The sequence below is a fragment of the Lotus japonicus genome, chromosome 1 (assembly GCF_012489685.1).
Source record: "Lotus japonicus ecotype B-129 chromosome 1, LjGifu_v1.2".
NCBI lineage: Eukaryota > Viridiplantae > Streptophyta > Magnoliopsida > Fabales > Fabaceae > Lotus > Lotus japonicus.
Window position 1 is genome coordinate 43,802,792 of NC_080041.1, and position 72,089 is coordinate 43,874,880.

At 37.7% G+C, this 72,089-nt stretch overlaps 4 protein-coding genes and 1 non-coding gene across 5 annotated transcripts; all 5 read right to left on the reverse strand.

Moving 5' to 3' along the window:
- Nucleotides 1–7,872: 7,872 nt before the first annotated feature.
- On the reverse strand, nucleotides 7,873–9,333 carry LOC130736321 (receptor-like protein kinase FERONIA). The gene has a single exon (XM_057588162.1). The coding sequence runs from the start codon at nucleotides 9,331–9,333 to the stop codon at nucleotides 7,873–7,875; it is 1,461 nt and encodes a 486-aa protein (XP_057444145.1).
- A 13,398-nt stretch (nucleotides 9,334–22,731) lies between these two features.
- Nucleotides 22,732–24,075, reverse strand: LOC130736334 (eukaryotic translation initiation factor 5B-like). The gene is made up of 2 exons (XM_057588173.1): nucleotides 23,650–24,075; nucleotides 22,732–23,355 (listed from the first exon to the last, which is right to left on the reverse strand). The coding sequence occupies exons 1-2, from the start codon at nucleotides 24,073–24,075 to the stop codon at nucleotides 22,732–22,734; spliced, it is 1,050 nt and encodes a 349-aa protein (XP_057444156.1).
- A 1,897-nt stretch (nucleotides 24,076–25,972) lies between these two features.
- Nucleotides 25,973–28,381, reverse strand: LOC130731849 (glucan endo-1,3-beta-glucosidase 8). The gene is made up of 2 exons (XM_057584047.1): nucleotides 27,886–28,381; nucleotides 25,973–27,414 (listed from the first exon to the last, which is right to left on the reverse strand). The coding sequence occupies exons 1-2, from the start codon at nucleotides 28,215–28,217 to the stop codon at nucleotides 26,295–26,297; spliced, it is 1,452 nt and encodes a 483-aa protein (XP_057440030.1). The 5' UTR covers nucleotides 28,218–28,381; the 3' UTR covers nucleotides 25,973–26,294.
- Nucleotides 28,382–39,932: 11,551 nt separating this feature from the next.
- Nucleotides 39,933–48,043, reverse strand: LOC130728798 (uncharacterized). The gene is given in 5 exon segments (XM_057580407.1): nucleotides 39,933–40,142; nucleotides 40,260–40,551; nucleotides 40,554–40,608; nucleotides 45,686–45,878; nucleotides 46,039–48,043. Coding segments are annotated over 4 exon segments (1,968 nt in total). The 5' UTR covers nucleotides 47,595–48,043; the 3' UTR covers nucleotides 39,933–40,142; nucleotides 40,260–40,387.
- Nucleotides 48,044–64,068: 16,025 nt separating this feature from the next.
- LOC130734890 (small nucleolar RNA R71) lies at nucleotides 64,069–64,175 on the reverse strand. Its single transcript, XR_009018226.1, has one exon. It is a non-coding gene; the product is annotated as a small nucleolar RNA R71 (small nucleolar RNA).
- Between the last annotated feature and the right edge of the window lie 7,914 nt (nucleotides 64,176–72,089).

Genomic DNA, 72,089 nt, shown 5'->3' on the forward strand with positions numbered 1-72,089 from the left:
CCAAAACTATCTCCAAATTCCAAACCTTGATTGAACCAGAATGGTGGGACCATTCAGGAGGGAACCTCGCCAATAAAATTGGTACTAAACTTTTCCCTGGTTATCTTGATCCAATCCACCCAAACAAAACCCAGAGATTCTATGAGTTTATCTTGGTTGATACAAACAGTGTGGATATTAAGCATTTTAGGGATAAAAATGACAACTCCCTAATTACCCACTCCACACTCCAAATTCTCCGTGTCCTTCGTCCCACTGACTTTGGACCTAATCCAAACACCTACAGAAAATTTTCCCAGAATTTTGACCCTATAGGTTTTAATTATTGGGATTACATCAAAGCTTGGGAATTTACAATCCTTGGCCTGCAAAACCAAAATTTCAAGCATTCTTGGCTCATTTACTTCAAATGGACCAACAAATATTCCTTTCCAATTTGGTTCCATTCCTGGTGGAGCTTCTTTGGTCCAACTACTGAAATCTTTCCCCCTGAAGTTCTGGAGGGATACAATCTTTTCCTGAAACATTGGGACAAAGAGTTTAACAATTATCCTGATTGTTTAAACTTTTATACAATCTTTTCCCTTTCTTGGGTATTCTCTTGGAGGTACGGTCTTAAAGCCAAACCCCAACCAATTCTCAACAAACATGCCCTCATCAAGTGGTGGAAGGCTTTTGATGCTTCCAAAGCTCACAAGGATAAGGTAATTCAATGGTTCAAAAACAACCAGAAATATCTCAAGCATGCAAGTCCGCAAACCAGCCTCTTGCTAAATCAAAAGGCCCACATCACAGCGGCCCTTGCAGGAGCTTCAACAGAAGAAGACTTGCTAAGAAATCTTCAATCTGCTCTTCAATTATTGAAGGAGCCAATTGAGCAGGCCTCATCTTCAAAGGCCCCTCAACACAAAGTCTCCGAGCCATCCTCTCTTGGGTCGTCAGATTTTGTCCAAACCACAGAATCAGATGATGATGACTTCTGCTAAGTTTGTCGTCTTGTAATCATTTTATTCTGTAATAATTCAATTTTTGTACTGTAGCAACAGTAAAATTGACTTTTTACTGTAGCAAATAGTGCCAGTCAAATAGTACCGTCTACCGGAACTATTCAACCGGAACTATTCAAACAGTGTCCAATCTTTTCTTTAAATAGGCTCATTCTGAACCTTGTTAATCAGAGTTTGGTAGAGCTTAGATAGAGAGTTTAGAGAGAGAAACACTGAGAGAATTCCTTCTGTAAGTTCTCCTTCAGTTTTCCTTTCTTTCAATCTTTTCTGTTTTTAAGTTTCAGTTTTTCAGTTTTTAAGTTTCAGTTTTGTAATCTATGTTTATGTAATATATATCTTGTTCAAGTTTTATTTTTCTGTTTATGGAAGGCTGAGCCTCCTGTTTTTATTCCTGTTTTTAATTTCTGCAATTTAATTTTCTGCAAAAAGCCCCTCCGTGGTGGCGTCCTACTTCTCTTAATCCTCTTCTCATCCCCCTCCTTCTGCTTCCGACCCCCTCTTGGTATCAGAGCCTGATGGGGAAGTAGGAACATGCTAAATATGTTAGATATAAGTTATTTCTCTGTTCTGTTCTTATATAATTAAGCACTATGGTCGGGATCTGGACTGGTAGTACACTTTGAACTAAACTAAAATGAAAGCTCTTTTGAAATATATATATATATGGTAACATGGAAGGGCTATGCCTCGAAAGCGAAAAGAACGCTAGCCTACAGGAGTGCCAATTATAATGGAATAAGAAAGAAATAAATTTAGTATAATTTGTAAGATTAGCATAAATTGAAATCGTATTAAAAAATAAATGGTCTTATTAAAAAATAAATGAAATATTATCAATAAAAGTCGAAACCTTTTGAATGTTGGGATTTGGTTTGAATTTACATAATTTATAAATAATTTATGATTATCCCAACAACTTATTCAAAATAGGATGCTAAGTCAAATGTGTAAATATTATTATCATGTTGATGATGATTTATTTAAACCGTTAATTTAAATTTTGAATGTTGGGGGTTTTGTCAACCTTTTGGTTGACTAGGTTACTACACTCATGTGGTTGAGAAGGGTTGTTTCTCAACATTTAAATTTATTATATATATATATATATTATATATATTTCTCCTTTTAAAAAAATAACGTGTGTATAAAATTTGAAATATATATCGCTTATAATTTATTAAAATATCTGAGATTATCTACATTAAACACATATGGTTCAAATTGTTTTTAATTGATAGGATTCTTCTTTTTTTTCACATTTAATTGATAGGATTCTATTCTATACAAAACGGTAAATAGTTGACAGTTTTTAGAAAATATGGTGAGGTTAATATTTTTAATTTATTGAAGAAAAATGATTTTATCTGAAAATATGGTGTGGTTAATGTGTATTTACGAAGTATATATTATAAGTACGATTAATTTTTTTCATTTCAGATTCATACAAAAAGAGTTTTAATGAACAGGTTTATCAAGTTGTTTAAACACATTGAAACTTTATTGGAGTGCAAATCAGTATGTTACTCTCACTTTGAATTATTATATTATTTTTTACTTAAAAGTGTTTTAATCAACATGTTTATCAAGTTAAGAGATGAAAGTCACAAAAAATTTAGTATAGGGATGGAAACCAAATTCTCGCTATAGTTCAGGGACGAAAATGGTCAAAGGACGAAAACCAACAGGTTTATCAAGTTAAGAAAAGAAAATCACCAAAGTTTTAGGATAGGGATGGAAACCAATTCTCACTTTAGTTCAGGGACGGAAAAATTATTTAACCCTTTAATCAATGCATCCTAAAAATATCTCCATTATATTAAAAATGCAATAAACAAACATAATTATGCTTAAAAAATTGTCTTAATTGTATTTTTCGAAATACAAGTTTAAATATAAAAAATATCAAACTTGCTTGAAATTCGAAATTAAGCCAGCAAATAAACAAACAATCATAAATTGAGATAAATAGTATATGTATATATATATATATCTCCATTATATTAAAAATGCAATAAACAAACATAATTATGCTTAAAAAATTGTCTTAATTGTATTTTTCGAAATACAAGTTTAAATATAAAAAATATCAAACTTGCTTGAAATTCGAAATTAAGCCAGCAAATAAACAAACAATCATAAATTGAGATAAATAGTATATGTATATATATATATATATATATATATATATATATATATCGATACTCTTTTGCTTTGCATTACACGTTCTTCTCATTAGCATCACACGTGATTTTTCATCTCACTTTAATATTTGCATCATGGATCCTCGCTTTAGTCATCTTGACCAAATCAACCCTTTAACTCATGACTGGTCTATAATTGTGAGAGTCATCAGGGCGTGGTATTTTGAAGATGACGAGGAAGGGCATCATTCGTCGTCTTATAATCTATTGCTTGTGGATCCAAAAGTTAGTATCAAAAACCGTTGATGTTATTATTAATATCCTAATATAGTTTAGTTACTTCAGTGGCATATATTGATATGAACCTTCTTCATTTATAGGGTCAAACACTTCATACAAAGTGTAGACTTAACATTTGAAATCGTTTTTCCGAATTAATCATTGAAGGTTTAGTGTACTGCTTTCAACATTTCTTTGTATGACGTAATTTTCGGGGTTTGAGTGCATTTAGGCACCGATACAAGATACACTTGCAGAGTAGAACAAGGGTATTTCAGTATAATGAATATATGGTTCTTATGCGTGATATGAAGTTTGACAACGTGCTTGATGTTCTTAACCCTGAATTCGATGAATGATTTTTGGTTGGTAAATAAATTCCTTAATTCAATTGTTTCACATACATTATCACTTACAAGCATTGATATTAACATAAAAACAAATGTCTTGGGGAAACTTACGCACGTCGGAAACTATCACAGATATCAGCTAAGTTTGTTTTTATCATAATAAGCCGAAAAAAATAGATTGTTTAAATATCGAGAAAAAAATTGAAGGAAAGTTATTGATTTTTTTTTCGCAGGAAAAATTTTAAATGTGTTTTATTAAATGAAATCGTCGACAAATTGAACACACTTCTAAGTACAAGCGATAACAAACATGTTGTGTTATCATATTATTAGGAACAGTTACAGTACATCAAGGTACATTTCATTTTTTGGCATACATACTAAATAAACTTCAATATAAAACACCAACAATTTAATCTATAAATAACATTCAACCACTAAATTATGCCTATTATAAATTATCTTTCTTTATTTATTCAACCACATAAATGTGTTTTATTGAAGGATACATTAATTCAAATGAATGCCTATTATAAATTATCTTTATTTATTCACTCTATAAAACACATATTCTACAATTTACACAACAACTTACATAAACAACGCGTTTTTGACCCTAAAACACCTTGCTTTGCAGCAATAACTACGCCAACAATGATCTATTTGTTTTCTCAAAAAACTTTATGCTTCAATAAAAAATAAACAAAAATAAATGTGCAGAAATACAACAAAATCAAACCACGTCACTATGATTACTCAATAAAATTAATCAATATTTGTTCAACAAATTTTAAACTTACATTCAAAATTAAATTCCCCCGTGCAAGGCACGGGTCATAAACTAGTATTAATATAAATACATACTTTTATTGACAAAAAAAAACTAGTATGTTTAAAAACACAATATGTTAAAGTGCGTTGCTTCAGTACTCATTCAAAATGGGAGGGTATGATACCCTTTTGTTCATTAGCAAACAAATTACAAGATTGTAAATTTCAAAAGATTAGTTATGGAGAAAACATGATTAAATGTATGAAACCCCTTCAGGGATACCAGATTAAGAAATTGCCTATGTTAAATTATATTGTAGTATAAAAACTTAACCATCACATATTTACTCTACTAAAAAATCATCTAAAAGTTGTAAATTATAAAAATAAATTGATGAAAAAATTTAGAGTAAAATCCACAATGCATAAAAATATTAGAAAAAAATAAAAATGTAATTTTCTCTCACAAAATCAAAGATATTCCATAATGGCAATAATTCGTAACAATCAAAGTTAAAACTTACCAAAATTACAATAAAAGATCCATTGTGTTTGTGGAGATAGTAATGTTAAAAAACGCTAATTTATTCCATAATAGTTCTCATGTTTTTTGATCCCCTTTGAGGAGGGTGTTTATCTTGCTATTTCTCCTCTCTTTTATATTAATACAATTTATGCTGTCGAAAAAAAGAAACGCTAATGGGGTCATTTAGACAATTTCTGATTGAATTTAAGAGATTGTTAAATGACTATAGGTAAAGTTTGAGTTAAATCATTTATGGTTCTAGTTAGACCAATCACATTTAAGATAAGTGAGTTAAATTTTTTATATTTTATTTATTAACTTAGGTATAAATATTCATATTGATCCATTAGGGTGGGGTTAAGTAGAATTTATGAGTCATTTAATTTAGAAAATTTCTAAATATGCCTAAATAAAAAGATAAACTTCATAATTTAAAATTGAATGTATGTGTGAAACTACTGGACATATAAATTAAATTTATATTGATTTAGTATAATGATGACCTGTCACCATTATAACCACCGATTTGTGATGAGTTCTCTCTGACTCCACTGCCTTCCTTGGAGGAACTGTCATTTAATAAACTTCAATCAAATTAAAAGACACATAAAGTGATAAAGGTGCATAAAATGATTAAAAAAAGTTATTAAAGATAAAATAAAATAATCTCTTTTCTAGTTTTCTTTATTTTATTTTTAAAGCATATATATATCTTCAAGGTTTAGGCATGGATAAGCGTGGTTTTTAAAGAGGTAAAAGGAGTTCCATGACTAAAATTTAATTAAAAGAAATGCTAACAATTGCAATACACTTTATATTATTCAATGAATTTTATGATTCTTACTAATTAACTTGAGTTTACGCTCTTATTTAGTGATATCCGGATAAATTAATTTAAATTATATAAAATGTAAATAATAGTGTACTTTTTTTATGAAATTATTTTCACAATTCAGATTTTTGACCTAGAGATTCAAACAATCACTTTTTACAACTGTGATCTGCACCCGTTGGGTAAAATTGTGTGTATTTTAGTTCAATAATAATGACAGTGTGAAAACTTTTTACACAATCATCCGATTATCATTTATTAATTTCAATTTCAATTTAATTAAAATGAAAAATAAAGAGATGTAAAAACTTTTGTCAGTACACATAAATCAAATTTTAATTTTTATATAATTACTTCTCATCCCGTTATGATATTTTTATTTTTACATTTTCTAAGTATAAAATTTATTTGAAAGAGTTTTGATTCATTTACGATTAACTTTCAATTGCATCTCATTTTCACCCACTTTCTCATTCTATCTCTAACTACTTAAATTGACTAACATAACAAATCTGTAAAATTTAATTGATTAACAGTGTAAAAAAGTTTATATCAAAATTAAACCCTTATATCTAATATGTTTTTCTTTTTTTTACTTATATCTCTAGTGTGAGTGTGGTTTATAGTGTGAAAAACTTATTTGTATTTTGTTTCAAAAAAAAACTTAGGATTAAAAGCACTTTTGGTCCCCTACAAATTCGAATTGTGCAAGACAAGTCCCTAAGGAATTTTATTAGCATTTTCAGTCCCACACTAATTCCTCCGTTATCGGTTTCGGTCCTTATCAATTTTCAGTCAATGGAAAATCCAGAAACATTCATCTTCTTCATACATCATTCTTCATATGTTCTTCAAATTTTTTCCAAAAAAAGGGGGAAAATGGAAAAGAAAAAAAACAAAATCTAAAAACCTTAAATCCAAAAAACCATAATCCACCCACCTCAAATCCAAAAAAAATCATTACCCACCCACCCTCAAATCCGAAATTGCAGAGAGATCAATCAGTTCTATTCAGAAAACAAAATATTGTGGGTTGGTGAGATTTGCTTAAGAAAAACAATTTTATTTCCAAATATTATATCTGATAAGATCTTATGATATGTGGGTATGTTCCTATTGTGGCTTGGTGTATGCGTTAGCTCATCGATGTCCAGAAAAAGTTTGAAAGTGACAATCGTCCTAGCGAAGGGCGCGCAACCAGGAGAACATGGTTTAGGTCAAGAAGCCATAGAAGGCATGTCGTAGAACTGACTAATAGGAATCCTCACTTCAAGGGCACGATGGATTATGTGTTGGGCAGATCCATTGATTTATGGGTTGATGAAGGTTAAAGAAGAAGGAGAAGGAGATGGAGAGGATAAAGTTTGGGTTTTTTGAGTTCTAATTTATGGGTTTTATTTGTATCAATAATGTTATCTTAACAAACCATTTCCACCTCCACCTCATGTAAAGAAGAAGAAAAAAGAAAATAATGAGTGATATGATTTGTGATGTGACAGGAAATGCAAAGAGAGATAGGAAGAAAAATGTGTGGAAATGAGATGGAAGAGAAAGTGAGGTGTATAAAAAAATGCGCCCGTGGCCTTTTCTCTAAAAACTATCCCACTTTGCTAAATAAATTTTTTTCCACCCCTTTTTGCTAAATAAATATTTTTTTTACATTATTTAGAAAAACAAAATCGTATTATCATTACTCTATTTGTATTTTAGGTATTTGAATTTGGATTTTTGTTTTTGATTTTTTAGGTTTTTAGGTTTGAAGATGATAGAGGAAGAAGATGAAGATCATATTTGCAAGTGATTAACAACAAAATGTTTCTGGGTTTTTTTATTTTATTAATAATTTTTTTTACCTTAGTTGCTGTTTTGGTCCCCAGAACCGTTAATTTTTTAACGGAAAATGGAACAAGGACAAAAACTATTAACGGAGTGTAACGTTGGGGGCTAATTATGCTATTTTTAAAGTTTAAGGACTCATTTTACACAATTCGAAATCATGGGGACCAAAAGTGCTTTTAAAGTTGAAACAGAAACACACACTTATGCAGTAGAAGAACCCCCTATAACAGTTGTTGAGTTGTTGCGTTTTCTTACCCGTGCTTGGAAGTTGCAGGTTGGGCAAAGCCTGAACCAGGTCTGGGTTGGATCCGGCTAGGTTGTTGGATGCTAGGTCGCTGATCTTGAAAATTTCAAGCCCGTTCAAGAAGGGGTCACTGTATGTTGTATCTTTGTATTCTCCATAAGGATGCATTTGGAGAGAGAGATTCACCTTTTTATGATTATCATCATTCTTTGGAATTATCACTGCATAATTTCTTTGAACAGCTACCCCTTTTTGATTGCTGGACCATTTCATAACATCAGCGTGATCCTCTGCAACCTTGCCCGCCACATATATGAAGAACACCCTGTCGCCGGTGTCGGTGATTGCAGGATCAAGCTCGCAGAAGTGGAGCCTGAGCATATAGGTGAAGCCAGCATCAACAGGGAACACCCAAGTCAGGTTCAGCATTTTGTTCAGAGTTTTGTTTAGGCCCATGTCACGTGTTGTCCTGTATAGGTCTTTGGGTGCGGCATAATCAGGGCTCACGGTGATGTTCATCGTACCCGTCAAATCTAAAGGTATAGTATCCAGTGCGCTCGGTGTTCTTAAATAAAAGTCATCCTTGGCTTCCCAGGTTCTGAACAAGCCCGTGTCTTTGCTGGGTGAGATTGATTGCACTCCAACTTTGATTCGGTAACTTGTCTCCAGTGTAGTGCTGGTTATAGCGCTATACAAAGCGCTGTCTTGATAACCCACGAGCTTGAATCCTGGGTTGGTGGAAGGTGTGTAGTAGAGGTCACTAGGCATGGATAAAACCTCAATTCCGTTGATGAAAGCATAGGAAGAGCTCGTGGTTGGAGTGAGAGTCAAGTCAGGGCTTTCACCGTCGTTCACGTTGATGGTGTATTCTTTGAAGATGGTATCAAGTCCTTCAGCATCAGCGGTGAGTGAAGCGTTGAAGTCCTTGAGTAGGGTAAATCCGTTGGATTCGACTGTGAAGGACGTGTCTTCGCGGTTGAAGCTGCCGCGATTGTATGAAGCTGGGTAGAAGAAGAGACGGAGGAATTTGGGGCCTGGGGTGATGACGGGGAAGGAGTAGTTGAATTGGGAGCGGGACAACCGAGCTGTGCTGTAGGGGATTCGGTTGATGGAAGGGCCTAACGTGTTTGCTGAAGCTGTGACTATTGTTGAGATGTGTTGAGGAGATAAGATCTTTGAGTCAGTGTCCACTGCCCATGTCCTTTCGCCGTCGAAGGAGTAGTCGTAGCCGCTATAGCCGCAACTGATGGTGAAATGATCCACTCGGAGGTAGGCTTGGAGATAGGTGGAGAGTGTAACGAGAGATAGTGAGAAGTAGAGGAAGGTCGGTGTTAATCTCATCATGTTTGAGTTTGATACACAGATATTAAGTGAGGTAGCTAGCTAGGCCAGGAATCAATGGAGTAGTTGTTGCGAGTAGATCGAGTTGTGATAAGGAAAGTGATCATATTCATGGGGTTGATTGATAATTGATTGGTGCTGGTTACTCACTTGCACTTACTGAGAAGTTAGGGAGTTGAAAATTGAAAAAGACTTGAATTAAATTTTGCAAGTAGATAGTTGCTGTTCAGCTTTGGTAGGAAGACAAAAGCCAACAAGTTCCTCCGATCCCCAATCCCATTTGATGCCCAATCACTACCAGTGGGCAGTGGCAGTGTGGAAAATAATGGCAATTATTACTCTGACCGTTTCCATCCCTCATTATCGCTCAATTGATATTGCAATAATTTCTCTTTGCAATTCAAAATCTGGTTCAGATTTTCTCCTCTCATTTTACCCGTTGGCTTGGTCAAATTGACCGTTTAATATACGTTTGCTGTAATTGTTGGAAATACAGCTTGTTTCCTTCCTCAAGAATTATACTCATTATTAGCTTTTATGGGTCTTTATTCCATACGGCTATTATATATGACAAGAAGAAAGGATTAGGATACACATATAGAACTGAACATCACTACTTCTTCTTCATTTTTATTCCGGATTTCTATTTCTTTCTTGGGCAAATTTTGTGAGGACTCCATTGTGTTATGTCTCGAGTGCACGGGTTTGAACACTTGCTGTGTTAACCTTGGGGGCAAAACCGGTTTGTGGGATTTGCACCAGTGTCCACCGGAAATTTGCTTCAGGGCAGTGGCTTGCCACGACACGGCTCTATAATCTCCAATTTTCCAACAATCTGAAGCAAAATTTTTCTGTCCATTCACGTGTTCGTGATGATGCCACTGATAAACAAAACCAGAAAGGGTGTAGCAAACCTCTTGGAAGATAAGTATCTCTCTGCTCCACAAAATCATTTCAATTCTAACACTGTTGAATTTTCAGGTACTAGAGAGAATACAGTGGTGAAGACAAATATGGTTGCTATCACTGAGACAAACCTGGTGAGAAATGTCTTTGATTGGGTCATGGACACAGGAGCAACAAAACATGTTTGTGTGAATAAAACTTTTTTCCAAGAATTTGAGGAAATTAGTGAAGAATCAACAATCTATATGGGAAACTCGACAACTGCTGCAATTCATGGTAAAGGAAAGGTTTTTCTTAAACTCACCTCTGGTAAAACGTTGGCCTTAGATAATGCCATGTATGTTCCTGAAATGCGTAGAAACTTAATTTCTGGTTCTCTTCTTAATAAGGCTGGTTTGAAAATTGAGCTTGAACTTAACAAAATTTTTATAACAAAAAACGGAAATCCTGTGGGAAATGGTTATCTATCTGACGATTTATTTATCATAAGCACAATTGGAATGAATAATGGAATATATAATTCTGCTTATATCGTTGAATCGCTTGATCTTTGGCATGGACGACTAGGACACGTTAATGTAGCTTCTATTAAACGTTTGCGTAGTCTAAACTTGTTGCCTTTTATAAAAGAGGATTTTACTTCTAAATGTCCGGTGTGTGTGGAAGCTAAACATGTTAAGACGTCCTTCAAACAAGTAACTAATAGACAATCTGTTTTGCTTGAACTTATACATTCTGATCTAGCAGATTTTAAAAATACAATGAGTAGAGGCGGGAAAAAGTACTACATTACCTTTATAGATGATTTTTCTCGGTTTGCTAAGGTCTATCTTTTGAAATCTAAGGATGAAGCAGAAGCCGCTTTTATTAAATACAAAGCTGAGGTAGAAAATCAATTGAATCTGAAAATAAAAAGGCTAAGGTCAGATAGGGGTGGTGAGTATAGCACAACTAGTTTAAGGGAATTTTGTGGTAAAAATGGTATAATACATGAATTCACTGCTCCTTACACACCACAACAAAATGGGATAGCTGAACGGAAAAATAGAACACTTAAGAATATGATGAATGCCATGATGCTTAATTCTGGCATGCCCGACAACATGTGGGGGGAAGCCATTTTAACTGCAACATATCTTTTGAAAAAAGTTCCCCATAAGAAATTAGATAAAACACCCTATGAGATGTGGAAAGGATATTCACCTAACTTAATTTATCTTAAAGTGTGGGGGTGTTTAGCAAAAGGTGGACTCCCAGATTTCAAGAGAACCAACATAGGTCCTTAAGACAGTTGATGCTGTTTTCATTGGCTATGCCCAAAATAGTGCTGCATATAGATTCATGAGCTTGAATGATAACTGCATTATAGAATCAAGAGATGCTGAATTTTTTGAACATGTCTTTCCTTTAAGGAAATTGAATTCTGTTGTTAATGTCACTCCGGTTATTGATAATGTTGTATCTAATCCCATTTTTTCTGCTGCCCAACATATGCTTGAGAAAGAAACTAGTGAACCTAGAAGAAGCAAGAGAGCTAGAACAGAAACAAGCTATGGTCCAGATTTTATCACTTCCTTTTTTACAGAAATAAAAGATTTTGATGAGATAACAGAAAATGTTGTTTCTTGCTATATGTTGGAAGAAGATCCTAAAACATATGAAGAAGCCATTAAATCAATAGATTCTAATTTCTGGAAAGAAGCAATCAAGAGTGAACTAGATTCAATAATGCATAACCACACATGGAACTAGCAGACTTGCCTGAAGGTAGTAAACCCATAGGTAGTAAATGGATATTTAAAAGGAAATTGAGACCAGATGGATCAATAGAAAAATTCAAGGCGAGATTGGTCATAAAAGGGTTTACACAAAGGGAGGGTATAGACTTCTTTGACACTTATTCTCCAGTTACTAAAATTGCTACTGTACGTGCTCTTATAGCTTTAGCAGCAATTCATAACCTAGTCATACATCAAATGGATGTAAAGACTACCTTCTTGAATGGAGATTTGCAGGAAGAAATTTATATGAAGCAACCAGAAGGCTTCATTGTGGCTGGACAAGAACATAAGGTATGCAAGCTTAAGAAATCTCTTTATGGCTTGAAACAGGCACCTAAACAATGGTATGAAAAGTTTAACAATACTTTGGTGAACTATGGATTTGTAGTAAACACTTCAGATTCTTGTGTGTATGCTAAAATGATAGATTCTGATTATGTTATCGTGTTCTTGTATGTGGATGACATGTTAATTTTTAGAACTAGTCTGAAAGCTGTAATTGAAATCAAACAATTTTTTAGTTCCAAATTTGAAATGAAAGACTTAGGAGAAGCTGATGTTATTTTAGGTATTAAAATACAAAGAAAGGAAAATGGTCTCTCACTAAGTCAAGCTCATTACGTTGAGAAACTATTAAGGAAATTTAATAGTTTTGATGTTGTACCTGGTAGAACACCATTTGACCCTAGTATTCACCTAAAGAAAAATTGTGGAACTAGTGTCTCGCAATCTGAATATGCAAAAATAATTGGTAGCCTCATGTACCTCATGAACTATACTAGACCAGATATTGCATATGCTGTGAGTAGATTAAACAGATATACTCATAACCCTAGTAGTGAACATTGGAATGCTCTTTTACGCTTGTTAAAATATTTAAAGGGCACTATGGATTGGAAATTGCATTTTACTAATGCTCCAGCTGTTTTAGAAGGGTTCTGTGATGCAAACTGGGTCTCAGATAATGATGAGGTGAGTTCCACAAGTGGATACGTGTTCACATTGGGAGGTGGAGCTGTGTCTTGGAAATCTGCAAAGCAAACATGTATAGCCAGATCTACGATGGAATCAGAATTTATAGCCCTTGATCTTGCAGGTCAAGAAGCTGAATGGCTTAGAAGTTTAATGGCTGATATACCAATGCAGGAGAAACCAACCCCCACCATATCTATTCACAGTGATTCGCAAGCAGCAATTGGTGTTGCTAATAGCAGTGTCTATAATGGCAAAAGAAGACACATACGCATGAGACATGGTATTGTTAGACACTTAATAAAAAATGGTGTGATCTCACTTAACTATGTGAGAAGTGAGAAGAATCTTGCGGACCCTTTTACAAAGGGGTTGGCCAGGAAAATTGTCCTGGATGCGTCGAGGGGGATGGGCTTAAAGCCTTGAGTGGAGGAACGTGTGGTGGATACCCATTTTGTGGTCAAACGAAGCCATGCGAAGACTCCTATGCACTACATTCCATCCCTATGGCGTGCGGTAGTGCTTGATGTGATTTTGAGCTGAATTTTCTTTGATACATAGCCCAGTATTTGGGTGGTGCTGTAGAGACGCACTTGATGTATCTGCAGAGCTCAAAATAGATACATAGCCCAAGATATGGGTGGTGCTATAGAGACGCACTTGATGTATCTGGACATCTTTCTAAGAGATACATAGCCCAAGATTTGGGTGGTACTATAGAGACGCACTTGATGTATCTACCTATGTGAGTGTGAAGGTATAGGCCACCTTCTATGAAAGACTTCGGCAATCTTTCTAGAGCACTCATGAATGACCTAAGGTGAATGAAAGGCCTAAAATAAATGTGAAAGTATATTATCGCGGAGTCCTTACAAATTTGAAGGTTAGGTGCGTGTTGTGGGGGTCTTATATATCTCGAATCCACTAAGTTCAAGAGAAATTCACTTATTGGATTTGTGGTATTGCCTCATTTCACTACGTGTTAATTCAATCCTCTGGACATTAACACTTAAGCATAATCCCTTCTTTGCCCAAGAAAATTTCCTAGTCTCAGTTGCCATTAGTGGGGGAATGTGGAAAATAATGGCAATTATTACTCTGACCGTTTCCATCCCTCATTATCGCTCAATTGATATTGCAATAATTTCTCTTTGCAATTCAAAATCTGGTTCAGATTTTCTCCTCTCATTTTACCCGTTGGCTTGGTCAAATTGACCGTTTAATATACGTTTGCTGTAATTGTTGGAAATACAGCTTGTTTCCTTCCTCAAGAATTATACTCATTATTAGCTTTTATGGGTCTTTATTCCATACGGCTATTATATATGACAAGAAGAAAGGATTAGGATACACATATAGAACTGAACATCACTACTTCTTCTTCATTTTTATTCCGGACTTCTATTTCTTTCTTGGGCAAATTTTGTGAGGACTCCATTGTGTTCTGCCTCAAGTGCACGGGTCTGAACACTTGCTGTGTTAACCTTGGGGGCAAAACCGGTTTGTGGGATTTGCACCAATGTCCACCGAAAATTTGCTTCAGGGCAGTGGCTTGCCACGACACGGCTCTATAATCTCCAATTTTCCAACAGGCAGTACATGGAAGAAATCAAGGAAAATATCTTAGGGATCCTCATTTGGGCTTGGACGTATCTGCAGAACTTAAAAGCTGTTGGCATACTCGCTGAGAACGATCTACTCCCTCCCATTTTGATATTCTTTGTAGCGGATTATATCAATGGATTGTAATATTGAATTCTATGTTATTCTCAAAATAATAATTTTTATCTAGAGTTTAAATTTGATTACATTTTTACACTTAGAAAAAGTTATTTTTAAAATTTACTATATATTAAACTCATTACAAATAAATAATTGTGTGCGTTAACATGCATCATGCTTTTGTCTTGTAGAGAATATTATAGGTGAGAGAAGGCAGCATCTCTCTTTCATGGTGCTGTACTCTTATGGTTGTGGCTCTTCTTTGTTTTTATTTTGAAAGTCTTCTTTGTTTCAAAACCAATAAAATTGAATTGATTGGATTTTGGAAATCTGGTCTTCAGTTACATTCTATTCCTGAGCATGTTGGCGCAAATCCATTTGCTCAAAAAATCACTTCTCAAAGATTTTTCAATCATAATTATTGAATTGAGATTCTAAAATTGTGAATTGCAATGTTTATTGAGTTAATAGTACTTTTGGTACCTTACTTATCACGATTTAACACTTCTGACCCTCGGAATTTATTAGCCTATAACATTTTTTACGTTTACTAATTGTTGCAGTTTTGATTTTCTGTCAACTTCCATTCAATTTTTTACGGTTTTTATTAAAAAATCAATTAAAAAAACTAGAAACCATAAAATTGTTAACTAGAAAACATAAACCTATTCTTCAAGCCTTATTTTAATTGGGTTTTTAATTAAAAACTGTTAAATATTGGATGAAAGTTGACAAAAAACCAAAACTATAACAGTTAGTAAATGTGAGGGACGTTGTAGGCTAATAATTTTTTTAGGGATTAGAACTGTCAAATCGTAATAAATGAGGGGGCAAAAATGCTATTAAGCCATTTTTATTTTCCCAAAACGTGAATTGAATAAGATACAAGATTACAAAAATCAAGTTATAAGTTAAAACATAAGCTAATATTATATAATAGACTTCACAAGATTCAAGCCATAAATCAAAATAAGAAGAAAAATAGTGAGTGTTTGTAAGTTTAAGTATTTAACTCCTTCAATTTAATAAGCGTAAGCGTAATAAGGATTAGCAAGCGCTAACTGAAGAACAAATTCTGAAATCCACTAGTACAATAGTAGATTGAGTTAAAGAGTTTGGTCTTCCCCCCAAAAGGGATATAGGGGTAAGTGTTCTTTCTTTTGTTGTTGCACTGGACTAAATAAGTGTCCTCTTCTCAGAGAGGAGGAGTTGCTAAACTTGAAGGCTTTGTTCCTCGAGTCTAGTTAACTCAACAACTTAAGACGAATAACGCGCGAGCTTTCCTTGACTATAGCGCGAGTAGAGTCTAGCTCGACAGGAGGAACTGCTTAACTTGACAATAACTCAACTAGGTCGCTTCGTCCGGGCTTCCTAAAAAATCCTTCCGGCAAGAATGCTGCTTGAACATCGTAAGACATTGAACTGTCTCGCTCTTGTGAACACTGATCATAAGTGGCAAAAGCCAGCGGAGCAACCCTCCAACGTGCCATCAGGCGCATCGAGCACGGGCTGGAGAAGTTTCGAAGAACGTGTTTTGTTAGAACTGATGCCATAATGAATCCCGCGAAGCGACCGTGAATCAACAGCTTGTGATTCCCGAAGAGCCTCCGCTTCTCGATGAGAACACCCGGCGAGCAGAGCTCGCTGCTCCAGTCATTCCAAAGAACACTTACCCCCCCCGGTCTTACTGTGGCTGCTGGAACGGAGTTAGCCGGGGCTTCTTCGTCGAGTCTTGTCATGATCGCGCACTCAACGAAAGAGCTTTACAAGCGGCATTGCCCTTCTTCACTCAAGCGATATTGCTGGATCGGGCTTTCACCCATTGTCCAAGATTCCCCACTGCTCTATGTCTTACAATTGCTTAAATAGGAAAAGAAAGAAAATTCTAACAAAAAATAAATAAGATCTTAAAAGATCCTAATTGAAAATAAAAGATTTCAATTGAAAATAAATAAGATCGTAACTGAAAATAAATAAAATCATAATAAAATGCTTAAATGCTGTTTTGCGAGCACGAGACGAATTTAGATGGGCTAATAGCCTGTTCCCTTCTCGAAAACATATAATAAAAGTCAATCGGACATCGGAAATCCAACAGGCTCATCCGTGATCGAAGCGCGCGGCCAGCAGCTTTACATCAATCATCCCTAAGATTAACACTAGTATGTAGCAGGAAATACATTAGTAGATGAAGAAAAATGTTGAAAAGTAGGTGGATAAATTGAGTCAATTCGGCTCACTCAAGCTAGCTCACCACGAGTTGGAAAACAAAGTGAGCTGAGCTAGAGCTGGCTCACTTTTCCAATGAGCATGTAAAATCATAATCTGATTCAATACACCAAAAGTTAGTGGGTTAGGTGAGTTGGCTCACTTTTATTTTATTCAACAAGGGAAAAACTTAAATTTCATGGAACATAATTGTTCCAGCCAAGAACATAGAAAGAAGGTATAGTACCTAGAGTGAAGGGATTGCAATGAGAGAATCTAGAGAGAGAGAGCGTGTAACCGCTTAGTGAGAGATTGTAACTGAATTTCAAGTTTGTTATTTCTCAAATGAGCTAAGAGTCCCTTACAATTGGTAACCACCCCTATTTATAGGCTAGGAGTTGGGCCTGGTGTCCCTAACTATCCTTATTGGGCCGGTTAGGCCTCTCGGGGGAGGCCCAATTCCCTGGCTCGCGCGTCGCCCTGAGGCAAGCATCCCTGAGGCGAGGGCCCTGGGGGTCTTGCCCAGTCCACAAGACACCGAGCTTGAAGCATGAGAGCTAAGAGTGTCTTTAAAAATAAGGGTGGCGAGCGTGAGAAAAAGCTAACTAATGTCAAGGCCTAGTGAACAAGAATGGTTGCCAACATGACATAGTAGGTAAAGCTAAAGCTAAATTTTGATTTACTCAACAGGTCCCTCTGAGTCCACGAGTCCACAAGTGGGCTGGCGGCGACAGCGCTTAACTTGCTCGCCCAGCCGTGAGCGCTGTGAATCATGGTAGTCTGACGCGTGTAGGCCGCGTGTAATATGCCGAAGAAATGCAAAAGTCAGCGAATCTGCAGAATCTCAATCGCTGCCCTCGAAACGTCCCCTCAAATCATGATAAAGCCTACCAATTTGAATTCAAACCAATCAGCATCAGCCGTTGTGACTTCCCATTTAATGCGCCGCTCCCACTTTCCCAAATCCCTCAACTACAATCATATATTCTGCCATCATGGTACACGATTCTCCACCTTCTTCCCACGTTCATCAACAACTACCCATAGAAACCTTACACGCGTTCCCCCTCGACTGTCACCCCCTTCCTATAAAGACGTTGTCCCCCCACCCTTCATTACTTTTGCAACCTCAACTCCTAGTCACCCTTTTTGCACACAAAAGCCCTGCAACAACCCGCTACTCCGGCACCCCTGACGCTCCTCTCGCTGCCCCATTTTTCGGTGAGTTTCTAGAACCTCAAAGTTACTTTCATTTCTCCCAAGGTCTCGCACCTTCCCTTTCTCATAGCATCAAGACGTCGAGCCAAAAGTTCTTCTCATGGCGTTACCGTCGCCACTCCCCTGCGGTACAACCCTCCGGCCAATCTTCCCCCTCCCGGGGGAGTTCCTCTTGACGCAGAAGAAATGACGCTTTCAGACTTAAATCCTCCGAATCCTTACCAACCCCTATTCCTAGGGGCCTTCCAGTGGGCACGACCCCCAACCAACCATCCTATTATGAGAAGTGGAAATTAATTTCCGATCTTTCCTCAAGATCTGGTGGATTTTGCCATGAGACGCCACTTGACAACTATTACGACGTTTGCTCAGCTGCTGAGCGTCCCTGATTTCGCCGCCCCTAGAATGATGCGAGTAACTTCGATTTTTTCTACATGTATGAGTACATGTTTACTGATTTGGAAATTAGGCTCCCCTTTTCTCCCTTCATTCGTTCTGTGCTGCGCGATATCAACGTCGCCCCTTCTCAACTCCACCCCAACAGCTGGGCCATCCTGCGGTGCTTTGAAATTCTTTGCGATGTAATCCAGCGAGAGCAGAGCCTTCCCACTTCTTCTATTTCTATGGCGTGACCACCCAACCATCGCCACCGCGCAGCTGGGTCTCCCTGGAGGCCAGACCCGACCGAAAAGGCTTCAACCCCCTTTGGACCGTTGTCACAGACGACCTTTCCCTGAGATATTCAAAATCGTGGTCTCCCACGAATATCCTGAAGTCTTTACTTCAAGAGACGACGCCGCCCGCTTCCCCTTTTACTGGAGAAACGAAACGTCCAAGATCGTCGACCCGCCCGAAAGTTCTTTGACCCGGGAAGACAAGATTGTCATAAGCTTATTGGCTAAGCTTCCGGTTTTAGACTGTGCTCGTGTGATCGAGGGAGCTAGAGATTCGCTAACTCCCAAATATTTAGGTCGCCTGACCTTCTCTTGATTTGTTCTTCGTCCTTTGCTCATTTCATGCTCCCTGTATTTTACTGACTTTCCTTTGTTGTCCTTTGAACCAGCGAAAAATGAACTTTACCAGCGCAGACCTCTTAGCTGCTTTCGAGAAGAAAAAGAATGTCTCATTTCCTCCTCAAGTCATCTTGAAGGGCGACAAAACACCCTCCCTTTCCAATTTGGAGGGCGAGGACAGGAAACGAGTGCCACAGAGCCTCGGCGAAGAGGTCTCACAACCGCCGCTCAAGAAGAAAATCAACTCAGTCGCCGCTTCTCCCTCTGGCGGGGAGAACATCCCGGTTTCCGCCTCCACCTCCAGTGAGCCCGGTGGACCGTCCAAGATGATTCTAGTCCCTTCCTCCGTCGCACAGGGTGAGCTCGTCAACAAAGCCCCCCCTGGAGTCAACTCTGCCACCACCTCGCTCCTTAAGGCTGCCCCTGGTGGAGTTGCTGCCCCGCCGCTCGTCGGGCAAACCTCAAAACCCCCCACCGGTTCGACGCAGTCGCCACTTCCAGATCACAGGCCACCTCAATCCCCGGTCTCCGAGAATCCTGGGACGCCAGTTACCCTCTCCTTCACGCCGGCACAAGCCGAGAGGATGGATCAAGTTGTTGAAAGGCAGGGTTTGGACAGAGTGTCCGAGGGCGCCCTGGCAACACTGCACCACGCTTTTCATCGCTACAAGTGGGCCACCAGAGATTCTGAAGCTCTACGACAAGAGGTGACTCGCCTTCGCGCCCTCAACTCTAAATTCGTAGAAGAGCGCGAGGTGCTCCTGGCTCAGCTAGCCTCCCAAGAAGCTGCCTCCTCCGAAAAGTTGGCAGAACAAGCCAAACGTTCCGAGGTCAGCCTGGAGTTCCGAGACAAGAAGATCTTGGAACTGGAGAACACGCTTGAGAGGTTCAAGCAGGAGGCGCAATTGGAGTCTGATACGAAGGAGGACTTGCTTGCCTCCAAAGACCAAACCATTTCTTCCATGGGTGCGGAACTTGAAACCCTCCGTGCAGAAATGGTTAAGAAGGACGAAGCTCTGGCTGCAGCCAGGGCCCAAGCCGGATCTGATGCGGAAGCCCTTGAAAAGAAGTTAAGGTTAGATGTCGCTGCAGCTGCCGTTTTCGAACGCGGTCGCGGCTTCTTTCTTGCCAAAACCCAAATTCAACGCCTCCATTCCCAGTTAGACCTTAGCCCAATGGGGACGTTCAAGAAGGTCACCCCTGCCGGAGGGTCATGAGGATCCTCCGGGCTTTGTAGCCGAGCATTTCCTGAATGATGAAGACATAGAATAGGAAAAAACGGTTAATAATACTTAGAACGATTGTGTAATAATTGTGTCTTTTTCCGTAAACTCATGTAACTTTGTTTATATTTCTTTTAATGAGAATAGTTGTTTTGAGCGTCTTTATTCTCCTTTTGCTTATCGTCTCGCCATGTTTCGCTTTTGCGTTTGTTTTTCGGTATAAGTCTGAATTACGTTCAACGACTTTGAGAGTGTGCCAGGTTTGACTAGGACTTTTGCTCAGTTTTGAACTGAGGCTTTGTTCACACGCTTTTCCCGTAAGATCAGGTGCGGCCTCGCCAGCCTTATTTGGCGAGGACTTATGGTGGCTCGGGTCCCAATGGCTATGTGGGTTGCCCGAGGCTTAGCCTAGTTAGAAATGCTCGCCCATATTTTGGGGAGGCTTTCGCTCGCCCATATTTCGGGGAGGTTTTTGGGATAAGAAGCTTATCCGCACACGTCGCCGACGGGTAGTAGCGGTCGCACCGGACTTTCCGGAGCGATCCTCAGACATCAAGGTCGTGTTGGGATCGCCACCTTCAAGGAATTTTTCCCACCGGGCGACCGTCTCAATTCAGTTGTGAGTTAGGAGTATTGCTGAGAATATCCTTTTGTATTTGATTGTAAAAAGATTTTTACATTTATTGAGGGATGCCTCATTAAAAAACTCCGTGATGGAGAAAAAGAGTACATCTTTGTTTTTGTCCTAATTTTTGTTCCTCCACGCCACGCCATTGCTCTTGTCATAGGCCCGTTTTGCTTTCCCGGTAGTCGCCCCCTCTGGTTAGAGTACCACACCAAGCACCTCATCCTTCAGCTCCGACGTGCTCACCACCCACTCTTCGCCCTTGGGAGGCTGGTCGCCCCGCTCAGCTACCCTATAGTAGAAAGGGGGCTTGGCTAGCCTGTTCTCCCTCCTGACGCACCGGGCCGCCTTTGTCGGCCTCGGATTCGCGGCCCCTGCTGGTTTCCAACACTCCACCTTCCTCTTGCCCTTGTTTCTGCGACGACGTGCTTGGCACCGCTCTTCTTCAGTCTTCTGCTCGCCCTGAAATTGATCGTCTCTTCCTAATTCGCTTTGAATCGCACCCTGTAGTGCGACCCTTTTCTCTCCACTTTCCTCCAGTTATGTTGGCTTGTTGAATCTGGGCAACCTCCAGAGTGTTGCGTCTCTTTGGCTCCAATTGAAGAGGTCAAAATTGTCTCATACTAGCTTTTCCAAGCGCCTTTCCTGATTAGCTGTGAGCCTGGGTTCAATCGCCAACACGCACCTACTAGATTTATTCATTTCCAGGTCCTCCCAGCGCCCCTCAGCATGAGCATCGGTAAATTGCCCATCTTTCCCCGTCCTTTCATCTGGCCTTTCCTGACTTCGGTTCCTTCTTCGCCCCCCATACCTTTCATTAATCCACCGTCCCTGTCTTCTCACGCCGCCCTGACCCTGTAAGCCCTGCCGACCTTGACTGCCTTCCAAGACCTCGATCTCGTGACATCTATGCCCAGCGCCAGCTCCCTTCTTCCCATACAAGCTCAAGCAGTTATTGTAGCATTCCCTCGCCCGCTGTTGATCTACCGAAATCTTTCCTATTTTTCCGAAGGTCAGTGGGTACTTTACCGCCAGGTGAGCCGTTGATATCATTGCGCATAGGCGATTCAACGTGTCCTGACCAATGATGACATTGTACGACGCCACTACATGCAAAACCAGATATCTTATGCGCAAGAGTTTTGCGTTCTCGTCCACACCAAAGATTGTGTCCAAATCCAAGTAGCCACGCACCCAGACTTGTTCCCCCGAAAAGCCTACTAAAGTCCCGGAGTATGGCATCAAGTCTTTATCTGTTAACCCCAACTGGTCAAACGTGTCGCCATAGATGATATCCACGGAACTATCCTGATCTAAGAGCACTCTTTGCACATTGAAACTGTTGATCCTCACCATCACCACCACAGGATCGTCTTTGTGTGGCTTAATCCCTTCAAAGTCTGCCGACGATATCACTATGTCCGGGTGCTGAAAACCAAATGGAGTTGAAAACTCTCGCACTGAACTCACCGCCCTCACATGCCTGCGTCTTATTGACGGCGTGTCGCCGCCTCCGCCGAAACCCCCTGCAATTGTATTGATCGTCCCAACCAGCGGTTCGACCTCCTTGTTGAAGGTTTCTTCAGCTCCTTTCTTCCTCGTCGCCAATGTCTCCTTCTTGTCCGCTGTTGGTGTCCGTCGACGGCCATCTCGCCCGCGATCATTCTGCTGGCGGACTCCCTGTTGGCACTCGCCCCGCCCGCGGTCAGTCATTTGCGAGCGTCTCGTCCTGATCAGCCTCTCGGTCTCGCCTTGTAACGTAAAACAGTCACTGGTGTCGTGGCCTGCCGACGATGATACTCGCACCACTTAGTTTTGTCTACCGCCTCCCGTGGCGGATTAACTTCCTTCTCGCCCTCTTCAAATGCATGCGTTGCCTTTACTTCCCGAAGTAGTTCTGTTAATTCCGTGTTCATGTCTCCGCCTGGCCTCTCACGCCGGCGAGGGTGAGTTTGTTGCCATGGGCGACGACGCTCAAAGTTTTCTTTCTTCGGATAGAGTTGCTCCTTCTCAAACTTCTCCGGTTGCTTGACTTTCTTATCACTTCGATTACTGTTTTCTCCCTTCTCCTGGCCTTGCCTTCCTGTCGGCGACACGTTCCTTTGTCCGCCATCTTTTTCCACTTTTGCACGCCTCCTTTTGAATGCGTCGTCCTCCTCATCTAGGATGTAGGTATTCGCCCGAGCGCGGACTTCCGCCATCGAACGAGCTGGCTTCCGACTTAGCTTGTTGTTCATCTTCCCCGGTAGCCGTCCATTCTTGAAGGCGCGCGCACAGGCTTGCGGCTCCAACTCCTCGATCTTGACAGATGCGGCACTGTACCGCTTCACGTTTTGCTTCAAAGTTTCTCGTTCTAACTAGCGAACATTATACAGATCATCAATTGTGACCTGCTTGATCTTGCTTGCGGAGAACTGAACGAGGAATTTCGACGAGAAATCGCGGAATTTCGCAATGGATCCCCGAGGCAAAGTCGTGAACCAAGCCATCGCCGTGCCTTTGAATGTTGACGGGAACATCCTGCACTTCACCGCATCATAAGCTGCACTTATCACCATTTTTGTGTTGAAATAAAGCAGATGATCCTTCGGATCAGTCTTTCCACTATACGTCTCCAGAACAAGATTCTTCATGTAGTCAGATATGGCTACCTCCCTTACCGCCGCCGAGAATGGCTTAAACTCCGCTACAGGCTCCGCTTCCCGTTCTCCTTCGTCCTGTTGCTTAAGGCGATAGTAATCTAACTGCTCCTGCAAGTAATCATTCCGCTGCCGTATGTTGTTAACGTTGCGAATCAAGCGTCTCCAATTTCTGTGAGTGATCGGAGCTTGAGGTAACGACGATCCACCTCCTGAGACCTCCGACAAGCGTGCTGGAGATCCTTGCTGTGAAGGTGACGACGGTGGAGAAGGTAATGGAGGCGTTAGAGAAGGAGGAGGAGGAGGCGGAGGAGGAGTCGGTTGCTCAGGTTGCTCGCGACTAACCTCCTCACGGCGCGGCCTTCCCCTCACACGACGTGGTGGTGAACTGCGCCTCTGCTCCAGCGTTTCGCTGCGTCGACGACGGCGAGTCTCCATCGGATTTCAACCGCGAACCAGAAATTCAACCAAAAAACACGAAAATCAGAGGAAATTGCACAAAATTCCGAACTTCTCTCAACAAAAACAACGATCCACGTAGTCTGGGAATTGAAATCTACCGATCCCCACAGACGGCGCCAAAAGTTCTAGCCAAGAACATAGAAAGAAGGTATAGTACCTAGAGTGAAGGGATTGCAATAGGAGAATCTAGAGAAAGAGAAAGCGTGTAACCGCTTAGAGAGAGAGTGTAACTGAGTTTCAAGTTTGTTATTTCTCAAATGAGCTAAGAGTCTCTTACAATCGGTAACCGCCCCCTATTTATAGGCTAGGAGTTGGGCCTCTCGGGGGAGGTCCAATTCCCTGGCTCGCGCATTGCCCTGAGGCAAGCATTCCTGGGCCCTCGCCTCTGGGGTCTCGCCCAGTCCAATAATTCATTCACACAATGCAATCCCAATTTGTAAGAAATGAGAAGAGAAGAGGAAATAATGACAAATATGATTGATGAAATGACAAGGGAAAAAATAGAGACATAAAAAGAGAGAGCGAAGGGTAATAGAATGGAATTTAAAGTGAGTTTGAATGATTCACCATTCAATTTGGACCATCTTCATCCATTTTTCTTTTCTTCTTTGTGTACAGGATTTGGGTTTAACACCCCACTCATTAGGTTCCCCACCCCACTTTATTGAAAACGGGATTTAAATTTCCGTTTTTAATACAAATAAAATGGAACTTAAAAAACCGTTGTGTATTTTAGCATATGTGACACATTTTCAACCATTCATTGTATAAAAAAAAACGGAATATTAAATTTCGTTTTAAAAACGGAAATTTAAATCCCGTTTTCAATAAAAGTGGGGTGGGAAGCCTTATAGGTGGGGTTTTAAACCCAAATCCCTTTGTGTACCTGTCGTTTATTTTAGATCTAAACATTTTGAAAGAGCTCATGATAGTTTCGAGTTTTAAGTCAGGTCAGAGCTAGGATCTGAGCTAAAACTCAACTAGGATCTTCACTGCAACATTAACGACCTGAACCGTCATGAATTCCTAAACTTTGAACTTCGTCGGGGTTTGAATCGTCTCTACAACATTAACGACCCTGACCTCAACGTGGAGTGCTACCATCGACCTCGCCACTAAGGAACCCCTAGAAGCTGAAGCTGATCCCCCCATTAACACCAACACGTACACTGACTGGTTCGAAAAATCTTAGTTAATCCAGAAGCAGAAACCCAATAGACAAAGACTAACAGGGTAATTAGGATATAAGAATTAGATATTAATGATGTGGAATTAATGACGCAGATGTTCAATTCTAATTGGCAAACAATAAAAACAACACCTAAAACCTCTAGTCTAGATTTTCCTATGTACCCAAAAAAAAAACCTCTAGTCTAGAGGAGGGTTCCATTTACTCTAAGAATAATTTTAGAAAGCTCCTTCACATCCTCACCCTTAATCAGTTGATTGTATTAAAAATGGCGGAGATTAAGGAGCATCCATGCTAGATTGCATTTAATATTTCACAATTGTTTCAAGCAAGGAAAGAAAGAAAATAATTACAAGTTGACAACAAAAGTGAACTCACCTTTGTTTACCAATCTATAGAGTGTCTTCCTTCATGGCCATTAACCAGCAAATGAACCCATTCAAAAATAGATTATATTCAGCTCATTCACTGCAAAAAAGCTGTATTTCTTATAATGTATTCAAAGTTGTCACACTCAGGATCCTTTAAAACAGGCTACATTAAGTTCTGTACCTTTTGCTTTTGTTTCGTTTTGATTTTTGACTGGTCAGTCATACCTTTAATGCAAGGGGGGTATGTAATAGACATTTCCCACTGCTTTTGAGTACCTTGAGTAAAAGTTATGAAAAGATACAATTTCTATCCCAGAGAAACACTTCAAAAAATTACAGACCAAGTTTGAAACCCAAGAACCCACAAAATGCACCAACATTATTGTTTTCAAAATTCAAAATCTAGCGTGACAAATATATAAGGAGAGATCAGAAAGAAGAGCAATTTATAGTTAAAAAAAATGTAACAGGAATGTTCCAAACTGTCTTGCTGAAGTCCTGCTGGAGTCCATGAATTCTTTACAGAATGAAAAGAACTTTACACGTTCATAGCATGTTCCTAAAGGTAATCAATAGAAAAACTATATCTGTGACGAACACGTTTTATGTACTGCATTCCTTCCTAAATCTGTCAGCTAGAGCAAAAACACCACAAAAATTAAAACCTCCACAGCTTTCTTTAGAATGTCTGAATGTCCTCCATGAAGTAGAAAAGAAGAACCACGAGAGATCATCACAGGGAATTGGCAATCCTTTTCTGATGGATCCTCATCTGTTATGATAGCCAAGCCAGAGAACTCACAGTCCCAATCCCTTTGATTATGCACTTGATAGTACATATTGAAGGCATAAGAAGCATTCCCTTGGACACTTAGATTGTTACAAGTTGAGCCATAGCCAAGGGAAGTACAATCAGATTGGCTACAAGCATAGTCAATACTATTAGCCAAATTATCCAAGTCAGTAGCATCTGGATCCAATATACACCATTTCTTTTCCAGGTACTTTATACCTTCCACAGGGATCAGTCCCTTTTCCTTATTTTTACCTGTTATGTCCAATTCATACTTTGGCTTGCCATCAAACTCAAAAATCCCCCAGTGCCTCTCAAAGTTCCCAGGAGCAACACTCTTGGCATTCTCATCAATGAGGCTAAACAGATACAAGTCAATTATGCCTTTCCTTTTAGGGGTGCCTTTGCCACTCAGAACATGTTTAATCAAGCCCAGGTTGAAACTCTTTGCATTCAGGGCATTAGCATTCTTATCACCATCAGTTGGCCAACCAACTTCTCCAACTATAACCTTCATGTCAGGATACCCTGCCTTGTCAAGAGCCCACAGAAGGGTATCAAGGTTTGCATCAAACACATTTGTGTAGAGTGTGTTATTACCATCCCTGAGTGGCATTTTGCTCCCACCAAAAAATGCAAAATCCAATGGGAAGTGATCGTTGCTATATAGACTAAGGAAAGGGTAGATGTTGATAACAAAAGGTGCATTGTTTGAATACAAGAACTGGATGATTTCAACGATGAGGTCTCGTACTTCAGGCCTGAAGTCACCAGCTGATGGCACTGGATTTGAGTCTGGTGAATAGTAAATGTCAGCATTGAATGGAACAGTGACCTTAATCTTTGAACTCAGCCCAGCATTATCCACTGACTTCTGTATGTTCTTTAGAGCTGGCAGAGTTTTATTGAGATAGTTTCCCTTATATGCTTTAAGGAAAGGCTCATTACCCACCGCAATATACCTGCATACATAGTCAGCAACGAAACCAAAATGGTAAAAGGGGCGAAAATTTAACACATAAAGGAAAACCAACAATGACTAATTGGCGAACATGGGATATATTTTTTTCTCTTCTGTGCCGCCCCATTTCTACTAGACCTGGGTTCATCCCTATGTATACATAGTTAGCATATCATATCATATCAAGCATAATCATGCAGCACACTGAGGAACAGTAAAGCAATGAAAGCTATTACACATGCCAAGAAGAGTACAAAATTAAAATAGAATAAGATATGTTATTCTAATTGCTTAATTGAATTACCAAAATCAGCAGAGGCATATCCAGCTGAAGCATTTAAAATAGAATTAAATATGTTATTCCTATTTATTCCCCTGGCTACATTGGATAACAGAATCAATCACATTGCACATAACAAAAGTAAAATTAGAAAGCAAAACAAGAATGCTGCTATAAATTAACATACTCAACTTGATATTGACGCCACCAGTGTACAAATAACTGGTGACATTTTCATAAAGCCAAGAATCAGCAATTTCAGGACTGTGACTAATCTGATCCAACATGATATTGGGAATTGCAACCATGACCTGGATTTGAGTCCCCATCAATGCAGCCATAATCCGGTAATCAGCATCAAACAGCTTGAGGTTTTGGATCCCATTTTGATTGAGCATCTTCACCACCTTCTCAGGTGGAAGCTTGTGAGTCGCCATGGTTCCCCAGTTCACGCCAACCCAAGCATAGCCACTCGATGCCATGGTGAAGAAGAAGAAGAATGCGAAGGAGAGGAATGGCACCATTTTCGAATGGGCTTAGCGAAGAAGATTCGAGAATCCCAAAATTTAGGGCGGGAAGGAATGGGAATGAATGAATGAATGTAAGGTATGATGAATTTAATAGTAGCTCACTTTCTTAGTGCGAGTGTGTGTGTGTTTTTTCACTTTTCAGTGCCTTCAGGGAGAAGGTTTAATTAATTTCTTCTTACAAGAGAAAGAGCAGAAAATGGATTGACGATTCCTTCCTTAATGCCAGCATGTATATCGCCTTTTTGGTCATTAAGAAATTAAAATAAAATTACTTTAACAAAAAATATAACTTAAAAACTACTCCTTCCGTTTCAATATAACTGTACACTTGGTGAAGATGCACACATATTAATAATGCAATAAATTTTGTTAACTTTTTAAACATTATATGTATTTTCCTATTTATCATTTAAAGTTCATTATTATCTCTCATCATTTATTTTACTTATAGGGGCATTATATAGAAAAACACCAATTAATGCTTCATTGGAATTATAAGTTAACAGTTATTATGAAACAAAAAATTTCTCTACAATTATTTAGAAACGGAGGGAGTATTTACTACCCCGTTCATACTCCCTCACTTTAAGATTGTGTCACATGTATTAAGAAATCTAATTTAATGTTCTAATTTTATTAAGATTATTATATAATTAGGATTGATCTCGTGCAATGCACGGGTGAAATAAGAATATGAGTAAAATGATAAATTGAATTCAAATATAAGTCAGTAAATTAGCAAGTGTTAATTAATTATTGGTAAAAACATTCTTATAAACTACATTCATTGTTGTTGAACACACATTTCTTTACTACCAATCATAAGAATTTTTAACTTTTTTTTATGTTTGCTGCTCTCGCAAGTGACGCATACAATTGATAATCGTCCAAAGCAGCTCCCTGAATAAAATATTTTGATACAATGAAGTTAAGATTGATGTAAATTAGGAAATGTTTTAAATAAAAATAACTTATTTTGGGTTGTATTTGGGTTGTTTCTGTTTTTTGGCTGTGCTTTCTTTGTAGGCTTTTCCCGGCTTTTTGTCTTGGGTTTCCTTTGCTGGGTTTTTGGTTGTTTTAGGTCTTTGCAGTGTTTTTGCCAGGCGCTTTGGGTCTCTTTGCGGTTTTTTTGTACTCTTGCGGTTACCGTCGGCGCTAGTTGGATTGTAGTCCCTGCTTGAGAGTCCTGCTCTCAATCTTTTAATTAATACACCTTTTGCTTTCTAATAAAAAAAAACTTATTTTGCTACATAATTTAGTACTTATTTTCAAATTTTAAATTGTAATAATAAATGAATTTAAAATTGTAGTAAATGTTTTAGAAACCAAAATTTTAGTATAGATTGTATGTAATTGCGTCAAAATATTAAATTAAATGAAAATTAATTTAAATTTTGAAATTTAACTTTCGTGCTGAATAAATTAGAAAATGTATGAACGAAATCAAGTTATTTTACTACACAATCTAATAAATTATGATTGATTTAAATTAGTGAATGTATTACATGTAATTAAGTTATTTTCAAATTTCAAATGGTAATAAATATAATTTAACTGATCTTATAAAATATTTATATTTTTTTTGGTTACAAGAGGAAAGCTAAAAGACAGAAAAACTACGGATTAGCGTCTAAAAACAATGACGCAATAAGACTAGAAGGCGGGGTAGACCAAACTCGACGCTAATGATCAACATTTTTTTAATTTCAACTAAATTTCTGTTTGACATAGTTGTAGAAATTTTATTTATTTTTAAATTTTATTTAATTCTAAATTGTAAAATAAAAGGTATATATGACATCATATTATTAATTCCATAATTATTCTATTTTTTTTTAATTAATTTTATAATTATTCTAAGGTACTTCTTGAACGGAGTTTGGGTTTGATCATCTCTATGTTGTGTGGGTTAAGTCAGGAGCGTTGAGGTTACGGTTTCTTTCCACCCTTAATATTTCTCTCCCTTGATTGTCGCGTTTGAAGAGGTGGTCCGATGGGTGTGTTGGAGCTTGATTGCTATTGGTTGTTGTTTTCTCGTCTAGTCTTCTTTCATTTCTAGTTTATCTTTTTATCGTTGTTTGTCTCCGTTTGTTGTTTTCTATAGGTACGGGTCTCATCTCCATGCACTTGTGGGTGTTTTGTGGGGTTAATCCACAAAACGTTTTTAATTTACCTGACTAGGTTCATCCTTGTTTTTCAAATGAGGATCTATCTTTCAGCGTAGAACCTAAGGGTTTTTGGATGTGTGGGGATGTTTTGGAGGTTCTTATTGCATAGGACTGAGTTGTTTTACCAGTTGGCTTGTTTATTTAACTCATTATTGAGAGATGTTGTTTCTCAACATTCTTATATATCTATATTTCCTTTTCGAAAAAAAAAATATAGACAATGATCTTGATTTCATTTATAAGATAATAAAGATATATGACATTGTATTACAAATCAAATGAATTTTTCAATTACATCATATTCAAATTTTATAATTAGTCTAAAAAATTAAACTTGAATTTAATTAAATTTTAATTTATCAAATATTTATAGCTACAAAAAAAATTAACTTTATATATTTAAACTCAAACAATAAATATAACTTTAATAAAACATTTAATTTATGAATTATACATAAATTTTGATTTATCATTTATACATATATTTTTAATTACCGTATACTTTTTATTACCCTTACATATCTATTTTTTCAAAATTATTAAATTCAAGTAAAATAATTTAAATTTTAATAGATATTTTAATTCTCGTATTTTCCATCACATATATTTTAATTTTTTTTGTGGGTTTCCTAATAGAACTTACATCATATTATTTTCTTCATTAATAAAGCTTTTATTATGGAAAAAAGAATAATTTAATTTTTCGAAATTTAAATTTAATAATTAAGATGTCCAATTTATAGGGTAAAATTTAATAAATTCTATCTTATAAAGATTCTTAGATCAATTATTTGTAATTTTTATTAATTTACAACGTCATTTTAAGAAATAATTTTCAATTTTCAAAATTAATCATGGAAAATATTTGTTATTGGTCGAAATTATTAAATTCAAGTAAAATAATTTACATTTTAAAATATGATATTAATTCTCGTACTTTACACTCATAGATATTTTCATTTTTCATTTTTTTTCATCCTAGTTGATATTATATTTTTTATACAGTAGTTATTTTTGAAAGAAAGTCACAGTTGGCTTTTGTTAATTATTTTAATGTCATTAATAATCATTAAATGTCAAATTAATACAATAGTTATTTTCGAAAAAAGTCATAATTGACTTTTGTTAATCATTCTAATGTTATGAATAACCATTAAATGTCATATTAATATAATAGTTATTTTCGATATTATGAAATTATTTAATACTTAAATTACTATAAAATTAGAAAATGTGAATATGACATCATCTACCTACTAATAGTAGTTTGAGATAGAAAGCTTATGAAGAAAGTCATAGCATGAGGGGGTGATACTTGTTGTTGTTACCACTTTTTGGTTTCGGAAATAGTATATAGTACTAGTATTGATCCCGCATCATGCACTGATAGAATGAAAATATTTTTATCGGTGTACATCAGACATTTTCATGTTTCTTCTCTCATATTTCTTTTTTAAATACGTATATCACTTATTTAAGTTTTTTTTCTAATCCTAGTTACATTCTAATTCTTTTTTTTCTCTAATTTGTTATGCTTTGAATCAATATACCAAAATCATTTTAATCTTCTAGATGTATATGCGAAAACATAAAATACAAAATTTTTGAGTTAATTTTCAAATCAATCATTTAAAACTATTTGATATCCTTTTGAACTTAAGGTACTACATTAAATTTTTTTATTTTGTTATATAATAAATAGTCATAATGATTAAAAGAATACTTTGTTTGAACAAAAAAAAAGACTTTGTCTAGAAAAATTACAATTGACTTTTATTAATTATTCTAATATCATTAAAAACCTTTAAATATCAAATTAATACAATAGTTATTTTTGAAAAAACTCAAAATTGACTTTTGCTAATTATCCTGTCATTAATAACTATTAAATGCAATATTAATACATTAGTTATTTTTGAAAATATGAAAATATTTAATATTTAAATTACGAAAAAAATTATAAAATATAAATATGTCATATCAACTACCTACTAATTTCTTTCAAAAAAAAAAACTACCTACTAATTATCGCATGATAGAGATATTAAAGCTTATGAAGAAAGGTATATAATGAGGGAGTGACAATTGCCGGAGTTGTCAATTTTTTATTTCGGAAGTACTCACTCCGTTCCTTTTATAAGACTTAATACAAAAAATTATGCTCATTGAGGAAGCACTAAATGTGTCTGATCAGTGTATTTATTTTTAAAAAATGCATACATTCTTTCATATTTACCCTTTGTCATTTTCTCTCACTAGTAATTAATGTTAGGTGATAATTAAAATTTTGGAATTGAAAACACACAATTAATGTAAGGGCAATATATGGAAGAGTACAATATTTTTTGTTGGATTATTGTAAAAGGTCTTATATTTAGGAACACGAGAATGTAAAACTAGGTCTTATAAAACGGAACGGAGGGAGTAGGATATAATATAGGATAGGACTTCATAATATACTCATATCTCTCTTATTAATTATGAATTTTTCAATTCTCCAACCACCAATAATTAAAGAGTACAATTGGTAAAATATAATTAAATCTCTCTTAAAATTGTAAAAGTGACAAGTAAATAGGAACAAAAGAAAAATCAAAATAGTGACAGTTATATAGAAATAGAGGGATATTAAAATAAAATTACTTTAAAAGATGCAGTAGGCTAATTTGTTTGTTCTCTTTAGTTTTTCTCTTGTTATAAAAATTATGGGCAAATTGAATTAACCTCCCTTGAGGTTTATCATTGTTGCACTGACCTCCCCTCTATTATTTAATAAGACACTAACAACTCTTATTTTTTTTGGAAACATTGCACTAATCTCTAATGAGGTTTATTATTACTGCACTGACCTCCCCTAAAATTTATCATTATAACACTAAATACCCCTCTATTATTCAAAATGAAATATGAAAGAGGGGAGGTCAATGCATTTTAAAAATTGGAGGAGAGGTCAGTGCAATAATATTAAAGTTAGACATTAGTGAAAAGTGAAAACAATAGTGAGAACAAAAATTTAAATGAAAGCAAGGACATTTTGTTCTCTTTGTTTAGAGTTTAACTAGTGTTTTTTACCCGCGCGTTGCACGTGTAATATGTTTATTGTAATAATACATCAATCAATTCATTGATTATTAAAAATATAATAAACAACAAATGAAATAGAAGAGTCAGAAATGATGAGGAAAGTGGACAAAAAGTCTTAAATTGAAAATTTTGTTGCATATATTGAAATTCGTATCCCCGTATGATAGCTCAAGTGGTAGGAACTGTCACTTTAAAAGGATAAGCAGTAGAAAATTGTGTGCATCCCCAGAACAAATCTTTCTAGTGTTTTTACAGTGAAATTTTCTCTTGTGTTTGAGGCATGAATCAATACCTTGGTGTATACAAATTTGACATGCTAAAAACACTATTTGTTAAGATTCTTACTTGATGGAATTAAGAAACTAACAAAGATAATCATTCAATAAAACAACTCCATAACACAAATGAAATACCACAGACCTCGTGAAATCTCACATAATTTTTATGTATATTTACTCCTAAAATCATTAGAAAAACTATGAACAATGTACTTAAATCATATATGAAATGTTATTTTCTTATTATGTTTGACATCAAAGCATTTTCATGCTAAAATGTTCTTTCCCGTAGGAGCTTTTTGCCCTGTAATTTGAACAAAATAAAATAAAAATAGATTATATATGAATCTTCTAGCATCACCAAAAAATGCTAGAGCTGAAAGTTTTATGATCCATATAAGTAAAAATTCCTGAACAATTATTTATAGACAAAAAGCCATCTGAAAATTTGTACACACCAATTAATAAGTAAAAGGACTAAAATTGTTTAAATATATAGGTGCAGCTTCCTCTTTCTTACACTCACATAAGAGGGATTCTAAGAGTTCTCTTCTATCTTAAGCACTACAATACACTATACGCAAAAGAAAATTTAGTCATCACAACGATTTTGGTTAGCAAACACTTGGGCTCAACTGCTGCCCTGGCTTATTCTTCAACAGTTTGGCATCATTTTAATGGAGTCTCAAACCTCTGAGTCTGCAGTTTCATAAAACAAATTCTAATTACAATAAAAACTGCAAAGTTAAATACTTCATCCTTAGGCAATGAGTACTTACTAATCGTGTTTATAAACTCATTAAGGGAGACCAAGATTATCAAAAACAAAATTTTCATTGCTTGTTTTACATTTGATTTACCTATAAATTCAAAATTACCAATACCTGCAAAAAATCCAGCTCAATTATTTCCTTGGGCGTGATAAAGACTCACAAATATTCAAACTTCATATCCTTCTCCCTCTCGTTATCTGAAATGGTAGCTCGAATACCGTATAGATTCTACATCTGAAAACACTCAAAAGAAATTGTATTAACTGTAAGACTAACTATTTTTAACAATAAATGTGAGTGATTTATCCTGAAAGCTGCTAAATATTGTTCATTCCAACCACTCTATGTATAACAACTTATTTGTACTTTGTAGTACCTTTATTGGTCTTTGGAATAGGAATGGTAAACTCTACATAACTTCCACCAATCATTCTGCACTTCGCTTAATACCAATGCCTCCTGCAAAATTCCAAAAATAAACTCCATTTAGTGGCGATTTTGGCTCGAGAGAACCAAAAATGATATAAAAGAGTATTTTCTTCATAAATAGAATTAGTGAGATTTAGCAAATTGTTTGGTGTGAACTGAATTTCTAGAAAAGCATATAGTTGCCTTCATTGTATAGTCAAAGCATGCATCAACTTTCATGAGAGAACTGGAAGTAGAAAAAGTCAAGAGAAAATTGTGCTAAAATTTGCAGTAGAAAGGATTCGAAAGAAAGTCTAATGCTTAAAATAGAGGGCAATGAATAATTAATTTTGAATAAAAAGAATACCGACCTTTATAAAATTTTCCATTGGAGTGCTTCATGTCCATAATTTGTCATTCCTTTCTTTTCTTCCATACCTCCTGCTTTTCTTGTTGACATGTAAAGTCACACTACAAATAACCAATAACAACAACAACAACAAAGAAATAAGTTGATAGAGACAACTAGTCAATGAAGTTTGACAACGCCTCTAGTTCACCATTAAAGTAAATCAATTATAACTCCATTGATTAATAGTTTGGCTGATCATATTTTGAAGCTCTGACAAATTCGGTTTTGATTTTATGCTTAGTAATTATTCAATCTTGTATTCAAATTTTGAATTGAATTGCAGATCACAGATATCTTGCCTGATATCAATACAATTCGCACAACAAATATGAAGTATAGAATACAAATAAAATACCTAATTTAAAGAGAAATTTAAGGGATAAATAAATTACATAATTTGAAGAGAAATTTAAGGATAAATTACCTAATTGGTGGGACAGGAGGCGGGTAACATAACACGTGACTGACAACGACACTGAAGAACCATGGCGGCGGCTCAGTGTGGCTGTGAGTAGCGGTGATGAGAGTTTCAGGTGGAGAAAAGATGATTTAGGATGAGTGTTTGATGGGTATATATTTTTTTTTGAAGACCAACGGAATTACGATATATTTTCCTTAGCCATAGCTATAAGAATAGAAAATCATTCTAACAAGTATATCAAAAGAGGATGATGAAAATAATCTAATTACTCAACCACATTTATGTCAAACACTTACACAATTATCAACTTACACAATTATCAGCACCACATGAAGCAAGTTGCATACTCGAGTGATCTTCGTCATTTTCCCTCCATGCCAACCGCTTCACAGCAGAGACACATAGGGGAGGAGATGGCTGATGCAGTATTAGTAAGGAGTAATCTAGGTAAATCTTAGATAATTAAGACAAATCTTTTAAAATTGTAATATTTTATGAAAAAGTTTCTCAGATTTAAAATTACCTTAAAAAAATCGGTTTCAAGATTTGTTATGGAAATAAATTTTAGGTGAAGAAAAAGTTTATTTTTAGATTATTAATTAAATTTTTAGTTATTTTTATTGAATTTTCGAATTTTTATTCAATTAAGAATTTTATGAGTTTTTATTGTGATTTGGTACTTTTTATTAATTAATTGTTTTGGTATTTTTATTGAATTTTATTTTTTTATTTAATCTAGGTAAATCTTAGATAATTAGGGCAAATCTTTTAAAATTTTAATATCTTATGAAAAAGTTTCTCAGATTTAAAATTACCTTTAAAAAATTGGTTTCAAGATTTGTTATGGAAATAAATTTTAGGTGAAGAAAAAGTTTTTTTTAGAGTATTAATTAAATTTTATGGTATATACACCCTATCAACTACAAAATTAAAGCTGGGTAAAGTTATAAGCTACTAAGAGAAACATGCATAACCTTGAATGCCTTCAACCAGGATAAAATGTGATCAGCTTCCATATTTGGTTTGAAAATTTTCTTCAAAATTACCTTTAAAAAATCGGTTTCAAGATTTGTTATGGAAATAAATTTTAGGTGAAGAAAAAGTTTATTTGTAAAGTATTAATTAAATTTGATGATATTTTTTTTGAATAAAAAAATATTGATGCTATAAATTTTTTTAAAAATCATATCTATTTGATTTAGAAAATAAAAAAATTTAAAATTTAAAATAAAACTAATAATGATGTTGTTAACTAAAAAAATCAATATTTATTTGCCCATCATACACCTTTTAAAACCAATCAAATATTAAATAGATTGTAAAAAATATTATATAGCTATATAACAAATTGACACGTGAAATTTGCTATCTAATTTATTTATTTACTCTAAAAATAAATAATAAGATAAAATCATGAAATAAACAACATAAGTCCTAATCAAATCTAAAATTTTAAAAGGTACTAAATAAATATAGATAAAAACTATCAAAATCTAGAAAATCACAATAAAAACTCATAAAATCCTAAATTAGTTAAAAATCCGAAAATTCAATAAAAATACCATTAAAATTGATATTGATATTGATGTAAATACGCTGAGAAGGTAAAAGTCATTTTACACCGTCAACCAATGAGATTTTAGAGATTTGCCATATTATTATTTCCACTTTAATAAATAAACTATCTCTCTAAAGTCCCATAACCGCATTGTCAAGGAAAAAAATTGTGTAACCATTGGCGTCATTCTGGTCTAGCGGCAAGGAAGAATGGAAGCATCACCAAGATGACACGGCAAAATGAAAACTTTCTATTTGGTGTAAACCAAGTTTATCCCTCAATGCATCCCATTAATCTCTTTTGTTTATACTAGTTGAACTAAAATGGTGGTCAAGTTTTCCGTCCAATTTGGAAAGAAACATTTGAGGATGGTCCTCACAATTTTTTTTTTCTTTCCTTCCATGATCACAACCTACCTCTATGATGTAGGTTGTGATGAACCAAATTCGAGGGTGAATTCTTTTGAAGAAGGAGGGACTAATGAGAATTAGGGAATAATCATCAAAGACAAGAGCGAGAAGGCGTTGGAAGGACTCGAAGAAGCAATGACAAGGGTAAAGACAAAGAGGATGAAGAAGGTCGTATTGGCCATGATTTAGTTTAAGCGTCATTTAGCGTTAGAAATTGTTATTTTATTTGGTTTAATTGTGTTTTGAGCTTGTTTATGAACAACTCAATTAGCTCTTATAGCTAGTCATATAAATACTTTTGTCGACCAATTTTAAAGTAGTTTTAAGAGTTAAATATGTTTAGTTGAGGAGAATTGAATCTGGTTCCTCAATTTTTTTTATAGCTTTTAATCTCTAACATTATTAAAATAAGTGAAGTTAGTCTTTGTCGTACTTTTTGTTGCGGTTTTGTGTATTTGTAGCCAGAATTGCAACAAAATATTTATTCTTAGTTTTAGTAGCATAACTTGTTGCATGTCCTTTGAAAGCACATTAAAAACTGCCTGAAGGTCCCCCCCCCCCCCACCCTAAGTTTCTAACATATTTCCATGGAATCAACACCACCCTTTCCAGATTGTTGCATCTGATAATAGCATTTAACATAGATTAAAGCACTGAATATATTTTACAGCGTAAGCAATCCTATGATTAGAAGTATCGTATCCTGTAGAACATTTTGCAATTGCACATCATGTATTATAAAAGGGCAATTAAGAATTCATGGACCTCTATTCAAGAGTAAGTAATGGAATGCTTGCCAAATGGATCGAGGGACTACTTTCAACCACGTTATTAATCTTGGGGTCTAAGAGCTATGAATTTAGTGTAGAGGAATCAAAAATCAAATTTACCCCTACTTTATACTAGAAACTAAAAACATATTTAATGCTAGTTTTAGTCCTAATTTTGTTGATTACCCAACTTGTGATAGTGTATCTTTTATGTTCTTGAGTGAACCAATTTCTTTGATATTATCAAGAGACCAACACTCTTGATGCAACCATACCTTCCATTACAACTTAACAATATTTGATTGTGGCGCACCTTTTCACCTTTATTTTTATCCACGCTTGTTTTTATTTTCTTCTTTTTAGTTCTTGTTTAAACGCATTTCTAATTTTTCTGAGTACGCTTTAACCTCAAATTGCATCTATAGGCAACACCGATCAAGATTGTCATCAATGCTCCATCAATATAATTAAAACTCTTCATACTTGTCAATACATAACTAGTGGCTTTTGTGAAATACGATTAAAATGCCCTACTAAAGATTTTTTTTTTTGATAAGCATGCCCTACTAAAGATAGATTGTTCTCTTTTTAAAGTAACATTTAAAATTTCAGAGCAAGAGATCAAAGTCCCTATTTTACAGCAAAATGGAAATTTTCATCTATTTAATGATTCAGATTGAGTGGATGGACTCAAGGGCTAGAGCCTTTATTGAGAACTCAAGGGCTCGAGCTTTCATCTATTTAATGTTTCTTAGAGCATCTCCAATACAAGGTTCGTAGTTCTTATTTTTGAGTTAAGAATTAAAAATTGAGTTCTTAACCACGGGAGGAGATGACGAGGAGTTCTTATATAAGGAGTTTTACTTTTTGAGTTCTTAGCATAAATTTTTTTTCCTCTCATTCATTTAATTTAAGTATTGAATTAGCATTTAAAGTTAAATCAAAATTATATAAAAATAAAACATATTAATATAATGGTATTGTGAGACCGGATGAATAGTGCTTAAGCACATGTGGCAGTACAGACCCACATGAATAGTGCTAAAAACTAAGAATTAAGAACTAGCATTGGAAATGCTCTTATATACTCTTTCCGTCCCCATTTATAAGTCGCTTTTACCTAATTCTCTCGGATTAAGAAAAGAAGTTGCTAGTATTAAATTTGTAAAAAGTTTTATTCTGTTTCTTAGGTTACCCATCAACTTCTCTCTCCAAATTACTAATTTCTTTTCAAAATTACATTGTCTCTTTCATATTAATTATGAGGGTAAATTTGGAAAAAAGCATTAAATGCTTCATTGATATTATAAAGTGATTATATTTTGGGACTAAGAAAACTCTCAGAAAGTGACTTATATACGGGGACGGAGGGAGTAACTTGTATGATGATTCCCGATGCCATACTCATTCAATCCGCACCACAGAGATGAGTTGAGAATTTTTGGTATTGTGAATCTGGAAGAGATCACTACCAATGGCTAACAGTCAATAATTTACAGCTTCATCTTTCAGAAAAGAGCAATCAACAAAATTTTACAAATTTAACATGAAATGGAATTTCCATGCATGTTTACCAAGAGAGTAGTTATAATCACGCGAGCAGCTCGAAGTGCACCGATAAGAATTGCCGCGCACAGCTGTTTATGTGAAGAAGATGATCAAAATCAGCAAATATAACTTCAAAGACCAGCATAGTATGTTTGAACTTTGAATGAAGATACTTAAAAGACACTTGTGAGTACTAAGAGTCTTACCTCACATCACTTGTCAAGAATCAGAGAACTTCTCTCAATGAGATGGAAGTAGTCAATGAATTAATCCGTCCTTCAGCAACGTGGGAAGATGCTATATACCATGACCAGTTGTTTCATATTTGTTTTCATTACCTCGGTGATGTAGACGACACCACCGCAACTTGTATGAGAGGACATCCCGGAAGTTTTGTTAATTCTGGACTTCCTTGAAGAAGGGATGCTCTTTGGGGATTTGATAGCATAACTTGTTGCATGTCCTTTGAAAGAACATTAAAAACTGCCTGAAGGTCCCCCTAAGTTTCTGACAAATTTCCATGGAATCAACACCACCCTTTCCAGATTGTTGCACCTGATAATAGCATTTAACATAGATTAAAGCACTGAATATATTTTACAGCGTAAGCAATCCTATGATTAGAAGTATCGTATCCTGTAGAACATTTTGCAACAAATACTTAAGTGCTACCTTGCACATCATGTATTGTAAAAGGGCAATTAAGAATTCATGGACCTCGGTTCAAGAGTAAGTAATGGAATGCTTGCCTAATGAAAATACATGTGGTCAGCTTTCATATCGATAAGGAAAGAAATTTCATCCAATTTCACATAGCTTACATCACCTCGAAAAATATACAACCAAAAGGTTCAGGAAAAAATAAGATAAAGAATGCAACAATGCATTACATAACTATGAAACATTTTCTGATATTCCCATTCTTGAAACACTTAAACAAGAGTGTGTCTCACATCATAAAAAGCATGCAATCTATCAATATGTGCAATGCTATCAAATCAAATTATTCTTAGCTAGCTCCAAAGGTCTTCAGCATTCTACGCTACTGATCTTTCTAATGATATTTTATTAAAATTTCATACAGAAGACTGCTTTCATCATTATATTAATCGGTGGCATATAATCATTAGAATCATACCCTAAATGAGTCATGACATGAAATTGCACTATATCACCAGGTTAAGTAGACTATCACATATTTGGCTAAGGGATGTGAGTAGCAAATCTCTGTGCTTTAATTCTAGCACATTACAAACTTGCAAGTTGCAAACTCTTCAGACTTCAAATAAGTTCATGCTTATTGAGTTTAATTCATAATTGCATGTATATACAAATACAGTTCATGAACTGATAAGGTTGATTCAAGCTTGGGCATAAACTTCAGTTCGGTTAAAAGTGAAAATCCAGCCCCTTGGTTGTTAACTGAACGAAGCATGAGAACAAGGCAACAAGCATTCAACTCGGGTTGGCTCCTCTATGTCCTTACCTATAGTTATGCAAAACCAGTCCTACAAGTTTTCAGAAGAAGTACTAAGCAAAGTGCACGTTTCACCTGACACTGTAACAGTGAAGGCTTTAGAATTGAACTTATGAAGAACTATGAACCAGTATGATAGCAGTAATTGAATTTACAAATGAAGCATCAAGGCAGGGCTCAATATAATTCACATTAAACAACAAGAAGACAGCAATACACTTGTTCACCCTTCATAACGATCACAAGTCCAGCTAGAAAAAGTTCCTTCAGTTTTGACTCATAATATCCCATATCCATATAAAGTACTTGGCACAAACTGCAAGGGATAATTACACATAGTAAAACCAATGACGTAATTGCAAGCATCAACCAAAGAAAGAGATGACCAATTTATAAGGTGCAATTTTTTCCATGTATGTTGCAGACCCAACTGCAAAGCCCAAAATCACTAAGGTTTAGGTAAGGAGGAGGAGGAGGAGGTCCGCTGCTCCGGATCAACACAGGGAGGGAGAGCCTAACTGAGTGCTGAGCTGGCAGCAGGGTAGTGGATCTCTGTTGTAACCATGTGGGTTGTGAATGAGAAAGAAAGAAAGATGGTGTATAAATGTTGGAAAAGGGGAGAGGGGAAGGTAGCCAAGAACTGGGACATGCACTCTCTAAATTGCCTGATATCTGTTTTTCTTTCTTCTTGGTGTTATTCCCTAAACTGGAAACCTGAGTTCATCTCAGAATTCCTGAAATATTCTAATACAAACATATTTCAATTTTTTTCCTTCTCAACTTTTCTCTGGCACAGTATTTGGTATCAAAGCTCCTGGATCAATCAAGAAGCTTGAATGGTTAACACACGCATTGCAATGGAGTCGAGGGTTGAAGGTCTGGAGCGACATTCAAGAATTTTGGCCATAAAACCAAATGCAATTTGATGAACTTCGCCAGCTATTCCTGATAAGTGGAAGACATAATCGAGGCCAGTCTCCCAGAAAACGTATTCGATTGCATTTGTCCGATGCAACGAACACAGGAAAAGGCAATCAAGAAGGAAAGATGAACTGTGGGGGTCGGGTCGAGGAGAAACTCATGAAGATGAAGCAAGAAAATTCAAGGCAACAAACAGGGAAGTGGATGGGTATGGGTGCAAAGAAGCCAACAAGTTTAATCAATGTGATCAGTGGTGCAAAGGAGGCGGTGCTTTAGGGATAGGGAAAAGTAACAAAAAGGTTGCAGCGGAAGCGATGATCACGAAGCGAATGCAACTTCAAAACTGCTACGTTCTTGAGGGATCAAGAGGAGGGGCAGCAGGAGGGATGCTAAACACACTAGTTAAACAACAATCACCATCGGAGCCGCCTAATTATGATGCTTGGGCAGTGAAGGGGGCAATAGATAGGAAAGTGAAGAAGATTGAGCGGCTGCCACCAGAAGACCATGGTGTTGGTCCGGCAGTGCACACTACGCAACAGCAGAAAGGCAAGTGAATGGGCAACATGGAAATGAGAAAGATGGGGTCACTCTTTCACCTTGACAGGCCTGGCCCAATAGAAAAGTGGTTGTGCAACCCATAAATGGCTTTACAAACTTCTGATTGCTTTGGCAGAATAAAACGGAAGATACTGAGCTTATTGTTTGGCGCAATAGACCATGGCCCAATAGTAAGTAAAGGAAATAAGCCTTTCAAAGGAAGGAATTTTGTAAGTGCCTGCGTTTCTTTTCTGTTCGCAATTGCAAACATGCAGAAAATCCAACGCTCACCCAACACTTCAGATACAATGGCAGTGTCATGCTTACAGCAGGGGAAACCAGGTTGTAGTTTGGAGTTTTATCAAGTACCAGAACCTCTGACCCGTGAGCAAGAGGTCGTTACTTGTATCATCCTACTGTTTTAATGAACGGGAATTAAGAAACTGCACTTTCCAAGGTATTAATATCCATATGCGGAGCTGGGGACATGAACAGATTTGGAACCATTGCCCTGTCAGGGTCACATGAAGTTGCAACCCTATGAACCAAGGTCATTAGATAAGACATCCAATCAGAATTTTAATACCAATTTTTATGGACTTCTTAAGGTGAAAAGAAGCATTGGTTGGGTGTAGTATAAGCTGAAGAAGAAGGACTGGGTAGCTCTACAACAGGTGCAACATCTTTTCCCTATGCTTTTAGCCGAGAATGAGCTGCAAGTGCAGCCTGAACAGGTTTTCAAATCGACTCTAGGTTCTATGGTTGAATCACAAGGACTGGTTACAGGGCATAATTTGCAGGAGCATAAGGGTTTGCATGTTGGTTCAAATGGACACTATGGCATCTCATTTGTCTAGGGATTGTCATGTTTTAAACAGTGGGATCCTGGTGGTATTTTGTTTCAGATATTACAAGTGGCTTCCACCCATATTCTTGTGGGGATGGGTAGGCTAAGGAAGTATGCTCACTTCTTAGCATTAGCTTCCCTTATACAGACACTTCCCGAATATGAGAATTCCTGGGAATCATTGGAAAGAATTCAGGAATAATTTTCACGGTTTGACCTTGAGGACAAAGGTGATTCTTGAAGGAGGGAGAGATGTTACAGACCCAGTTGCAAGGCCCAACATCACTCACTAAGGTTTACGTAAGGGCGGAAAGGAAATGAAAAACCTCATGAAGGACCAAGGCAATAGCAGCGTCCCGTCGACAACCCCTTCACTAATAGTCGGAGCTCGACCGATCCCATAATTATCCATAGCGGAGGAGGTACGCTACACCGAATCAACACAGGGAGGGAGAGCCTAACTGATTGCTGAGCTGGCAGCTGGGTTGTGAATGAGAGAGAAAGATGGTGTATAAATGTGGGAAAAGGGGGGAGGGGAAGGTAGGCTAGAAATGGGAGAGAATAGACACTCTCTAAATTGCCTGATATCTGTTTTTTCTTTCTTCTTGGTCTAATTCCCTAAATTGGATACCTGAGTTCATCTCAGAATTCCAGAACTATTCTAATACAAACACATTTCATTTCTTTTCCTTCTCTACTTTTTTCTGGTACCTAACAAAGAGCACATATCAACATTAGACTGAGAAATGACCACTTTACGCTCCAACAAGACAAACGGGATGAAATGGGAATCATGGGACAAATCATCTCCTTACTACAATGGTTCCACAGCACAGATACCAGTGTTACAGTCTCTTCAACAGAAGGAAAATTAAAGGGCAGTAAAGGAAAGTCAACAGGTAAATTCATGGGTATTTTATCTTAATAACAAGTATGAAACAATAACCAATGTAGCATAACAATAATATCTTATCATAGGTTAAATCTAGCTAATAGTCTATCTTAACAAGTAAAATCTCATATCTTTTGAGTTTCTACACACTTCAAAAATATGATAATTCCAGTTTTATTCAAGTCATATCTAAGTGATACTAAGAACCAGAGGTGAAGGAATACTCATGCCCCTCTCCCTCTTCTGCAATTTTTTATGTACTCATTTTAGTCATTTATATATTTAGTTGATAACCCCCAAAATATGAATCAAACTTCCAAATAACCCCTTCAGTAGTGTCCCCTCTAACTAAATTTTGGGCTCCACTTACTCTAAGAATCAAAATAGATCCCCATCCTCCAATAAGAAAGGAATAAAAACTACATGGAGATGTAATTCTTTTATATAGAATTTTGAACTTAACTCCTTACAGCCAAAATAATAAATAAATTAGGCCTATAAAAACCCTGTTTAAATATAAGATTGTTTTAGGAAAATTGAAAATTGAAAATTGAAAATCCAGTTATTCCAATGTCCCCAGATTATAAACAGAAATTCATAGACAACAGCCCAATCTGGTCAATGGAATACTCTAAAACCTACACACCAATACAAGGACATATATGGATGGAAGTTAATTCTTTACTGCTAGCGGGAGATCAATATTTGATTATATTTTTAAATCTAAAAACAGAATTGGGAGAGATCTCACAGTTATCAAATATTTCTGTCTTGACTTGAGCATCAGAACACAATATTAGTTGACTTTCGATGAGATCATTTGTTTAACTAACAGGATCAAAAACCACATACACAGAGTAAACAATGAAGTCCCAATAAAACACTAACCACAACTCAGTTTATCATGTTATCGTAAGGCATAAAATTATCTGAGGACCCTAGGAGAGCAGATTACCTGCACTTCTCTGAGGAGAAGTCTCTCTATAACATTGAAGGAATCCACTATTTCCAACTCAGACAATTTAGAAATAAGCTGTTCTATGTCAGTTTTCATTCTTGCTTGCCTCCACAATCTATCTTGTTCTTGTTCGGCAGCAGCACGCCTTCTCTGAAACCATGGCATAAAGTTGGGTCCATTCAGGAATCGCCTGAAGAGAACATTCATGCAAATTATGTGAAGATTAGGAATATAATTAGTAAAGAACTCCATGTTTAGTGCAAAGTTTATAATTAAAATATTATAATAAGAAGAGGTTGGTAGCATTGCAAATGAAAAAACACAACAAATAAGGTAAACAAAGCTACTACCTGTATAAGTCAAGCCAGTTAGACCTCATTCGCTTTAATAAGAATTTCCCTGGACCTCTTGCAGATAAACTTGCAAGAAACTCACTGGCATTAAATGGAGGTAGGGAAGGAGGCTCTACATAAGGAGAAGATCCTTCTAATGGTGTTGTAGTCCTAAAATATGGGGAAAAGGGTGCCAAAAAATTTGTTGTGAGCTCCAAGAAGTGTCTACGTAATATCTCATTATTCACAACAGACATTGACTCCTCTACTCTTGGTGACACCCCAGCATCTATAAGCCTATTTAAGATAGAAGTATCTGGCTTAGTTATTGCAGAATAGGTACTCCAAATGGCTTCCCTATGTTCTGTCATGAGACAAAGAGGACCATCTCTTCGCAGCTTAACCGCACTCAATAAACTTGAAGGAGAAAACTTCTTCAGGGATAATTGTTGAAACCCAAGACCTTCAGGACTACCAGAAATTCTGCCAGTAGACCTAGCTGAAAGGGCAACCCTGTTTGAATTAGGAGGAGGGCTTCCGACTGAGACAATGTGCGGAATATTCCGGAGAGCTTTGAGGAAGAAAAGGTTTGTAACCCCTAAAATAATTGGAGGGAAAGCTTCACCTTCTTGAATTGAGTTTAAGTGTGCAAACACAGGGTCATGTATGGTAAAATAAGGCCGGAAGTCAAGACTGCAAAGTAATGGTGCAACCAAACTCACAAGACTGGCAACAGCCTCACAACACTGGGGAGGTGTTGGGGCAATGATGAGCATGGGCTCACCAACAATCAACAACTCCCATAACAGCCAGAGCTGCAACAGAAGGCCCCGGAACGAGCCGAAAAGATCTGAATCATGAAAAAGACCTTGTGGGACAGACTGGTTATTATTATTAGCAAGAAAAGGTGCCACAGAAGAAGCAGGCTCTTCAAAAGAAACTCCACTTTCTACAGGCAAACTAAGAGCAGGTGGCAAGTTCACTTTAAGAGTAGCATTTCCAATGGGAAGATCCATCACCTTGCCAGGAACAGGAGCCGGCCATTTTGAAACATAAGCAGCAATGTGCTCCAGTGCTTTCTTACCAATGTCGAAAAACAAAGGACCAACAATTTGCAACAATGGTCTAAACACACTCGAATAAGGACTGCGAGACAAGATCACCACAGACTTCTGCTCCCCGCCGCGCTTCAACCTCTCATCATGTCTCTGCCTGTTAAACACATAACCATACATGTATTCTGGCCCATCGGTACAATCATCAGTAGCATCCTTGGCAGGTTGAGAACCATTGGCATTGCTGCTGCGCCTGCGAATTCGGAAAAAGAAAATACAATCATGAATGCTGGACCTGTTCTGGTTCTGCGAAACGGAATCAGGGAAGGAACTGTAAGCGATTTCAAGCTCTTCGTCGTGGGAAAGACATCCCTGTGGGTAACACTCTTCGACGAGCTGTCCTTGCTCGAGATCAAACCTTATAGCACAAAAAGCAACAACCCATCTTTGCAATGATTCCGAGTCAACAACACTCGGACTAAGTTCCGTTTTCACTGAAAATGAAGGAGACCTACTCATACCTCACAAAACAAAATACAATAAAAAAAACAACAACTTTGGTTTTCTGCTACAAAACCAACAATTGCATCATCCTCAAAAGGGTTTATGCTTGAAATCAAAAGGAAGGTTGCGCAAGATCCAGGATTGTGAGGGGAGAAATTGTGAAAGGGAATAGAAATTGGTGAAGATCTGGGTGGGGAATGAGAGGTTTTGATTTGAGGGGATTATGGATCGGAAAGAATGGAATCTGGCGGAGAAAAATGGAATTGCAAAAGCAAGTTGCAGATTGAAACAGAGAAATTGTGTGACCTGAATTGGAGAGAGGAGTTTCCTTCAAACTTGGGACGGACGACGCAAAAGATAATTGTTGGATTTACACGACGAGAGATTGGGAGAAGATGTCTGCTTCAACCTTCCATTTCCAGGCTGCCTTTGTTGGGACAGCAACTAGCTAAAATTTTCAAAACACTTTTTAATTTAAAATTTTAAAATTGTCTTATGTATCGAAATTTTAAAGAGAAAAATTATAAGGCTTTTTTTTTGGGATAATGCGAATAAAAAAATGAAAAAAATAATTACCAAAAAGGGAAGAAAAAAAACAATGTTATCCCATAGTGTGTTTCTTATGGTGGCTTCTAGGATGGAAGAGAGGGATAGGTCTTTCACCAATGATAGACCAAAATTATCTGTTATAGCAGGTGGTAGTGACCAGTTGAGAAAATAAAATTTAAACCAATAGTTAGAATTACCAGAAAATCCCCACTACCCCTTTTCCTACCACCTCCTTCTTCCCCCACCTGCATCCCCCCTCACCAAACCCTTCCGAGCAACCACCGCCACTAATGTTAACCCAGCCATTGTCACCCTTTTTTATGCAGATTTTTTTTCTTCATTAGAACACAAGAAGATGGTCGTGTGTCGACGGCGAAGGTGCAAACCGGGCACGCGGATTCCAGTGCGAATTCCTTCGAATTCCTCATCCCTGCAGAAAATTAAACAGTACAATACTCTTTAAAGCAAACAAAATAAACAGTAGCGATTGAATGAATATGCAAAAGATCTTAAAAAGTTTCAGTTCATTATGAAATTCACAAATATGAAAAACGAATTAAACAATGCAAGAATCTGAAGTGAGATTTGGAAACAGAATTCTGAAGTGGGTATGGTTTTGGAGAAAGTAGTGATTTTGATTTTTGAGGAGTGTGAAAGTAATTGAAATTTCAAATTAATTTAAGGATAAATTTGTAATTTTAGATGGTTGAAAAATGTCTTTTAGATTGAATTAGCAGTAAATTTCCTATCTTTCATGGTGAACAACCCAAACACACATTCATGCTAGTCACCACCTTTTCTTATTACTTGGAGCCTATGTGGCGAGTGGGGGTAGATTCGCGTCACCCCACACGAACGCATTATAGGATTTGCGTCCCTAGAAGCGAACTCCTTAGACTAGGTACAATGGTTTTGTTTTTCAACACCATCCTTTTTCACTTTTTACACTCCACATCATCTTCTCTCTCTCCACTCTTCATCCCACCCGAAGGAGGAATTAATTTGATGAGGGATAAAAGTGTGGTTCATTTGTTTCGAACCCGGAGAAGGGATTAATTTACTAACATTTCTAACAACTAACATTTGCCTATAAAAAAAATTGCAATGGTTTTGTTTAGTAAAATTCAACACCCTATCCCACCACTTTTATTTCATATTCTTATTTTCTTTTATGTTTTTGTGATTATATATTAATAACAATTATCGATTGAAATTAAATTAAAATAATTAAGAGTTAATTTTTTTTCTTTCTAGTTTAATAATTTGTTTGAAATTTTTTATTTTGTTTTATATTCTTAATTAATTTTTTCTTGCAAGTAAATAAAGACGAGATATAGGGATAGTCGTCATTATTAAAACAAGTAAAATTACAAAATGCTTAAAATGCAATACAATACACTATATTGACTATAATTTGGATTAGATTACAGCGTGATGAAATTTGGAGAAAATTCATAATTTGGTATATTTTGGGACCTCGTTGGTTGGAAGATTCATTTTGAATTATGTAGTTGTTGGGATTTGGGTAGTTGAAAAGGTAATTGGTAGAATTTTGGGTGTGAAAATGGTTATTGTTGGGATCCATTTCACTAAAAAAATGTTTAGAGCTACAAACAAGAGTTTATTGGAGGCTAAATAGAAAAACTAGAGAGGAAAATGTCGTTTTCTTTTGTGTCTAAATCAAATGAACCAAGTCTCTATTTTTTTTTAATGAAATGAATATTATTATAATAGAGACTTGAACCAAAGAAAAGTCAAGATGAAATCCAAGTACAAAAAGGTCTAGAATGACATGAAGACCAAAGCACAAAAAAATAATGCGCTAATAACCCACCACCAACCCGCAAAATGGCTTATAACGAATTCCCAAGAAGGGGCCTCATTAAAACCTTATTAGGAAAAACCCAGTGGGATAAAAACCTAGCAAGGAAAAATAGTACCACCAACTTGGGAAAGTCACTTTGCTACAAAATATCAAGAAAATGATGATCAGAAAATTGCTCAAGTTTCTGGACGTGTAGCAGCACGACGTGTAGCAGCAAATACATAAAAAGGAAAACAGCAACAGCAATCCAATAGCATCAACAGCAAACAACATTCGGAATACAACAATAGCATATCAGCAACAGCATAAATACAGTAACAACAGCAATCTGCAACAGCAACAGCAAAACAACACCAGCAGCTACAACATACAGGAAACAGCAACAGCAAAACAGCACCAGCAGCAGAAAACAACAGCAAAAACAGCAACCAAGACACTAGTAACAGCAAAACAGCAACTCCAAATCTTCCACATCATGCTTAAAATAGCCTGCAAACAACATAAAATAAAACCAGACACCTGCAAATCCTTTATCTTCCAGCATAGGACCAAATCGGTTCATCAAGAAAGCAGCCTAGCTTTGACAACTCATCCGCCTCCCCATTGCCTTCTCTCAAAATATGAAATACCCCACAACAAGACACAATCGGCATCAAAAAATCAATCATATTCAGTTCATTTGTGAGCTTCCATGGTCTCAGTTTGTCACCACTAACCCAGCCAACTACTAGAGTAGAATCACTTTCCACCTCCACGGAAAATAGCATGTATTGTTGACAGAACAAGAGTGCATATAAAATTGCCAACACCTCAACCTCATCAGCTCTATGCACCTCCACTTTTCTGGAAAATTTCCCTAAAACCAACCCATCACTATTCCTCAAAATACCACTAATACCAGCTCTGCCAGACTGAAAAGATCCATCAACATCAAATTTTAAATTCATACCTTGAGGAGGTTTCCAAGGTACCGCAATGCGAGCACCCTCCTTACCTTGAATATCAATTTTTGTGAACCCCCTTGCAAACTGATCCGCCCCATAAGGACAATCCTTCCACCATGCCTTTATCCATGTGAAAATAAAAAATAAATGGGACTCCCAAGCCTCCTTAGCATCCATAGGTACATCATTAAAAATCATACTATAACGGGCCAGCCACAAAACCCAACAAATCGCATAAGGGATCAAATCCCATAAAATTCTGTGAGTACCTCTGTGAAGAGAATGTAAGACCAAGATTTGGTCATGTAGTACAATTCTATGTTTTGATGATTACATGTTAACTATTGTGTATGAACAATTATGGTACTCTAACATTGTTTTCTGAGTGTTTAAATGACAGGCTCTGACTCTAGTCAATACTCACAATTATCAGAAGCATTTAGCCCAAGAGTAACCAATGCAACGCTTTCGCACTCACTATGTTCTGATTGAACAGTAGTCAATGCTTCAGAAATTCTGAAGATGATAAGCTCTGATGTGGATTCAGATCACTTAAAGTTCTGAAGACCAGAAGCTCTGAAGGTCCAGAGGCTCTGAAGGTCCAGAAGCTCTGAAGGTCCAGAAGCTAAGAAGTGAAGATTCTGAAGTCAAAGAGTAAGCTGGCTCTGAAGACCAAATACTTCCAACTCTGATGTCTAGAAGCAGAAGATACGAAGGTCAGAGGATCCAAGCTTCCCTCTGACTCTGATCACCAAGCGTCACAAGTTCCAACATGAAGCGTCGTCTGATCAAAAGTCAACTAGGATAAGGCTCACGTCGCTGTCCAAGTACAAAAGCAATTGTACTATCCTGACGACCTTACCTAAGATGTTCAACCACAACAGAATCTGGAAGTTCCGGATTTGCCCTCCAACGGTAGCATTTCAAACAGCGAATACAACCCTAATCCTTGGAGTATAAATAGAGGCTGAAAATGGAAGAAGAGGCTAAGAAACTTTGTACAAGCTTAAGCAACCATTCAATATTCTCTTAGCAATCTTTCTTCAATAGTTCTTACTGTGTTTACCTTAGCTTTCTCAGAAGCACTCATTGTAAACCCAAAACCCTCAAACAGTTAGTTTGATTTCCTTAAGGGACCAAGGTTGGTCAGCTCCTTGAGAAGACTAAGAGAGTGAATCTTAGTGTTTGCTAGTTCATTGTATTGTTAGTCACTAAGCAGGTTGCTAGTGCAGTTGTAACAAACATTGAATAGTGGATTGCCTTCATTCTAAGAAGGAAGAAATCACCATAATGGGTTGACTGGATTAGCTTGAGCGATTTTCAAGTGAACTAGGATAAAATACTTGTGTGCTTCTCTTCATCTATTATCTTTGCACCTTGTGTTGTTTATTCGAGAGATTTATCTAAATCTCAAGAGAGAAAAGTTTTTAGTTGAAAACGCTATTCAAACCCCCCTTTCTATCGTTTTTCATACCTTCAATTGGTATCAGAGCATAAGTTCTGATTACCACACCTAACAGTGTTCAGTGATCCGGGCCGATGTGAAAAACTGTGATGGCTACCACCAGTGATGCGCAAAAGGATGTTTACAGTGCAAAGCCTCCTATCTTTGATGGACACAAGTTCGAGTACTGGAAAGATAGAATTGAAAGCGTCTTTCTTGGCTTTAATGCTGATCTTTGGGATATTATCGTGGATGGCTATACACGTCCAGTTGATGCTGATGGCAAAAATATCTCAAGAGAAAATATGACGGCTGAGGAGAAGAAGAAATTCTCAGAACATCACAAAGCTAGAACTATTGTTCTCAATGCTATTTCTTTGAAGAATATCAAAAGATAGCAGATCGTGAGTATGCTAAGTCTATCTTTGATTCCTTAAAGATGACTCATGAAGGAAACAAAGAAGTGAAAGAGACAAAGCCGTTGTTTTTGATCAGGAAGTACGAAGCTTTCCAGATGGAACCTGGCGAATCCATTGAAGATATGTTTTCCAGATTCCAGTTGAATATTGTTGGAATAAGACCTCTCAACAAAAGCTATACCATTGCTGATCATGTCAAGAGGATTCTTAGAGGTCTTCCTGAAAACTGGGTACCCTTGATAACCTCCTTGAAGTTCTCAAGAGATCTTGACCAATTGAGTTTGGAAGAACTCATAAGTATGCTGAAGAGTCACGAGTTAGATCGTGAAGAGCATCAGACTCACAGGAAGAAGTCCATAGCCTTGAAATCCAAATCTGAAAAGGCAAAAGCTCTCCAAGCAGTTGAAGAGTCTGAAGGAACCTCTGGTGATTCTGATGAAGATGAGCTAACCCTAATCTCCAGAAAGCTCAACCGCATCTAGAAGCACAGGAAGAACAAGTACAAAGGCCCATCAAAGGACAAAGGAAAGCATAAATCTTCATCTGTCAGAAGAAGTCCTCATCAAAAGAAGTCACTTGCTTTGAATGCAAAGAATCAGGATGCTACAAGAGTGATTGTTCAAAGCTGAAAAAGGATAAAAAGCCAAAGAAGCATTTCAAAGCAAAGAAAGGCCTCATGGTGACTTTTGATGATTCAGAGTCAGAAGAAGTAGACTCTGATGGTGAGATCGTTGATGGACTAATGACAATTGTCAAGAACAAAGATGCAGAGTCTAAGGATGCACCTAATGCTGAATCTGCATAAGAGGAAGAGCCAGACTCTGACGATGAAAATGAGGCATTTGCTTCTTTCTCAACTTCTGAACGTAAAGTTGCCTTGTCTGATATTATGGATAAATATAACTCCCTTTTGACAAAGCTTAAAAAGTTGAAAAAGAATTTCTCTATTGCCTCTGAAACTTCTGTTGAACATGAGAAAAAGATTTCTGAATTAAATGAGAGTAATCATGCTTTAGTTAATTCTAACTCTGTGCTAAAAAATCAAATTGCTAAATTAGAAGAAGTTGTTGCTTGTGATGCCTCTGATGTTAAGAATGAATCTAAATATGAAAAGTCTTTTCAAAGATTCCTAGCTAAGAGCGTAGATAGAAGCTTAATGGCTTCAATGATCTATGGCGTAAGTAGAAATGGAATGAATGGCATTGGCTAATCTAAACCCAGTAGAAATGAGCCTCCTATGCCTAAGGCAAAGTCCTTGTATGAACATTTTGTACCCTCTGGTACTATACTGCCTGAACCATTTCCTGATAAAATTACTCACCCCCCTCTCAAAAAGGGAACCTTCTCTATGTCTAAATATTATGCTCAGATTCCTTTGCATTACCATGTTGAGAAACCCAAGGTCGTCAGAACCTCTGGGGTAACTAACAAGAAAGGACCCAGAAAATGGGTACCTAAGGAAAAGATCATCTATGTTACAGATATCCTTTATCACTCCACTGAAACACCAATCATGGTATCTGAACAGTGGATGCTCGCGACACATGACGGGAGAAGGGCGTATGTTCCAAGACCTGAAACTTAAGCCTGGAGGCGAAGTTGGTTTTGGAGGCAATGAGAAGGTAAAATTGTTGGTTATGGTACTATTGGTATTGATAATAGTCCATGCATTGATAATGTTTTGTTGGTAGATGGTTTAACACATAACTTATTGTCAATAAGTCAATTAGCTGACAAGGGTTATGATGTTATTTTCAATCAAAAGTCTTGCAGGGTTGTAAGTCAGATCGATGGCTCTACTCTGTTTAACAGCAAGAGGCGGAACAACACATATAAGATCAGATTATCTGAGATGGAATCTCAGAAAGTAAAGTGCCTTCTTTCTGTTAATGAAGAGAAATGGGTATGACATAGACGGTTAGGGCATGCCAGTATGAGAAAGATTTCTCAGCTGAGTAAGCTTGACCTTGTCAGGGGCTTACCCACTCTGAAGTTCTCTTCAGACGCTCTTTGTGAAGCATGTCAGAAAGGAAAATTTACAAAAGTCCCTTTCAAGGCAAAGAATGTTGTTTCCACCTCAAGGCCGTTGGAACTTCTGCATATCGAGCTATTTGAACCAGTGAAAACTGAGTCTATAGGTGGCAAGAGATATGAGATGGTCATTGTTGACGACTTCAGCCGCTGGACATGGGTAAAATTCTTAAGCCGCAAGGATGAGTCTCATTCTGTGTTCTCTACCTTCATTTCCAAGTGTAAAACGAGAAGGGTTGCAAAATTGTGCATGTCAGAATTGATCATGGTGGAGAGTTTTAAAATGACAAGTTTGAGAGTCTGTTTGATACCTGCGGGATATCACGTGATTTCTCTTGTCCTAGAACTCCTCAACAGAATGGTGTTGTTGAGAGGAAAAATAGAAATCTCCAAGAGATGGCTAGAACCATGCTCCAAGAAACTGACTTGGCAAAGCACTTCTGGGCAGAGGCAGTAAACATAGCATGTTACATTCAGAACAGGATCTCTATCAGACCAATTCTGAATAAGACTCCTTATGAATTGTGGAAGAATATAAAGCCCAACATTTCTTATTTTCATCCTTTTGGTTGTGTTTGTTATGTTTTGAATACTAAGGATAAATTGCATAAATTTGATTCTAAATCTTCTAAATGTCTATTACTTGGTTACTCTGATCGCTCTAAAGGTTTTAGATTTTATAATGCTGAAGCTAAAACTATTGGGGAATCTATTCATGTTAGATTTGATGATAAGCTTGACTCTGACAAGTCAAAGCTAGCTGATAAGTTTGCAGATATGAGCATAACTGTTTCTGATAAAGGCAAAGCTTTAGAGCAAGCTGAGCCAGAGGCAGACTCTCTAGAAGAAGCTGGTCCCTCTGATCCGCAGCTTCAGAAGAAGAGCATAATAATTGCTTCTCACCGTAAAGAACCGATTTTGGGAAACAAAGATGAACCAGTCAGAACCAGATCAACATTCAGACCTTCTGAAGAGACTCTACTGAGCCTGAAGGGATTGGTGTCTTTAATTGAACCAAAGTCAGTTGATGAGGATCTTCAAGACAAAGACTGCATTCTGGCCATGGAAGAAGAGTTGAATCAATTCTCAAAAAATGATGTCTGGAATCTTGTCCAGAAACCCAAAGGTGCTCATATTATTGGAACCAAATGGGTCTACAGAAACAAACTCAATGAGAAAGGAGAAGTAGTCAGAAACAAAGCAAGGCTAGTTGCTTAAGGCTACAGTCAGCAAGAAGGGATAGATTATACTGAAACGTTTGCTCCAGTAGCAAGATTAGAAGCTATCAGACTTTTGATCTCATTCTCTGTAAATCACAACATAGTTCTTCATCAAATGGATGTCAAGAGTGCCTTCCTGAATGGATACAACTCTAAAGAAGTATATGTGCACCAACCCCCTGGTTTTGAAGATGAGAAAAACCCTGATCATGTCTTCAAGTTGAAGAAATCTCTCTATGGTCTGAAGCAAGCTCCCAGAGCATGGTATGAGAGACTAAGCTCATTCCTTTTGGAAAATGAGTTTGTAAGGGATAAAGTAGATACAACTCTCTTTTGCAAAACTTACAAATATGATATCTTAATTGTGCAAATTTATGTTGATGATATTATATTTGGATCTGCTAATCCATCTCTTTGCAAGGAATTTTCTGAGATGTTGCAGGCTGAATTTGAAATGAGTATGATGGGAGAACTTAAGTACTTTCTGGGAATACAAGTTGATAAAAAACCAGAAGTAACATATATCCACCAGAGCAAGTACACAAAAGAACTTCTGAAGAAGTTTAACATGACAGAAGCTACAATAGCCAAGACTCCAATGCATCCTACATGCATTCTGGAGAAAGAAGATGCCAGTGGCAAAGTATGCCAAAAACTCTATCGGGGTATGATAGGCTCTCATCTATACCTAACTGCATCTAGGCCATATATTCTCTTTAGTGTACATTTATGTACTCGATTCCAATCAGATCCGAGAGAAACTCATTTAACTGCTGTTAAGAGAATTCTTAGATATCTGAAAGGTACCACTAACCATGGCTTGATGTATAAGAAAACATCAGAGTATAAGCTTTCAGGTTATTGTGATGCTTATTATGCTGGAGATAGAACAGAAAGAAAAAAGTACTTCTGGAAATTGTCAATTTCTGGGAAGTAACTTAGTCTCATGGGCAAGCAAGAGGCAGTCAACTATTGCACTATCCACTGCAGAGGCATAATATATCTCAGCAGCTATTTGCAGCACTCAGATGCTCTGGATGAAACATCAGCTAGAGGATTATCAAATCCTTGAGAGCAACATTCCAATTTACTGTGACAATATTGCTGCTATCTCACTCAGTAAGAATCCAATCTTACATTCAAGGGCAAAGCACATTGAGATAAAGTATCATTTTATTAGAGATTATGTTCAGAAGGGCATACTTCTTCTGAAGTTTGTTGATACTGACCATCAATGGGCAGATATCTTTACAAAGCCCTTAGTAGAGGATAGATTTAATTTTATATTGAAAAATTTGAATACGGACTTTTGTCCAGTATGAAGATGGATTTGAACCTCTGACTATGATGCTTCTTATCGGAAGATGTCTAGTTCAGAAGGTAACCTTGTCAGATGTTGTGTACCCATTGGTACCCACTCTGAGACAAGACAGCAAGCGTGTGTCAGTGTATTCTGATGCCTCGTTCCTTGTGCCTCTTAGGATAATCTGTTTTAATGATTTTGATCTGCTCATTCTCCACCGTGTGTTATGTGTATTTAGTATTTAACTTTATATCATTAATTTCTAGCCGTTTATTTTACTTTTGGTTGTACAACAGCCAACGGTTACCTTTAAACCCACTTATGCACACACGTTCTCCACTACACTTTCTTCATTCCTCTTTCTCAATTCAAAAGCTCTAAGTCTTCTTTCAAAACCCTCTCTTCTCTCTCCTGTCCATCTTCCTTCTACCCAAACCCTCTTCCGCCATGGAAAGATCAAAGAAACCTGATTCTGCAGATGGCAGAGTGTTTCCTAAGTTGGTTGTGGGCCTTGCAACTGGTCAATCTGGTCCAATTCTTCGATCACGGTCAAATGAATCAACTCAGGCTGAGACTCAAGAGTCAGAGAAAGTCGTTCTAATTGCTCAAAGAGGTTGTGCAGTTACTTGCAATTTCTCTCCAAAAGATCTTCAGGTTCTCTGCGAATTGCGAGTCGATTTCAAGAATATCGCAGAAAATGGGTTGGATCTTCGTCCAGCAGTTAAGCTTCAAGGCTGGGAAGGGTATTTCAACAGGCTTACTGGACCCATCTACGACAAGTTGGTGAAGGAATTCTGGAAACATGCTGATTGTGACGATCTTCAAGTGGTTTCCTATATGCTGGGCAAGAAGATCATCATCACTGAGAGATCAATTGCTCTGCTTCTGGGTCCAGACACCATCAAGGGTTAGAGATTTCAAGCAAATGATTCCAAGCTGCGGGTAGTTAAAGACACGATCAATTCAGTGTTGTATGCAAATTGGAAACCTGGAAAGTCTGATTACAAGACTAGAGAGCTTCATCCTGATTTAAGGATCTGGCACAAGATTATGCTAAACTGCTTCAATCCCATACCCATTGGAAGCTCTCGTGACTACATCAACTTCAATCAGAAGGTGATGCTTTACTTCATCAAGACTGAGCATAAGATATGTCTTCCTTACTTCTTATTCAACTATCTGAAGGACTGCATAAGAAGATCAAGAACAACTGCTGTTGTGACCAAGAACACGATCAAGTACATTCCTTTTGGAAGGTTGCTATCTGATATGTTTGTTGAGAGCAACCTGTTCAAGGACTTGACTGTTGCAGGATGCACTGAAGACCTCTCCACTCTGACCGGAGATGCCTTTACTTCTACAATGATGAAGAGGATGTGCCTGATAGAAAAGAAGATCGAGGCTGACTCTGTCATCACACCAGAAGAGATCAAGGGAAGAAGAATCCCTCTCAATGATTATCCCCTCTGGTCTAAGGCTGATGATCCAGAGGTTATCATGTACTATCTTGAGGATCTGAAGAGTCTTGGGTGTGAGATTGATGTAGATGAGTTCTTTAGAGCTCTTCCAGAAGCCTCTGATTATGAATCCCCCAAGAAGAAGAGGACAAAGAGGAAGAAAGAGGATACCACGGTTGCAAAGGATGACTCTGAGTATGGTGATGATGATGAGCAACCACCTCAGAAGAAGAAGAAGAAGGTCAGAATAGCTACAAGTGTTATCCAGCAGGAAACCCCTCAAGCACCAAGAGTCACCAGAGTCACAAGATCTTCTGTAAGGAACTCAAGTAAGTTTGTAGTTCTTACTGATGATGATGAATCTGATGCTCTTTTTGCTATATCTAACCCTATTCCTACCCAAGCTCTACCTTCTCCTCGTCCCCAACAAACCTCTGTCATCCAACCAACCACCACAATCACCACTACCTGTTCATCCCCACCAAAGACTTCATTAATTCAACCCTCCATTGAAGATGAACCTCTTTGGCAAAGAATCCAAACTCCTCAAACCTCTGAACAGACTTCAACCATTCTACTTTCATACCCTTCACAAGCCTCTGAACCCCAACAAGCCTCTGACCAGCAAGCACTTGAAAAACAAGACTCTGAACCACAACCCTCTGACCATTCTGAACAAGAAACTCCATCTCCCACTCCATCCATACCTTTTGTTACCAATACTGTTGATTCCTCCCCATCCAACAACTCTGAATCACAGCGCAAATTTTTTTAAGCTGCTAGTGATAGGATCTCAGAGCTTCCCGAGAATATCCTAAGTGCTCCAAGTCCAAACCGGTATCCAGGACCAAGACCAGAACCTCTTGTTCCTGCACCTCTGGATGTGGTCCCTCTGAACTTTGCATTCCCTCCTCCAAAGGGAAGAAAATATTCTAAGGTGTCCCTCTCCAACTACTCATCGGTCAACTCTGAAGACTTTGAGTTCCCAAACACTGAAGCCGACACTTCTCATCCAACTCCAGATCCAAACACCTCTGATCTCATGGCTCTGGAAGTTGCCTCTCCTCAAGTAGCCTGTGAAACCCAAGCTACCTCTGAAGCTACAAGCAGCAATCTTCCTCCTCCACCTGAAGTCAACCTCCCTATCATTCCCTACACCTATGCTGAACCAAACACACTGCTGGAATGCATCAATTTGTTCAGTGATCAAGCAGCAACTCGGGTACGCAACCTATATGGTCGCACTGATCATAGTGAGAAACCACAAATAGTTGTTGAGGATTGGGGACATCTATGCAACTGGCTGCATGACAGGAATTATACGATGTTGGAGTTCTACACTGAAGAAAGAGTGGAAAGAATTGATGCTGCCAGACAAAGGCTAGAAACTAGAAACAGAAGGAGAGAAGCTCTACATGAGATGCGCCTAAGAGAAAAGCTCTGGAATGAAATGGAAGAAGCCAGAAGAAAGCAAGAGCGAGAAGAAGCTGCCATAATCGAAGCTGCTCTACGTGAGTCTGCTCGCTTACAGGCTCTTGAACAGGCTGCTAAGTTAGAAGATGAGGCTGCTGCTCTAAAGGCTCAAGCACTTATGGCTGTCCCTGTTACTGATATTGCCTCAACCTCTACTCAAGCTCCTCAGTCCACACTAGGCTCTGATAGACCGTCCTCTGACCAAGCTGTGCCATCTGCTCCAGATCAATCTGATCCGAATCAGGCCAGACTTGACTCCATTGAGAGGCGACTTGATTCTCACTCCACACTCATTCAAGATCTTACGGAGATGTGTGCTGAAATCCTAAGAAGGCTACCTAAATCTTAGTTTTAGGAACTCTTTTCTCCTTCTCCTTCCACTTTTTCTTTTTATTATGATATTAATTTTCCTTGTTTTAACCTTGTTCTTAATCCAGTTAACTTGATGATTTTTCGTTTCTATGCTTAATTTATTATTCTATTTAGCATACGCATTAACAAACAAACAAACATTTTCATTCAACACACTTCATTCATTCATTATTGGCATTACATCTAAAATGGAGGATTTTTCCTCAAAGATCTACATTGCCTACGCTTCTCCGCCTTCTCAAGCTCCAGACAATGCTGCTTGAATTCCAGTTGGACTAAGCTCTGGCGAGCTTCCTGCTTCTCAGGACCCTCTGCCATGGCTTCAAGTGCAGTCTCCACCGCACGGATCTCAGCATAGCTGTGCAGCTCCCGCTGGAAAAGGCTTTGAAGTTCCTCTACAAACCCAAGGAATCCTCTGAGAGTAGCGTCCATTTCTGGACTCAGACCCATTCCTAGCAACTGATTTGTCAGTTGGTAGACGCTTGGATCCTCTGGGTGCCTGACATTGAAGAACAAATCTTCTTCAAATGCCTTCCTCCTAAGCTCATTGATGCAATTCTCAACGGAAGCCATTGTCGTATTTGTTACAAGATGAAGATGTTTTTGTGAAGACTGTTATGGCTTAAACTGCTATTTATACATCAAGTTCAGTCTCCCGAAGTTAATGCTAATGCAGTTTCTCGAGGTGTCTACGTTGGAAATTGATGCACACCTTAAACTCTCTAGCCGGTGGTAAACGTTCCATTCTCTTTTGACCGGTGTTACTCACTTCATTCAATTTTCTACATCTGCATTAAATAACTATTTTCTTAATTAATCTTATTAACTATTTATCTTTTTCTCCAAACTTCTTTTTTAACTTAGTCATTCTCCGAGGGGGAGTACCTTGTACTTCATGCTAAGTTTTTTCACACCCAATTCTTTTTGCTTATGACAAAAAGGGGAGTACAACCCAGTTTTTGATGTGTAAGCTGTGTTAGTGTACTATTTTTTATTTTGGAGAATTTTCAGTGATCCATCATTAGGACCATAGATCTATCAGTGAGGCACTAGCAATGAATACATTTTCACTTCTTATGAAGTGATCGTATGCTCAAGTCAGTTGACTCTGATACCTTTTCCTTGTCTTGACTCTGATTATTCATGCGCTCTGATAATCCTATATATATATGAATCTGACTAATATATCAATATGATCACTTTCACTTTAGCTCAGAATCTAGATATTACTAATGTTTCATTAAGTCTTAGATTCAAGGGGAGCTAAGCTCAGAATCAAGCTGTGACTTGGATTCAGGACGAGCAAAATAAACCAAACATCTCAGGATAAGTTTACCTATGATACCCTAAACTCTGAGTGTATTCAGTTTATTGTTTAAGAATTGTTCATCAAAATACTTGGTTTTGTCATCATCAAAAAGGGGGAGATTGTAAGTGATGACCCTAGTTTAGTGGTGTTTTTAGGATTATTCCTTTGTTAGTTTTGCGTCTTTTTGTTGAGTCTCATGTAGTGTTTCATGCATTATCATGCATTTTTATCTTTCTTTGTGTTTTTATTTTGTTTTGGTATTTTTGTAGTTTTATAGGGACCTTTCGTGCATTTTCATTAGCTAGAGGACTTGCATATCTTTTCTATTTTAATTTAAGGTTCTCTTTGCTAATTAACTCTTGAAGCTTCTAGATATCTCCTTTACTTTGTGCCTAAGTTACCAGGTCTGAAACTGATGAATGAGGAAGGTCAAGTGGCATGGTATATTGAAGAAAGGGTTAAAGAGGCTTGAAGAGGAGTTAAGAGGAAGTTCTAAAGGTTTTCCAGCGAAGTCAGAGCGCCTAGGCGTGCTCCATTGGCGCCTAGGCGCCAATTGCTTTATTTCAGGTTTTGGAATTGGCGCCTAGGCATGCTCAATTGGCGCCTAGGCGCCAGGCGCCAATTACCTTCCAGAGAGCTTGTTTTTGGTTGGAATTGGCGCTCAGGCGCTCTGAATTGGCGCCTGAGCGCCCAGACTCGCCTGGTTTGCCTATAAATTGTTTTTTAGACATTTCTCTTGGGACCTTTTGTCAATTTCTCTTATTGTAATAAGTTAGAAGAGGGGGTTTGGGTTCTGGAGCTTGAGGAGCTTTCTCTAAGCCTTATGTTTCAGGTTTCATCTTTACTTTCTTGTATGGATTTCATAGCCATGCTTGGCTAAAACCCCCTTTGCTTTGGGTTCTTTGTAAGACTTTGAATGTTTTAGCTTTAATTCCTTTTCTATTCATGTTGTTCTAACCCTTGAATCTCACTCCTATGCTTTATCTTTCAAGCTTGAATGCATGCTAGCTTTTTGTTTTTCTATAATCATAACGAGAGTTTGTTATAGAATTGGGACTTGTTGTGAGATTACCTCTTCTATGCTTGCTACTAGGAATAGAGGAAGGGTTGGGGTTTGTTGGCCTGAAATGTATGCTTAGTGCTTCTAGCAAATGTTTAGGTTATCAAGGAATTGAACCTATCTTTTGATTAAAAAGGGTTTTCTTTACGAGGCATCGACAGATGACTATCTAGGCTAGAACATCAAGGAGAGACTCATGATTTATTGAATAGGAAGGTTTGCTAAAACTGAATTAGTTGAACAAGAACCCAAGGCGATCTTTCTTCTGAATTTCAATCGCTTTATTACTCGTTCACTTGTCTTTCACTTAATTAAAGAACCAATCAACCTTTAAAACTGAATTTTACTTGCTTTTCAACCTTGAACTTGACTCTTAAACTAAATTTGCAATCTAATTCCCTGAGGTTCGATAATTTAAAACCGGGTAGATTCTGTACACTTGCAGATTGACCAACAAGTTTTTGGCGCCGTTGCCGGGGAATTGTTTTGCGATTTTTGGTTTAAGTTTTTAGTTTGTGGTTTTATTTTTTGTTTTGAACTTGTCTAGAATTGGTGCTACTAATATTTCTCTGTTGAGTATCACACTTTCTGGCTGCTCTCACAAGAGACACCGTCATGGGTGGCCATATGACGGAGGAGGAGATGCAAGCCCATATTGAGGCAAGAATCCAAGAGGGTATCACCCTCCGAATGCGTGAACAAGAAGTTGAGAATGCCAACCGATCTCTTCGGGAACTCACTTCGGGCTCCATGAGTTTTGACTATCCCGGGAGTATTGTCATCCCCGAAAGAGTGGGGAACTTTGAGTTGAGACCGGCATTCATCAACTTGGTGAGCCAAAGCCAATATGGTGGAGGTTCCTCGGAAGATCCTCATGCTCACATGGAAAGGTTCATCCGTAATTGCAACACTTATCGGGTGATCAATGTTCCTTCTGGTGCAATTCGGTTGAGCCTATTTCCATTCTCTTTGAAGGACGCAGCAGAGGATTGGCTTAACTCACAACCTCAAGGGAGTCTCACAACTTGGGAAGACCTTGCAGAGAAATTCACAACGAGGTTCTTCCCAAGGTCCCTTTTGAGGAAATTGAAGAATGACATCATGACTTTCGTGCAATCGTCATATGAGAATCTTTATGAGGCTTGGGAGCGTTTCAAGAAGCTTTTGAGGAAGTGTCCTCAACACAATCTCACCCAAGCTGAATGTGTGGCGAAGTTCTATGACGGTTTGTTATACTCATCAAGGTTTGGCTTGGATGCGGCTTCAAACGGGGAGTTCCATGCTCTTCCCCCACAAGTGGGGTATGACTTGATAGAAAGAATGGCGGTGAGAGCCATGAACTCCGAGAATGAACACCAAATCCGAAGAAGTGCTTTTGAAGTTGAAACTTATGATAAGCTCATAGCCTTCCAACAAGCAACTCTCCGAGGAAGTAGCGGAAATCCGAAAGCATATAAAGGAGACCAAGTCAATTGGAGCAAGAATAATTTGTTCGGAGTGTGAGTTTTGTGGTGGATCTCATGCTAGTAACCAGTGTACTGTCAATGATGGTGATAGCGAGACCAGAGCATTAACTCAAGGAGGAAAAGCTCCAACCACAGAACATGGGCCTTTTGTCCAGCCGCAAGTTGTTGGGAAGACGGTTGGCAAGAGGAGTCTAGAGGAGTTGATCGAGAGATTCATTGATCATTCAGCGAGCAATTACAAAAGCCAAGAGATGGCTATAAAGAGCTTGGAGAGTCAATTGGGACAGCTAGCAAAGCTAATGTCCGATAATCACCAAGGTAAGTTCTCTTCTGAAACTTTAGCTTTGACTGAGCAAGAAAATACTGCTGTTGTTTCTACTAGGAGTGGAAGAATGTTGTATGATGCAGAGAAAAAAGATGAGGGAGAGAAAAATGAGGAAGAGAGAGATGAGGGTGTCATGGAGAAAAGAGCGAGAGAGCCCATTAAAACTAGAGTTGTAAACACTCATACTCCTGAACTCCTCAAGATTCCATTTCCCAAGGCTTTAGTGAAGAAAAATTTGGATAAACAATTTTCTAAGTTCTTGGAAGTTTTTAAGAAACTCCATATTAATATTCCTTTTTCCGAAGCCTTGGAGCAAATGCCAATCTATGCTAAGTTCATGAAAGATATCCTCAGCAAGAGAAGAAAGTTGAGTGAGGTTGATGAAACTATCTTGATGACCGAAGAGTGTAGTGACATTTTGCAAAGAAAGATTCCTAAGAAGAGAAGAGATCCCGGGAGTTTTACTATTCCGGTGGAGATTGAGGGGTTAACTGTGGTAGAAGCCTTGTGTGATCTAGGAGCGAGTATCAACTTGATGCCGCTTAGTATGTTTAAAAGGTTGAACTTAGGTGAGGTTACCCTAACTATGATCTCTTTGCAAATGGCGGATAGGTCCTTAAAAACCCCTTACGGGATCATTGAAGATGTTGTGGTTAAGGTGGATAAGTTTGTCTTCCCAGTGCATTTTGTCATTCTAGACATGGAAGAGGACTCAAAAGTCCCTCTCATACTAGGGAGACCATTCTTAGCCACTGGTGAGGCTGAGATTAAGGTGGCTAAGGGAACTCTAACTTTGAAAGTAGGTGAAGATGAGGTCCTCTTCAATATTTTTGACTCTTTGAAACACCGAGCGGATGAGGAAGTTTTCCGATGTGAAGTAGTGGATGAGCTCGTGTGTGAAGAGTTTGTTAGGATATCTATTAAGGACCCCTTGGAAACAACAATCATGGAGGGGCTAGAGATAGAGGACCAAAATCTTGAGAGTGAACTTGATTCTTTGTACCATGAGGTGAATGCTACTCTAACTCAATTAGAATCTGTCTCGTCCCTTTCCACCAAAAGGATTTGGAAAGAAGAATTAATTAAGGATGAGGAGATTCCGATTGAGGAGAAGAGTGAGCTCAAGCCACTCCCTTCCTCTCTCAAGTATGCTTTTCTTGAGGAAGGTGAGAATAAACCTGTTATTTTGAGTAGTGCTCTCACTCCCTTGGAAGAGGAGAAACTCCTCAGAGTTTTGAGGGATCAGTCAGCTTTGGGTTGGACTATTGATGATATCAAAGGTATTAGCCCTGCGATATGCATGCATAAAATTTTGCTGGAAGAAAACTACAAACCTGTAGTCCAACCTCAAAGGAGACTTAACCCTTCCATGAAGGATGTGGTGAGGAAAGAGATAATTAAATTGCTTGATGCAGGTGTTATTTATCCAATCTCGGATAGTGAATGGGTAAGTCCTGTTCAAGTGGTTCCCAAGAAAGGAGGCATCACTGAAGTTGCCAATGAGAACAATGAATTGATTCCCACTCGTCAAGTGACGAAGTGGAGGGTTTGTATTGACTACCGAAGGCTGAATTCGGTAACTAGAAAGGATCATTTTCCTTTGCCTTTCATAGATCAAATGTTAGATAAGTTGGCTGGGCATCAATACTACTGTTTTCTTGATGGTTATTCCGGGTACAACCAAATTTGTGTTGCACCGGAAGACCAAGAGAAGACGGGATTCACTTTCCCTTACGACGTGTTTGCTTATAAGAGAATGCCATTTGGGCTTTGCAATGCCCCAGCCACTTTCCAAAGGTGTATGTTTGCTATTTTCTCTGACTTGATAGAGACTTGCATCAAGATTTTTATGGACGACTTCTCTGTTTTTGGTCCAAATTTTGATGCTTGTCTAGGGAATCTAGCTTTGGTTTTGAAGAGATGTCAAGAGACCAACTTGGTCTTAAATTGGGAGAAGTGCCATTTCATGGTTAGGGATGGCATAGTGCTTGGACACAAGGTGTCCGAAAAGGGGATTGAGGTTGATAGAGCTAAGATTGAAGTTATTGAAAAGCTCCCTCCCCCAACTAACATCAAGGGTATTAGGAGTTTTCTCGGGCATGCTGGTTTCTATAGGCAGTTTATTAAAGACTTTTCCAAATTAGCTAAGCCTATGACCAACTTGCTTGAAGAGGAAGCACCTTTTACTTTTGATGAAAATTGTTTGAAAGCTTTTGAGTCTATTAAAGAGAGTTTGGTGACAGCCCATATTATTGTTGCTCCGGATTGGTCTCTACCATTTGAGATCATGTGTGACGCTAGTGATCTAGCTTTAGGGGCTGTCTTGTGTCAAAAGAAAGAAAGAGTGTTGTATGTGATATACTATGCAAGTAGAGTATTGTATGAGGCCCAAAGGAACTACACTACAACTGAAAAAGAGTTATTGGGTGTAGTCTTTGCTTGCGAGAAGTTTAAGCCTTTCATCTTGGGTTTTAAAGTTATTGTTCATACTGACCATGCTGCTTTGAGACATTTGTTTGCTAAACAGGACTCTAAGCCAAGGTTGATTCGATGGGTCTTACTCCTTCAATAGTTCGACCTTGAGATCATTGACCGGAGAGGCAAGGACAATGAAGTGGCAGACCATTTGTCGAGATTATAAGGTGGGGCGTGCAGCCCAATACCTATTCAAGAGGAGTTCCCGGATGAGAAACTTCTAGCTGTTTCCACCGAGGAACCCCTACCATGGTATGTACATTTTGCTAATTTCAGTGTTGTTGGACTTATTCCCCATGACTTGACCTGGCAGCAGAAGAAGAAATTTCTGCATGATGCAAAATCTTACCTCTGGGATGACCCTTTCCTTTTCAAAATTTGTTCTGATGGAGTCATAAGAAGGTGCATCCTAGATGTTGATTTTGAGAAAATTCTTTAGCATTGCCATGGATCAAGTTATGGTGGACATTTTAGTGGGGAGAGGACCACTGCTAAGGTTCTCCAAAGTGGTTTTTATTGGCCTACTCTGCATAAAGATAATAGAGCTTTTGTTGAGAGTTGTGATAGATGTCAGCGGACTGGCAACATTTCTAGGAGAAATGAGATGCCCCTGAAAAATATTTTGGAAATTGAGTTGTTTGATGTTTGGGGCATCGATTTCATGGGACCTTTCCCACCTTCTTTTGGTTGCCAGTATATTTTAGTGGCTGTTGATTATGTTTCTAAGTGGGTTGAAGCCGCTGCACTCTCAACAAATGACTCTAAGGTGGTGGTTGCTTTTCTGAAAAAGAACATTTTCACTAGGTTTGGTGTTCCTAGGGCGATTATAAGTGATGGGGGTACTCACTTTTGTAACAGAGCTATCGAGTCTCTCTTGGAAAAATACGGTGTTAAGCACAAAGTGTCTACCCCCTATCACCCCCAAACTAGTGGGCAAGTTGAGATTTCTAATCGGGAGTTAAAACGTATTCTTGAAAAGGTGGTAGATTCTTCCAGAAAGGACTGGTCAAGGAAACTTGATGATGCTTTATGGGCCTACCGAACCGCTTTTAAAACTCCGATTGGTACCTCTCCTTTCCACCTAGTTTTTGGGAAAGCGTGTCACTTACCTGTGGAATTAGAACATAAGGCCTATTGGGCCATAAGGAAATTGAATTTTGATTGGAAAGTTGCTAGCGAGAAGAGACTCTTGCAATTGAATGAGCTTGATGAGTTTCGACTTCGAGCCTATGAGAGTGCTAGCATCTACAAGGAAAGGACAAAGAAGTGGCATGATAGAAAGATTCTGAATAGGGAATTTGTCTAAGGGCAATTAGTGCTACTCTTCAATTCTCGATTGAGACTATTCCCTGGGAAACTTAAGTCTAGATGGTCTGGACCCTTTGTGGTCAAAATGGTGTACCCTCATGGTGCTGTTGAGGTTGAAAACCCAGAGACCAAGAATACTTTTACTGTGAATGGGCAGAGGTTGAAAGTGTACCTAGGTGGTGAGGTATTGAAGTTGGAAACCATGTTTTTCAGACCTCCAACTTGACAAGGAGGATAGTCTACCTAAGACTATAACAATGGGCTGCTTGGGAGACAACCCAAGTCTTGTTTTATTTTGCATGTTTTGTTGTTGCATTTTGCAGGGAATGGGAGCCTGAAGTTTAGAAATAAGAGGTGGAACCGAGGCCTCCGTTGTGTATGGTAAAAGAGGTTATCCCTACTCTCTTAGCAAAATTCATGCATTTTTAGCATATTTTTCCTTTGTAGCGTTTCTTTATCTTCTCAATCATGCATTTTTGTAAATAGAGTCTTTTGTGTCTGGGTTGTTATTTCCCTATACTTAGATGACATGCTTCAGCGTTTTGCTCTCTCACATGATGCTTGTTTTGAAAATGTTTTTAAGAGGATACTTTGTGTTGTTTTTGGGGGAGTGTTTGTATGTTAGGAAAGAGAGGATGAGACTTCGGTCTTCTAAATGTGTCTTGATGATTGAGTTGATGTGAGTCCACAGGGGTTCATCTTTGACCCTTCACTATAAATCTTCCTAGAGGATCCTGACTCACTTGCACTTCTTGGTTCTGTGTTGAATTCATTCTCTGCATGCTTTAGGAGACTTGCATTCTTGAGACTTGTAGGTTTTCTTGGACTTCAGAGCCTGTACTGTACATCTTTATCCCTAGTCAACCCTTTTGAGCCTTATGGAGAATTCTTTGTTACCTTTGTTATTTGGGCTGGATGATTGGTTGGATTCAATGGGGAGTTGTGGTCCTTAAATCTTAATGGAGCTAGTGTATGGAAAGTGCAATTGTCTCTTGCCCCAAAGAAAAAAATTGAAAAAAATTCAAAAGAAGAAAATGAACTCCATGGCAAAGGTGGAGTTCCAAAAAAACAAAAAAAAAATTCTGAAACAAAAGGGGGTTGAGAGACTTGTGTGCTAAGTATCAATTGCTTTAAGCTCCGATTTTCCAAAAGGACCACACTCTAATTTTGTGCAGCCTTAGTCTTTCTTAGGGACCACCTACCTTGTGCTTTACCTAGCCAACATTGCAACCCTTTTGAAGTCTCATTGAATGATGCATTGTCAACTTTAGTTGCTCTTGAGTGAATGATTCTCAGAACCTATGAACTTGCTTGTGTGCTCAACGCACTAAACAATTGTCTCATGCTAGGATGTTAGTTCTAAATGCGTCTCATAGTGAACTCTCATTCTTCTTTATCTAAGAGTAGCATGAAGTTGATTGTTGTATCTTTCTCTTGGAACTAACTGCATCCACTTGATCTCCCAGTTTTCTGATAGTGTATCCCTCTTTTGGCGTGTGTGTTGGGAGTAATTCTTGGAGCTTGAGGGCAAGCTAATCTTAGTGACGCTCGAGGGCGAGCTGTCGTTGAGTATAGTGGTGTGATGACCCTAGTTTAGTGGTGTTTTTAGGGTCATTCCTTTGTTAGTTTTGCGTCTTTTTGTTGAGTCTCATGTAGTGTTTCATGCATTATCATGCATTTTTATCTTTCTTTGTACTTTTATTTTGTTTTGGTATTTTTGTAGTTTAATAGGGACCTTTCGTGCATTTTCATTAGCTAGAGGACTTGCATATCTTTTCTATTTTAATTTAAGGTTCTCTTTGCTAATTAACTCTTGAAGCTTCTAGATATCTCCTTTACTTTGTGTCTAAGTTACCAGGTCTGAAACTGATGAATGAGGAAGGTCAAGTGGCATGGTATATTGAAGAAAGGGTTAAAGAGGCTTGAAGAGGAGTTAAGAGGAAGTTCTAAAGGTTTTCCAGCGAAGTCAGAGCGCCTAGGCGTGCTCCATTGGCGCCTAGTCGCCAATTGCTTTATTCCAGGTTTTGGAATTGGCGCCTAGGCATGTTCAATTGGCGCCTAGGCGCCAATTACCTTCCAGAGAGCTTGTTTTTGGTTGGAATTGGCGCTCAGGCGCTCTGAATTGGCGCATGAGCGCCCAGACTCGCTTGGTTTGCCTATAAATTGGTTTTTAGACATTTCTCTTGGGACCTTTTGTCAATTTCTCTTATTGTAATAAGTTAGAAGAGAGGGTTTGGGTTCTGGAGCTTGAGGAGCTTTCTCTAAGCCTTATGTTCCAGGTTTTATCTTTACTTTCTTGTATGGATTTAATAGCCATGCTTGGCTAAAACCCCCTTTGCTTTGGGTTCTTTGTAAGACTTTGAATGTTTTAGCTTTCATTCCTTTTCTATTCATGTTGTTCTGAGTAAACCCTTGAATCTCACTCCTATGCTTTATCTTTCAAGCTTGAATGCATGCTAGCTTTTTGCTTTTCTATAATCATAACGAGAGTTTGTTATAGAATTGGGACTTGTTGTGAGATTACCTCTTCTATGCTTGCTACTAGGAATAGAGGAAGGGTTGGGGTTTGTTGGCCTGAAATGTATGCTTAGTGCTTCTAGCAAATGTTTAGGTTATCAAGGAATTGAACCTATCTTTTGATTAAAAAAGGTTTTCTTTACGAGGCATCGACAGATGACTATCTAGGCTAGAACATCAAGGAGAGACTCAGGATTTATTGAATAGGAAGGTTTGCTAAAACTGAATTAGTTGAACAAGAACCCAAGGCAATCTTGAAGGTATGAAAAACGGTAGAAAGGGGGGGGGGGGGTTGAATAACGTTTTCAAGATAAAGCTTCCAACTTAAAGATTTTGACAAATCTTTCGAGAACTTAAGTGCTAAAGATAAGAGATAGAAAAGCACACAAGGATTTTATCCTGGTTCACTTGATAAATCACTCAAGCTACTCCAGTCCACCCGTTAAGGTGATTTCTTCCTTCTTAGAATGAAGGCAATCCACTAATCAGGTAAGAGTTACAACTGCACTTGAAACCTACAAGTGACTAACAATTACACTGACTTAGCTCACACTAAGATTCACTCTCTTAGTCTTCTCTAGGATCCGATCAACCTTGATCTCCTAAAGGAACTAAACAAACTGTTTATCAAAGAATTGTTTACAAGAGATTTGCTTCTAAAAAGCTAATAGTAAACTCAATGAATTTCAGATGAAAGAAAGCTTAGAAGAATTTGAATTTGTCTTGCGCGTATGTGAATGCTTCTAGCCGCTTCTTTCAGTCTTCAGCCTCTTTATATACTCCAAGGATTAGGGTTGAGCGTTGCATGGGAAATGCTACCGTTGGAGGGCAGTTCTGGAAAATCCAGCTTCTGCTGTGTCTGAGACTGTTAGGTAGGTCGTCAAGAAGGTACAGTTGCTTTTGTACTTGGATAGCGACTTGACCTTTAAACCTAGGAGACTTCTGATCAGGAGAAAGCTTCATGTTGGAACTTGTGAAGCCGGTTGATCAGAGTCAGAGGGAAAGCCCAGATC

Excerpts from the sequence above, each read along its gene's own strand:
- LOC130736321 (XM_057588162.1), bottom strand. The coding sequence starts at position 9,333 with ATGATGAGATTAACACCGACCTTCCTCTACTTCTCACTATCTCTCGTT.
- LOC130736334 (XM_057588173.1), bottom strand. The coding sequence starts at position 24,075 with ATGGAGACTCGCCGTCGTCGACGCAGCGAAACGCTGGAGCAGAGGCGC. Across the intron at positions 23,356-23,649 it reads TCTCGGCGGCGGTAAGGGAG|TTAGAACGAGAAACTTTGAA; the intron begins GTAGCCATATCT and ends AATGTTCGCTAG.
- LOC130731849 (XM_057584047.1), bottom strand. The coding sequence starts at position 28,217 with ATGGTGCCATTCCTCTCCTTCGCATTCTTCTTCTTCTTCACCATGGCA. Across the intron at positions 27,415-27,885 it reads ACTGGTGGCGTCAATATCAA|GTATATTGCGGTGGGTAATG; the intron begins GTTGAGTATGTT and ends CTATGTATGCAG.